The sequence below is a fragment of the Epinephelus moara genome, chromosome 5, assembly GCF_006386435.1.
Source record: "Epinephelus moara isolate mb chromosome 5, YSFRI_EMoa_1.0, whole genome shotgun sequence".
In the NCBI taxonomy this organism is placed as follows: Eukaryota; Metazoa; Chordata; class Actinopteri; order Perciformes; family Serranidae; genus Epinephelus; species Epinephelus moara.
Window position 1 is genome coordinate 31,693,328 of NC_065510.1, and position 64,314 is coordinate 31,757,641.

The 64,314-nt window shown below is 40.7% G+C and overlaps 5 protein-coding genes across 8 annotated transcripts; 3 read left to right on the plus strand and 2 right to left on the minus strand.

The window, feature by feature from the left end:
* The first annotated feature begins 17,926 nt into the window (after positions 1 to 17,926).
* On the plus strand, positions 17,927 to 22,707 carry kpna7 (karyopherin alpha 7 (importin alpha 8)). Its single transcript, XM_050043290.1, has 12 exons — positions 17,927 to 18,059; positions 18,133 to 18,276; positions 18,348 to 18,433; positions 18,750 to 18,918; positions 19,150 to 19,249; positions 19,552 to 19,634; positions 20,253 to 20,339; positions 20,466 to 20,642; positions 21,503 to 21,736; positions 21,911 to 22,093; positions 22,205 to 22,351; positions 22,543 to 22,707. The coding sequence occupies exons 1-12, from the start codon at positions 17,994 to 17,996 to the stop codon at positions 22,627 to 22,629; spliced, it is 1,563 nt and encodes a 520-aa protein (XP_049899247.1). The 5' UTR covers positions 17,927 to 17,993; the 3' UTR covers positions 22,630 to 22,707.
* A 1,957-nt stretch (positions 22,708 to 24,664) lies between these two features.
* Positions 24,665 to 27,158, plus strand: LOC126390851 (NAD(P)(+)--arginine ADP-ribosyltransferase 2-like). Its single transcript, XM_050045335.1, has 3 exons — positions 24,665 to 24,693; positions 24,968 to 25,054; positions 26,241 to 27,158. The coding sequence occupies exons 2-3, from the start codon at positions 24,980 to 24,982 to the stop codon at positions 27,156 to 27,158; spliced, it is 993 nt and encodes a 330-aa protein (XP_049901292.1). The 5' UTR covers positions 24,665 to 24,693; positions 24,968 to 24,979.
* Positions 27,159 to 28,698: 1,540 nt separating this feature from the next.
* Positions 28,699 to 32,214, plus strand: LOC126389612 (gastrula zinc finger protein XlCGF57.1-like). The gene is made up of 2 exons (XM_050043298.1): positions 28,699 to 28,984; positions 30,050 to 32,214. The coding sequence occupies exons 1-2, from the start codon at positions 28,813 to 28,815 to the stop codon at positions 31,315 to 31,317; spliced, it is 1,440 nt and encodes a 479-aa protein (XP_049899255.1). The 5' UTR covers positions 28,699 to 28,812; the 3' UTR covers positions 31,318 to 32,214.
* A 1,472-nt stretch (positions 32,215 to 33,686) lies between these two features.
* On the minus strand, positions 33,687 to 37,545 carry xpa (xeroderma pigmentosum, complementation group A). Its single transcript, XM_050043300.1, has 5 exons — positions 37,142 to 37,545; positions 36,953 to 37,058; positions 35,838 to 36,003; positions 34,973 to 35,090; positions 33,687 to 34,824 (listed from the first exon to the last, which is right to left on the minus strand). Exons 1-5 carry the CDS (start codon positions 37,422 to 37,424, stop codon positions 34,670 to 34,672), a joined length of 828 nt encoding a protein of 275 aa, XP_049899257.1. The 5' UTR covers positions 37,425 to 37,545; the 3' UTR covers positions 33,687 to 34,669.
* A 1,862-nt stretch (positions 37,546 to 39,407) lies between these two features.
* On the minus strand, positions 39,408 to 59,546 carry slc24a2 (solute carrier family 24 member 2). 4 transcript variants are annotated; one of them, XM_050043287.1, is made up of 11 exons: positions 59,399 to 59,546; positions 56,463 to 57,599; positions 48,866 to 48,901; positions 48,406 to 48,517; positions 47,852 to 47,929; positions 47,031 to 47,063; positions 46,834 to 46,913; positions 46,177 to 46,314; positions 45,803 to 45,892; positions 43,373 to 43,539; positions 39,408 to 43,267 (listed from the first exon to the last, which is right to left on the minus strand). In XM_050043287.1, the coding sequence occupies exons 2-11, from the start codon at positions 57,384 to 57,386 to the stop codon at positions 43,018 to 43,020; spliced, it is 1,908 nt and encodes a 635-aa protein (XP_049899244.1). In that variant the 5' UTR covers positions 57,387 to 57,599; positions 59,399 to 59,546; the 3' UTR covers positions 39,408 to 43,017. The 4 variants fall into 4 exon arrangements, with proteins under 4 accessions (XP_049899244.1, XP_049899242.1, XP_049899246.1 ...); XM_050043285.1 differs by having other exon boundaries at positions 48,400 to 48,517; XM_050043289.1 differs by lacking the exon at positions 47,031 to 47,063.
* Positions 59,547 to 64,314: the final 4,768 nt, after the last annotated feature.

Genomic DNA, 64,314 nt, shown 5'->3' on the forward strand with positions numbered 1-64,314 from the left:
TTACATCAGTGTTTACATCAGCAGAACACTTTGTTTTGCTTGCACTACACATTTGTATTACTGCACTCTGCAGTTGGCTGGACTTTGCATCACACCACCTGCATGCTTAGCACAAACATGTGAGCTAACATGCAATACATGTGAAACAGGAATGTACTCAATTACACATAGCTCCCTAGTGTTAAAGGAACAAAAAATACATTTCATGAATGTTTAGAATTTAATACACTGATGTATACCGTCCTGTGGAGTTCAAACAGCCAGTCAGTGCTGTTCAGCCTCACACACACGCATGCATCTACACACGTCCATGCATGCAGTGTGTAGCTTTGTGTTCAGTGTGGAAGGCCTATCAAAGCATTGTGGTTTCCTCCTGTTGGTGTGACAGCTCTTAAGCCTCACACATGAAAGACTGACAGGGAAGTTTTATTACACCTTTTCTCAAAGCAAGTGTGTGTGTGTGTGTGTGTGTGTGTGTGTGTGTGTGTGTGTGTGTGTAACCGTGTTCTCAGCTGGGAGAGGTGTAGACAACAGTCAGGCTGAGGAGTTGCTGCCAGACTTTCAGGACAAAACATGGCTTCACAACAACACAGTTGTCCTCGACGCTTTTATCTGTTGCTCTTTTATGAAACATGTAGCTGTCAGTGCAAACACGAAGGATTAATCCTTACACACACACACGCAGACACAGACAGGGCTCAGCTGGGCTGGATTTTTGAATATTTCTGGATTAAAGCTTCTGAGAAAGTACAGTACATTGTATGCTGATGCAACAACGTCATGCCAAAAATACTGAAGTCAAACCACTGACCCAGGGGAAATCTGTGAGTAGAATAATTCATCCCAAGACATTTGAGACATTTGAGTTTAATTAGAAATTTAACACAATCTTTGGGGGAAAGAGCAGTGCTGTTTCACACAACGACGATCATATTTTCAAAGCTACAGTAGGTAATTTTTATAAGTCATATTTGCTGAAACTGTCACTATATCCTGACAGTAATACGTCTGAAAGATAATTTGTGAAAAAATTAAGCTCCTCTGACTTCTCTCAATTCACTTAATAGCATTGGCAAGAACTCACCAATAGAGGGTATGCATGTGATGTCACAGCAAGCGGAAGTCGCCGCGGATACGCCCACTGAGTGGCAGAAACGAGCGGCAGCTGCAGCCAGCAGTGTTAGCTTGAATGCTGCCAAAACTTAAAAAACGACATCAAAAATGGGGAAAAGCTGTTGTGCGATAAATTGTACAAACAGGTTTCTCAAGCAGTTGGAGCAATCTTTTTACAGGCTACCGAAAGCCAAGAAAAGCGAAGCAGATGGATCGCTGCAATTAGGAGAAACAACTGGAATCCAGGCACCGAAATCTGGATTTGTGGTTCCCATTTCGTGTCAGGTAATGTTAAGTTCTGCTGTATTTTGGGGTGAAATCATATGTTAAGTTACATACTGTATTGGCTAACATTACTTATCAGTAAAGCTCTTAACGTTAGCATCTTTCATTTAGCTATATTCATCATAACTGAAACGTTTTTGCCTTCATTTGTGTGATTATGAACCTTGTGTTGTGCCAAGGCAAACCCAGTTTTCCAAATAAGGGGGTTTAGCACAAAGCAATTGTAGCTGTGTTGTATGAAGTACCAAAAAGTCATACTTTAGTAAAACTAAAGATATCGATTTAAAATGTTACTTTGGTAAAAGTGAAAGTCCCCTATAGAAACAGTGCTTGAGTAAAAGTCTCAAAGTATCTGATATTAACTAAGTTATACTTAAATATCAAAAGTACAAGTAGATTAATGATCAATGGAGGATCATTCATTTTCTGGCTGTGTTTCACCTGCACAATTAGTGAGTGGCAGTGTTAGCTACAAACAAGGCATGCCTGACAATTAGCTAACTCACAGTTTATATAATATATAGACTATACATACACACCTGTCCACAGACAACCAGAATATCCATCGGTGTTCTTGTCACTTTAATTTCACCAACAAATCCGGCCTTGACCAAGCGTCGAGGCTTTTATATGCTTTCAGGCTTTGCTTTGTGTATTTTCCCGGCGTTGAAATCAGGTACATAAATGTCAGGATACCCGATTCCTGGCCACATTTCAATGTCCGTGGACCACCAGGATACCCGATTCCTGGCCACATTTCAATGTCCGTGGACCACTTGTTCTTTGGTATCTCGTGCGGGTCATTGTCGAGTCCAATTGTTCTTAATTTGATCCTATAATCCGTATTTATCCCGGTCTCGCTGTGTCCACTGCTACACTCCGCCATGTTGAGGGAAGTTTGTTTTGCCACTCAGTCCGACTAAGAGGGGCGTGTCCCGGGGGGGGGAGTGACGTAATTGCATACCCTCTATACCTTAACAAAAACAACCAATCAGATCTGAGGAGTCTGTGACGCATAGTCAATCACAGGTAAACAGAAGAACTAAAAAGGGTTAAATCGAGCTTGAGATAAAACAAGAATAAACATCCGAGCGGCTTTTCTGAGGTGGAGAAACGTATGGGACCTGAACGGATTCAAAACCGAAACCAAAATTGAAGACACACTCTTGAGCTTGACTGAGTGAGAGCAAAGACAATCTGATTTCCGTCTGTTTTCCACAGTTACTTTGGTTGTTCCACCATCCGTAATTCCTGCTACTGGACAGAGTAACTGCAAAAATCATAAACTCCTTGGTAACTTGGGTTAGCTATTGATAGCTATCAGGGAATACACAAGCACTATCCTCTTCCTGTTTTATCAATACAATCTCTCTCTGACCTCATCACATTTTGACATGCTTGGTCATGGAATTTCCACATCCACATATGTCATGCAAGGTACCCTGGGTGCGTTGGTTGTTGATGTTCTGGGACACAGTGTCAAGTTCTGCCTGTTACATGCATTGTTATCTTTCAAGATACACTTCTGTTTTCACAGGAAATTTAACATTTACATACAGTCTCTTTCAAAATAAAGGCACTTCGTTGTTACAACACCGCAAATGGATGTTTTTTTCCTTCAACAACTAACACACATGGTTGGGTTTAGGCAACAAAAAGAACAGGGTTTGGCTGTAGAATGTTACAGGACACGAACACCGCTCTCCTGGGTGAAAGTCAATGTTTATTGGACCCATCCACCAACTCTCCAGCCCACCCTACTTGGACTTTAGCTGCCTTAGCTTTCGTCCTTGTTCCGCTGCGTTTCCCCCCTGGCGCTGCCAGGCACTGTTAAACTATAATGGCAATGGGCCACATATGATGCCGACGTTAGGGGACACCTTTTTTTGTTGGTTTCTGATGCTGCAAGTCACGACTTCAGAGTGAGACCAGGCTCGTTTGATGGGACAGTTGTTGACATATCTTCTTTGTGCCATAAATCAAACCTTCATATCCCTGGGAGATCGTACCCAGTGACAGACAGAATTGTATAGTGAAAGGCCTATAGGAACCAATTTAAATGCTGATGGTGCCATTATTCTATAGCCATTACACTGTGCAATCAGCATTTCTTTCCTAATGGTAACTTAAGGCAAAAACCTTGTCTATTTCTCCTTTAAACGTAATGGTGTAGGAGTTAACACGGCAGTTAACTGCATCAGAAAGGAGCATTGCCCTAATAAAGCTGTGCAATGAAATCACTGAATGTACATGTTAACTGTAGTGAGTGTGTTATCGTTCAGTGGGGTTGTTCTTATCAGTCGCAGCTGCTGTGCAGACGCAGGCACAAACACGCACACAGATAGAAGGCATCTAATCGTGTCTTATTTTGTGGTTGTGTCACCTCTGCCTCACCGACGATTTCACTTTAAATGGAGAGAGACCTCAACAAAGAAACAGAGAGAGAGATGGAGAGGAGCTGTGATGACAGTATCCATACCTGAGGCATTACGACATGTGGAGGTGACAGACAATATTTGGAAAAGCATCCGTGCGTGCGTGTGTGTGTGTGTGTGTGTGTGTGTGTGTGTGTGTGTGTGTGTGTGTGTGTGTGTGCATGCATGCAGAATAAATGTCAGCAGAGTTGTGGAATGCTCGTCTTATACATACCGTGGCAGCTGTACTCATGAATGAATACAGACAGTAACTATGGCAATAGAGACACATGAGACACTAAAAGAACCATGTGCGTGCACACACACACACACACACAAATCCACACACATGTTGTTATCAGAGGATCAGGATATGAGTGATCACTGCCTTTCTAAGCCAGGGAGTTTCCTTTCCTGGCTGCGGCTCTGTTAAATCAGTGTGTGTGTGTGTGTGTGTGTGTGTGTGTGCACTCCTTACCACTTCCAATCAGCTTTGACCTGCCAGGGGATAAACAACCTCCTCACCTCAGGTTGTTCTTCGATATACCTCAATTACACACACAGACAGACAGACAGACAGACAGACAGACAGACACACACACACACACACACACACACGCGGTCCTTCTCTTCAGTGAAGCAGCGTATCAGATTTTAGTTATTCATTGACAAACCTCGGAAGTGAAAGAAAGCAGTGTTCGCTNCACACACACACACACACACACACACACACACGCGGTCCTTCTCTTCAGTGAAGCAGCGTATCAGATTTTAGTTATTCATTGACAAACCTCGGAAGTGAAAGAAAGCAGTGTTCGCTTATCAAGAGCCGCATTCAGTAACTCTGTCACTTGTCATATCACAATACAAAGCTGTGAACGACACCGTAAGTCACACGCTTCAACACTACGACTAAGACTTATGAGGGCAAAGCCTTTGACCTGCCGACAGGCAAGGCATCACGCTCATTACTGAAATAAAACAGCATGTGAACAATGATGCGGAATACTGAAATCACTAACTTGCTCATGACATGTAATTATAATGCATTTCTACTAAGCTCATATTCAGGATATATAAAACTGGTCCAAGAAGGGTTCACACAAGCTTTGCAAATAGATGTTGTGATGTTAACAAGGTTACAGATCCTGACCAATACATTAGTCATGAATTTTTGGTAAACTGAACATTAATTAATAGAGTGAAACTCTGACCCCATTTGTTTAGAGTTGGATCACACAGAGTTGCAGACATGAGTATGGGAAGATTATAAAACAATGGGCCACTGGGCACTGATATGCAAAAGGCCCCACCACCTCTCCCGCAGAGGAGCAAGACACACAGTCTTTCTGGTTTTGACTTTTTTGTTGATGTTGTTTTGCATCTCTTTGTTGTGCCTGTTTTGGGGTCACTTTTGTCATTTTGTGTCTCTCTGCATTGTCTGTTTCTGGCCGCTATGTGTTAATTGATTGACATTTTGCAAGGGGGGGGGGGACGGGATTCCCAAGACGGAAGACTAAAAGACTTGTTGTTGTTTTGAAGAAGTGGAATGCAACCACACAACTTGAATATTTAATATTTCTTTAATACTGTAAGTCTGTGGATCGTAGGGATACAGGATCTGTCATTTATGTAGAAATCAAAAAGTCTTGCATCATGACTTACATTCTGACTTGCTGAAATGCCTTAAAGCAGGACTTGACATTTAATTTCTGGATTTAATGGCTAAAACTGGGACTCTGACTTTAAGTTGAGATGAAAAAAAAATCATGAAATTTCTCCTTGACATGACACTTTGCTCCCCTTGCTCCAGTCTGGTTCTCGCCTCCAGAGAGGCTGAATCCAGGCTGATCCTGCCCAGCTGTGGTGCGTTGAGTCTGGACATGTCAGGACGTGTACCCCCCCCCCGAACATCCACGGAACTGGTGATTTATCTGTGTGTGACTTTTCTGTGCTTTAATCGCTGACAAGAAACACACGCACGCTCAAACACACATGCAGGCACATGCACATATACAGTACGTGTATATGAGAGAGTGGAGTGCAGTCGCTGTGTGTACTGTGTGTCAGTGTGTGTTTATTTCAGAGTATGTGTGTATTTGTGGCACTGTGTGCATGAATGCGTATGTATGTCTGTACGGATGCTTGAAGTCAGGTGGGCTGGCACATCTAGGGCCCCCTTTGAACGTGTGTTCATGTACACACACATGCAGTGTACACACACACACACACACACACTGACCAGCTGTTTCTCTCTTCCACTGCTCTTTGATGTCCCTACTTTTTCCATCCTACCGACAGTAGCCTACTTGCATCTCTCTCCCTCTCTCTCTCTCTCTCTCTACACTTCATCTATAACTTAAAAACTTAAAACGAATAGTAATTTACCGCTTTTTTTAGCATATAGTTCTGCTCATATAAAGAATCAAAGAGAAGATGTCAGAAGATTCTGATGTCAAAGAAACATCAGATTACAGGCAAACAAAGCAACACTGCAAAAACACCCTCATCCTAACAAATTTTGCCTATTATTGAATACTAGAAGCTACGGTGGCCAACAAGGGAAATCATGCCACAACGGCCCGAAACCTTAAGAAACAAGCTATGGCTTCAGAAACAATGTAAATTTAAACTGACGTGAAAATCCAAAACAAACACAACAATGGAAATTTACAGCAAATGAAAAAACGTGTTGCAGAAAGCTACAAGACATACATTAACAGCAAACACGTTGTAAATACAGAAACAATGTTGAGTCAAAAACACTTAAACCCTAAACACAAATGAAGCAGAAAAACACTGTGTACCCAGTCAAAACATTGGAAGATCTCCAGGCCCCTAGGGGGAGCACTAAGTTAGCAACTAAGGCCAAATGTGAAAAATAATATGAACCTTTTGATGTTGCGTCTTTACTCTACTTTTGATTCCGATTCAAAAACAAACACGCTCTCTTGTTGCTTCTCTCACTCCCAGGTTAAGTATCAAGCTGTTCCACTTAGCACTGCCCCTAGAAGCCGGGAGAACTTTTGTAGTGTTGACTGGGTACGCAGTGTTTTCCTGTTGAATTTGTTTTTTAGGTTTGTGTGTTTTTGACTTTGCACCGTCTGCAGTGTTTGCCGTTAATATAGTTTGTTTTGCCTTCTGCAGCATGGTTGTTTCATTTGTTGTAATCATTTTGGATTTTTGTATGTGTTTTTGAATTGCCATCGTTTCTGAAGCTACAGCACTTTTCTCCTGCCGTAACAGTGTGTTTGCCCTTGTCGGCCACTGTAAAAAATCTGCCATTGGTAACCATGATTATTTCACCATTTCAGTGTAACTTGATACAAACAAGGTGTTAGCTGCTGCTTAACATGTGTCACACACACCAATGTGTTTCGGCCTGCTGTGTTCTGACTGGTTAAAAGATGACGCAACATGACAGACGTGGGCGAATTATGAGACAGTGGATATGCAAAAGGCCCCACCATCTCCGCTTAACAGGAGCAAGACACACAGACTTTTTGGTGGTTTTGCATCTTTTTGTAGTCTTTATGCATCTTTTTGTGGTCTCTCTGTAGTCATTTTTTGTCTTCTTCTGGTTGTTTTGTGTCTTTTTGTAGTTGTTTGGTTCTCTTTGAAGTCATTTTGTGTTTCATTGAGGCAATTTTGTGTAATCTTTGGTTATTTTGTGTCTTTTTGCAGTTCCTTTGCATCTCTTTGTGGTCTGTTCCTGGTTGGTATATGGTAATTTGACATTTGACATTTTGCAGGTGAAGGCCAGGGCGTCCCCTGACACTCTGGGCTCCGGGGCCTGTGCTTGTTCAGTAAACCACTCATGATGACAAATCGTGTAAAACAAAAGCTTCATCTCTGGAAACAGTGGGAGTGAAATTATGTCAGCCTTTGCGGGCTGGAAGTTTTTCTTGGTCAAATATAAATCTCAAAATGCTTAAAATAAAGCTGGATGACAGATTGTTTTCTGGGATCCCCACTCTTCCTGGGGTGCATATTCAAATAAAATACATACAGTCAAAAGATGTTTTTTGCAATGAATCCAAATGTCACACTAAAAACACTGTATGTTGGCATTACTTTTGTCTCAGTATAAGCACCATTTTATAATAATAAAATAAAAGTCTTTATGAGTTAATGTACAGCAAACAAGATGAATCATTTGTTTGTACACACACAAACACATCCATCTGTCTGTATGTCAGCCAGGTATGGTAATTACTGTTTAGATTCAGCCCTCTGCAGTAGGTATGTGAAGTACAATGTACAGAACAATGCAGAAATCAACATGCCTCTTCTTTCATAAATGTCACTACTGTTGTTGTGGCGCTAAAACAGGGATCAGTTTCATACTCACTCATGCACAATCTCTTGATAAGCACACACACACAGATGTGGTGTATGAGCTTTTGTGTTCATTCTTTCAACAAGGATTTTTTTCTCTACTTCCAAATATTTCTAGACTGATGAGCATTTGAGGTATTTTTACATAAGGCCACTACAACAGTGGAACCAGTTAAAGTTATAAAGAGCATTTGGCAATCTCCAAAAAGATCTAAAATTAGAAACACTAATATCCATCAATGAATTTAAGAGCATCGTAAAGAATGTGGTGACAGAGATATGCGCTTGTTTTTCTTGAGAGCTATGTTTGAATAGTTTTATTGTGGATTTTTTGTATTATATGTTGTATTTGTTGCATTTAAATGTGTTTTGATTGGCTGCTACCTTGGCCAAGTCTGTCTTGTAAAAAATGTTGTGTCAAAGAGTAACCAACTTGGTCCCACTCCCAACTCTAGGGGTACCTAGCAAGTCATATTTTGATGTGATGGGCTTCTGACCAAGCCATTGACCAGTTTGGAGTGAGAATGTGTCGCTAATTAGTATGATTTCCAGCTTGTTTGTGTGTTGAATAAATAAATACAGAAATTTCTGGATCAATAATACTCATGTAGTTTCTGTAAAGTATCGGCCTGTTCAGTTACATGTGAAAAGGTGACTGCGTGTTGATGATGGAGCCTCAGATCATTGAAAAGTTCAGTTTTCAACCCAACATTTTCCCATGTTGTAGTCTTCTTCTAACCACCTTCCCTTCACCTTGGAGCCATTAAGACCTTCTAGTGTTACCTGTCCTGTCTGTGGCCCAGCGGAGCCCCAGAGCCCCAGCCTTTGTCCAGGAGCGGGCAGCAGGTGAATAGGATGCCCATGCGAGGGGCCTCTCAGCCCAGATACACCTGATACCTGGCTCACATCCCCACAACAACACCCACCCACCCTGCTACGTCCCCACTGGACCCCCAAATCCCCCGACTCCTCCTCCTCTTGTGTGCCTGCCAGCTGGCCTCTTTCCTCACAGACACACACACGGAGAAAGAAGGATGTTATTGTTGACAGTATTGGCAGCTTTGCCCCCCACTGAGTGTATGTTATGTGTATGTTCTCAGTTCTTTTTGTAGAGTCCATGTGGGCTCTGCCCTGTCGTCTGAGCCTCATATCTGTGTGAACTCTGTGCTCACCTTTGAAGTTCTCTACCATGCATCTCCTCGCCCCCCCCTCCGCCCCTCCCTGTCTCTCCTCCACTGCTTTGATTCCCTGTCTTGTTACGGGGAGTTGGCTGATCCACAGATAATGCCACTCAGTCTCTTGTGGGCTACATGCTACTGAGAACATCAGCATGCATTGTTCAGGTGCAGAGCAAATGGAGAACATTTTATCTTGTGTGCTCTGTATTTGTTTATTTGTAGTTAAAGTGTCTGAAAATCCTCTGAGTCTGCACAAGATACAATAAATAGATGGCTGTCACAGTACCTTTATTTGCACTGGATCATTGGGGTGCTTTCTCTGCAAACTGTCTATTGCTCTGACTTTTTACTGCGTGTCACCAAAGTGCCGAAATAGCACAGTTGCTTTGAAGGCACACAGGTGGATTAAAACAGGCCTCACATTTGCATGCTGGTGATAGTTTGACTGGGCTGGCTAAAGGACAACACAGTGAAACTGTTTCATTGCTTTTTTTTATTGCGTTCACAAACAGTCGTAACCATCACAGGAGTTTCCCCACAGTGCATCTGTCTTATATTGTATCTCCATCCTGTTTACTTTTTCGGGACAGTCTTGTTCTGACTGAAAACTGTGCAGTTTAGAGGTTTTCCAGTGCAAAGTGAAATTGCTTCATCAGAGGATTCCACAACATCCTCATCAGCAAAATGTGATTCTTCAACCAAAGTTAAAAATTCCCAAAACATCAGCTGGATGACTGTAGTAGACAAAACTATTTTACCAACTTGTAGCTGTTCTGGAGCTTTTTATCTTATCACATGATCTCCTATTCATCTGATGGAGTTTTCCAACTTGTCATGAAATTGTATATGTCCATATTTTTGTTTGGTTTCAGGGCTTTTTTATCCATTTTGGCTTTAGTGCAACAGCAGTGGACAAAACAAACTTACCACAAGATCTATGTAGTAGCTGTTCTGGAGCATCCTGCAGTGTTTTTAATTAATTGGTGGCCATTTAATGTCTAGGGGAAAAGGGAAATGATTTACTATAAGTGTAAAACAAATAAAGAAATAAAAGAGTAATTATAACTAGTCCATACCCATTGAGTGCACAGTTGCCCACGCACAGTTTCACATGGTGTGTGTTTGGGATACAGGTCATAGGAAATTGCAGATTAAATAGTCAACTGAACCCATTAAGAAGAGCAATGTATTCAGACAGAGTTTTTGTGAATTTGATAGTACGATTGCTTTATTGAAAGTACAGTAGTACCATTGCCAATAGTGGGATAGTTAGTGGGCTAAACTGTACATTAGTAGTTGAGGTAGCACGTTGAAAGGCAGATAGTTAAAGTGTTTATATGTTGTATTGACTGAAAAGTGGGCCGCACTGGTAGTTCACATGGGAAAGGTGCGGCTAGCCCTTGTTGCAGTGGTGGGGGTTGGAATCCGGCCTTCGTTCTTTGCTGCATGTCTTCCTTGCTCTCTCTCTCCCATCCTTGCTGTCATGCTTCACTGTCCTGTCAAATATAGGCAAATGTTCCTCATGAGGAGAGGCATCTCTGTGCAAAGTTTCATGTCTCTACCACATACGAGGCATGAGATATGCCCATTCAAAGTTTGCAATTTCAAACGGCTGCTATAACGCCCCCTTTGGCCAATTGATGTAATATTACTTCATTCACACCCTCCCATGACCCTCTACCACTGTGCCAAATTTCACATGGATTGACCAAGTCAGTGAGGAGAAAAACATGGAACAGACACACAGACACACAGAGTTTTCGTCATTATATAGTAAGATAGTAAGATAAATAAGCAACATCCCTGTTTTACTGCATTTGTTGCATTTTTAATTTAGGCCTACTGCAAGTTTTAAAAAAAGATCCTCACACTTACACAGCCCAGATGCCAGAATGTTGCCATTGTATGTTTCTGCAAACCACAAATATGTAACACTGATATGACACATACATCATGTATCAAAGTGACGTGGTTCAGATTACATGTACGTATATAAGCTGACAGCAGCAGACCACTGTTCAAGATCAACAAAAGCTGGTATTACTTAATGAGGGTTTAGGACATTTCCAGCTGTGTTTGTAGCAACCTAGTCTCTATATACAGACTCTACATTCAGTGAATGTAGAGTCTTTAGGCAAACTCCGGAGATCTTGTCTCTGGAAGAAGAGCGGAAGAGCTTTGATTTCCGGTGCTAAGCTGTTTGTAGTCCGCGTGATATTGATCAGTCACGTTTGAGCTGGCTGCAGTTTGTTGCCAGGTTAAACGCTCCGTGCAGTGAACTAACGAGGCGGAACATAATTGGCGTCACTGCAAACTCTGAATCCATCGCAATGGTTCAGCATATTTACTTACATATAAACCGAAGTCGGAAACGGAAATTCGCCTCCTCAAACCGGAATGCCAAAAAATCAGGGGTCTGCCCCCAGAGGCTGTATCGCCGTCTACCGGAAGTCAGACGCCGAATACAGCCGATGGGTTCCGAGAATGGTAGCAACCAAACAGGATATTTTAAGCTAGAACATAATGTTTTCCTAACTCTAGCCACCAGGTTTTTGTGCCTTAACCATCAACAAGAGCATTGTCAATAAAACTGGACACTGAAACATAAAGCGACATAAAGTTTCAACATATCCACCACATATGAAAAGCACAAATCTTACTTATCCGTGGTTTGCAGAACTATACAATGACAAGATTTATTCTGGTGAGTGGATTGACTAAGGAATCAATGCTGAAGTGCAAGGAGCCCAAGAACAGCAAATATGTAAAAGGTTCTGCACATGTAAGCCTGAAACTACCCAGTGTGAATATGTCATAATAAATCCAAGTTTCCATTCACTAAAGATTAATCAAGATAAAACATTTGACAAAGGGAAAATTAAATCTCACAATGGCATCTGACAGAGCATCGCTGCCCTTTTTTCATGCAAGTAAACACAGGAAATATAGTTTCCAAAGTTCAAATATATGTAAAACCAACAACAACACAGTTACAGTTCCCAGTCTTTAAATTCGTTTATGCAATGACTAATGAACAATTTGGATGCATTGTGGTGTAAACCTTTTATTAATACGACATATGCTTTAGAAACTGAACACAAGTTATGCTATATAAAGATGTGATGTGCTTGTGAGGGCTGGCATTGCTTTGCAAGTTCTAAATGAAAGATTTTTTTTTTTAAATCTACAAGGTATAAAAGAAAATAAGTGTCCAAAGCTTAACAATTCATTGGTGTGTGTGTTCAATGTGCTTGTCAACTGTGGAAGGACAACTCGTGCTCCAAACTGTCTGCACCAAGGTCCAGAAAACCACTTGGCCTTCCTACAAACCACATCCTGAACACTGGACACACTTTTGTACATTTTTTTTAGCAAAAAAAAAAAAAAATAAATCCACAAAGAAAGCTTTTTTTTTCTAGAGAAAGCTCAAGTTTTATGCTTCCTTGCCTCATTTTATGAACTTCATTTTATTAACTGTATTGGCTGTTTGCAAGTTTAATCACAATTGATTCCCTGCATCTATAAACTTTTTATATTTTGACTGATCATCAGAGAAAATCTGTACTGATGTTTTAGCCCTGTGTGCCAGTAAACATCTGTGTGTGTGTGAATGCATGTTTGTATGTGCACATGCGAAAATGTGTATGCCTGTGTGTCTGTGGGAAATGATAAATGGCTTATTTCGATCTCTCAGCTGTTGAGCCCTCAGCCCGTTTAAACAAACCAACGACCAGGGCTTTGTCAGCAGAAACAAATGATCTATCAACACGCGAACATTCTCTCATACACACACACACACACACACACACACACACACACACACACGCACACACAATATTGCAGCCTGGTCAGTTGTGAGTATGATGGATTGGACCTGAGGTGTGTCTTGTCTCAGTTATTGATATGCAGGTATTGGAGTGGCAGCATGAAATATTAATAGAGTGGAGCTAAACGCCACTCTGACAAAGACTGAGAAGGAGAAAGAGAAGGGCAAACACAGCGACAGAGAGAGATGTTTGAAATAATGCAGTGACAGTAGCCATACCTGACGCATGACGGCATGTAGGACTGATGAGTGGCATTAGTAAAGCAAGCATTTGCGCACTGTACGTGTGTCTGAGAATTTGAACTATGCCTGATATCAGTGTCAAATTCTTTCTTTTCTCAATGGAAATTCCCTCCATCTTTGATACATTTCATGTCCACAAACACACACATACACACACGCACTCAAATCTCTCTTTCTCGTTCTGTCACTCTAACCCACATCCTGTTGTGGTTCTTTTTCTCTCATCTGCTTTGATATCTGAGAACCGCTGACTTATGTGGACAGACAAAGCACACCTTTGTCTTTGCCACACTGAACGAGTCGAGTGTTTGTCATCATTTTTTCGCAGTCTCTAGTGAGTGTGTTTGTTTGACTGTGTCCAAGGTCTTCCTACCATAATGATAGTCATGCACACACACACACACACACACACACACACACACACAGTAATACCTTGCCAAGGATTTGTCCTCAGTATTACACTTTAAACAGTATAGAGGGTTGAACCATCCCTCCATTAGATGCAGTGAAGGCATATTATGCGCAAGTTTGTGTGTATGTGTGTGTGTGTGTGTGTGTGTGTGTGTGTGTGTATTGACGCAGCACTGCAGAACAATCCATACTAATGATTTCCCATAGACACCTCAAGTTGATCTGGGAACCAGGGAGGATGGGAGGGAGAGAAGTCAAAAGAGACGAATGAAGAGATGGAAGGAAGGAGAGAAGGAATGAAGGAAGGAAAAGGCGGCTCAGGGATGGAGGAATGGAGGGAGAGCATGGAAAGACAAATACTGGTGACACAAATCCATGATTTAAAGTTGAAACACTGTCAGTATGGTGATGACTGAATGATGTGATGTCTTTATAGGTACAACTTTGCTGAGAATCAGGTACCATTTGATGTAATTATATTACAGTGATGGGAGCAACTTTTCGGTTGCCAGATTGTGAAAAGGCCCTCTTGCTGGTGAGTCATTTATAATCATGTCAAAAAAAAAATGCTAATGAGTTTCTCACTTTCCAATACGCCATCAGCAAAAGTTACATGTCTGAGGTAAATGTTAGGAAATAGTTTGTGATAGAAGGATTGTGGCCCAACTAAAAAACAAACCAAGAGAAATTATTTATTAATCGTTAATAAAGTCATTATCTACAGCCTACACACAGTTATTAGAAAGTGATACCAAGCAACCACCGGGTTATGTCTGAGAGCTCTGACTTGACACAGCAGTTATTTGCTGTTGTTTTTGTATGTGTGTGTGTGTGTGTGTGTGTGAAGCCTTGAACCTGCACAGTGGAATTTCCTCCATCCACCTCACATTGTTCAGACTAACAAGGAGTCAAAGACAACAGGGCAGGACAGAAACACTCCACACCCTTCAGGGCGTCTCTGAGGAACCATAATGCACTTCCAGGTTAAAAGGCCAGCGGGATGATCTCACGGGCAACAAGAGCAGCTACACAAACACAGACACTGCAGGGAAGTACTCATGAACAGGTATTTTTCAAAAAATGGTGCAGTGGGACCACCTGTATTCTCTAGAGATGCATTTTACTGATTTCTCACCATCTATCGACACAGTAATGCCTCATGTATTAATACCTCTGGCAGAGATTCACAGTCGTCCTCTGAAGGGCATTCTGACCTCTACACTAATGATAATATAAAGTAGCTAGAGAGCATGAGAACAAATGAAATCATCCATCTCTGTTTATCCTCTCTGCGTTCCCACGCCTGACACAGGGAAATCACTAATAGTGAAGCAGGGATAAGAAAACAGAGCAGAGGAGAGAAAGTGTCAGAGGGAGTGTCTAGAAATGGTGACCGATGCTCATCTTTTTTAAATGATCCTGGACTTACTAATATAAAAACACCCTCTCCTAAAACATTACGCACACTGTCTTTAAGCAGGACACTGACCTGACAAAGGGTGGAAAAGCTGAAAAAAAAAAGAGCAGGTATAATTTAACATTTTTCATTGGACAAATCGAGGGTATGTCCATCCCTCGTTCCCCTCTACTTGCCTATTTTTGAACCAATCCCACATGTTCTCTCTATAAAACACCCAAAATGACTGATCCCACAAACAAATGAAGGAGGGAGAAATGTAGGCTCTTAAAGCTGCATTAATATATCTTTGGCCACTAGGGGGCAGAATTTTTTTTTAAAACAAAAACATAAAATAAGCTAAGAGATGCACAGCTAACATCCTCATATCACTGTTTTATCTGGTTGTTATACTAAGGTGTTACTGTCAAATCCAGCCAGAAAAAGGCAACACTGCTATTAATTAGTTTCCTTATGTTTCTGACCATCTGATTTACACAAGTCCAACACTCGTGCTTTGCTCTGTTTTAGTCTTCACCAAATCTGGAGACAAGAACAATATCTGGCTTTTTAGCTCATCAAATGTTCGACGATGTCCGTCAGCTGCTTGGTGACTCTGTCTGCTGTCTGTCAACATGTTGGGCAGGTACTGAGCGGTGTTTATCAGGTGTTCATGCTGTAACTGGCTGAACCATGAACTTGTACAAAAATAATGGATGTAGCCACCATGACATCACTTTAAGCTTTAATAAAACATTTACAGGTGAGTTTTAAAAAACTCACTCCCTGTACAGTTGTCACAAATGGGGAAAATTTGCTCTACAGACCTAAACTGTTTCTTGTTCCAGGCTATAAACATGTTTATTTCTGCTTTAAAGTTGGGCATGTTTTCAGCCCTGGAGGTTGCCGCACGGCCAGAACATCAAGAATAATCAGGCAGAATATGTGTAGCCCTTAAACAAAACAATAAATTGAAAGAGGCTAAAAACAACTATGATGAAACATTGATAAACATTTTTGGTAATGCATTTGTGGCAGTATTTGTACCCCGCCATGTCTGGGAAGTATTTATAAAAACTCTGTAAAATGAGATTTCAGTATTTATTTCCTCTGGAAAGCTACATTTTAAATGGTTGAAAGGCCATAACATAAACGATATGATTTATATGTATCCACTTTAATGTGGACATGACCTGTGTGTGTGTGTGTGTGTGTGTGTGTGTGCATGCATGTGTGTGTGACAGCAAGGTGTGAGAAAACAGGTTTAAGGTGCTGCATTTAAGGAAACAAGCTTGACGAAGGTTGTGACCTACACTCAGCGTGGTGGTGAGGTTGCAGACAGAAAGAGTGTGTTGTCTGAGCGCTCACAGCCACATGACCCCTGCGTGAGTGTGTACATGTGTTATCAAGAGGAAGTGATTATAACTTGGTCGGGGGGAAACCTCCACTCCAGCTGCTATTGTTCAGCCTTTCCTGGTCGTTAGGGAGGAAGACGAGACTTCATCACTGTCACTGTTTTTCTCTGCTTCACTTTCTCTCTCAGACTCTTTCTTCTTTTTCACTCATTTGATTATATTTTCTCTTGTTTTAACCTGCAGTGATGAAGCTTAATTACAATTGATATAAATTGATTTAGCGGCACATCAGATTTCATCACATTTACCTCAGCACACACTCACATGTAGGTCAGGTGAAAGTTATGTTATGCTGCCATCTATTGTTCAAAACAGGCAATGATTGGTCCACAAGTTATATTACACTGCAGAATTTTAAGGCTTTTGTTGATTATTTAATAATTTCACTTCATTCTCAATGGATATTGTTTTTTTTTTAATATTATTGTCTTAATAATAATAATTAGTAATGGTAGCACTAGGATATAAAACATGTATAGAAGTCCTAAACAAAGTCAAGTCACAGAGACTTATGTTCTTTTCTCTCCTGTTTGACATATACTGATCAAAATTGGACACAAAAGCAACAATATCACAAATATTCTATTACAAATTAATGTTCTGCACCTAAAATGTTACTTAAGTAAAAGTACTGGCATCAAAATATACTTTTAAGTTAAAGTATCCATTATGCAGAATGGCCTGTTTCAGGAAAATGGCTATGATTGGACTACAATTATTAATGCATTAATGTGTGAGCATATTTTTAATGTTGCAGCGTATAAAAGTGGAGCTACTTTTGACTATTTTATCTGCTGGGAAGCTTGTGAATTTCCCCCTGGGGATCAAAAAAGTTTCATCTGAACCATGATTTATTTGTATTATTAATCTGAATTTAAAGAGTAACTACGGTAGGGCAAGAAGTACAACATTTGCCTATGAAATATAGAGAAGGAGAAGTATAAAGCAGGAGAAATGAAATACTCAAGTAAATAGTACCTCAAAATTGTACCTTACGGTACTTGATAATGTACTGCGTCACTTTCCAACACTTAAAAAGACGCCTTAGGAACATAAATGTCTGAACAAATGTTATCAAGAACATAGACCAAGGCTTATAGTAGCCCTACAGCTTTCACAGTAGCCCCACTACAAGACAAAAAGATAAAACACAGATCTTTGCTGAACCTAATTGGCGCCGGAGGGAAAGGTTACCTGACTGAAACGCTCCCAGCTGCACGTGAATACATCAATAGGGGCGTTACATCAATCACACTTAATTAAACTCACCTGAGGCTGCTTTCCCTCTTATAACCTCCCTGCGGAAGTTTCATTAAGTTTTCATCTGTCCAAGTCAAGCCGAGTGTACGCGTCCACCGTGCGTAAAAATCCACCATGCCCACCAAGAATGTTACTACGGAGCGGATATCCAAGTTCAAAAACAACGGGAAAGATCCGGCTGTAAGTTGAGGGTGTATTTTCAAGGTCGCACGTATTGCTAATTTTACTTATCCTGCATCTTGGCCTCTTGCAGAAACTCCGAGAGAAAAGGATCACGGTGAGCGTGGAGCTGCGCAAAGCTCACAAGGATGAAAGTTTCCTCAAGAGGAGAAACATCACGCTGTCGTCTCTCCCGGACGAAGAGGCCCTCTCACCCACGTACATTTCTAACGAGATGGTCAGTTCAAAAGAACCTTTAACGAGTCCGTTCAAACTGGTGGAGCCTCTAACTGTGTGTCTGTCCCTCAGGTGGCCTTTTTACCCATTGAGGCTATCATTAAAGACGTGAACTCAGACTGCAGGGAGTCCCAAACGCGAGGCTGTCAGGCAGCCAGGTGAGCCATCAAAGGTCATTACTATAGCCTTTGTATAACACAATTACTTACGCATAAGATAATGGAGATACAATTTCTGTGGAAAAGAAAATTGGTCTGATAATGTGGTGTGGCATCAAATGTGTCATAAATCCTACCTTTCTGATTCAAGGTGTCACTTGGGGTCTCTGGGAAATAGCACTTAGGTCCATTTTTAACAATTTTCTAACATTATATAAACAAGTGTGTAGGCTGTTTGAATATATTTTCGATGTTCCACCCATTAAAAATAATCAAGGCAGGAAAAACGAGGGTAATATGAACATTGTTCCCTCAGGAAGCTGCTGTCTCAGGAACGTAACCCTCCTCTGAAGGAGATCATAGATGCAGGCCTGCTGGGCCGCTTTGTGTCCTTCCTGTCTATGGACGATGAGCCGACTCTGCAGTTCGAAGCAGCCTGGGCTCTTACAAACATCGCCTCTGGAACATCTTGGCACACTCAACAGGTGTGAATAGTTAAAAACTTGTGAGCAGAGACATGGTGGACCAAATGCGTAACATGACTGATGCAGTTTGACTGGAACAGGTTTGCATGATCTTGACGAGATGGGCTGATAAAATGTTGTCCCTCAAACAACTCAATTTTAAAGACAGACTCTTACTAAATTTACTTCAGTCTTGAAGGTGTTCAGTTTTCCTTTTGGAATGAATTCAACATAACTGTATTTGTGTCTCAGGTGGTGGAACATGGGGCTGTACCAGCTTTCATCGCTCTGCTGGCCTCACCGTTGCTGCACATCAGTGAACAGGCTGTCTGGGCTCTTGGAAACATTGCAGGTAAAAAGCTAAATTGAATTTATGTGTTGGGTTCCCATCCTGTCTGGATTTGAATAAATCAGCATGTTTAAAAGAATGGTTTACAAAAGTACAAAACTTGTGGTTACTCATTTAATGGACCACTTTATGGACTGTAATTTGATTATGAATTGACCCTAGCTCATGTCTTTAAAAAGTTAATATGGCCGTCTGTTTTGCAAAGTACTTACTGAGTTTTGAAATATACATCTTGTGGTAAACAGTATCTACAACTACTTTACTGTGGCTAGCTATACTAATGTCGCATGTTAACTTCTTCACAGGTGATGGCGCTGCTTATCGAGACGTCCTGATTGACTGCAATGTTGTCCCAGCCTTACTGGCCCGCATCTCCCCAGACACGCCAGTAAGTCAAAACTTGACAGACCAGCTCCAGTTATGCACTCAGTCTATTTTTCATTTCACTCGAGTATGAGAACTTTATCATGGGGATCAGGGGGAAAATTGCTTCTAGTTAAACTGATTTTCAAAGCCTGAAAAGTTTGCTTAAACATGGACTTCTTAAACTTAACTGCAAACTAATTTTGGAGATTTGGGTATGTTGTTCTTCTAGTGGCTAATGTCGCCTCACACCACCAGCCTCAAGCAGACATGAGCAACAGGCAAGAGTGTCTTGTAAATGGCATCCATGTATCAGTCATTTCAACTGAAATTTTTGAAGCCGATCTGTGTGACTTGGAGTTTACATATGAGTGCCCAAAAACCAGCCAAATACTGCTGTTCGATAATGAAGTTTTAATGGCTAGCGTTGTCAGTCCACAGCATTTTAATCCTCAAACATCCAGTGACATCACTTCAGCTCCCTCTAGGGCCACAAAGGCTTTATAAAACTTCTTTACACATGCATTAGTACTCCCAAGAACTGTACACGTTAATGTAATATGCTGAGTTTTCCACAGCTGTGGGGCAGAAGGTTAAATTTGCTGCCATAGTCCTGTTGGTTATACTGCATTTGTCACTCCAGATTGGCTACCTGCGTAACCTGACATGGACGCTGTCCAACTTGTGTCGAAACAAGAACCCATTCCCACCTATGTCTGCAGTGTTGCAGGTAAGTGAAACCACAGCTTGGTAATGAGCAACCTCACAGATGTATGTGAGCTTGGCACCCAGTGCCCCAGAAGATTCACTCCAGCCCAGAAAGGTGCCATAATATTGTTACCTCCTGTTCCTTCAGGTGCTTCCCTCTCTGATCCAGTTGCTCCATCTCAGTGATAAGGACATCTTGTCTGATGCATGCTGGGCAATCTCCTATCTCTCAGACGGTGACAATGACCGCATTGACGTTGTGGTGAAAACTGGGATCATCCCTCGGCTGGTGGAGCTCTTGAGCCACAACGAGCTCAGTGTTGTGGTAGGGTGGTCTTGGATTATTCAACCCTCCTAAGTATTGTAGCACACACCATAACTTTAACTAATCTGGACTTAACAAGGAGAGCCATGTATGAGAACAAAGATCTGACATTCCTGCATGTGAGACACTATGACCAGATAGCCACCTCCTTAAGGCTCACTTATTCTCTGTAACCGTAACTGCCTCCATACATCCATGAGTACTTTATGTTGGCATACATCCACTAGAGGGCAGAGTCATGTTTCTGATAACAAACATGGGGACAGAGGAGGAGGTTGTAATGTACCTTTTTTAGAGGCAGTGTTCCATAGATTTTCTAGCTTCGGGTTTACTTCTGTAGTATGCTGCCAACTTGCCTTTTTTTTTTTTTTTTTGCTGCAATATTACGTGACCACTGGGAAAAAATTGCTGCAATGCTGAGTGACTTCCCTGGGGTCCTGATTGCACCATGAGGACATTTCTTTTCCCTATATTGTATATTTGTTCAGTCTGCCATTTTTACAATGTCTTCATATCCATCAGTCACATCTGCTTGAACTTCACTACACCACACCCATAACCTCCAACAACGGTACTACGTTTCGTCTGTATCCATAATCTTTTAGAACATGTGGACAAAATAAACGCAGAGTACGAACAGATGGCGCCATCTGTGTCAATATATACATATCTAACATTGAGCATAAATGAGCCTCAGTAGTGCTACATGTTGTGTGTTGTATAAGTAGCACCTCAGAATGGCCACTTGAAGATTTTACCTTTTTTAAACCTTGTTTTCAAGTTGGGTCATCAACCAGAATTGTATTCACTGCCCTTGACTGCCTGTATTAAAGTTAATCAGTTACCTGTCTGTCCTCTAGACCCCGGCTCTTCGCTCAATCGGGAACATAGTGAGCGGCTCAGACCTGCAGACCCAGGTGGCCGTCGATGCCGGAGTTCTGAAAGCTCTACCACAACTGATGAGGCACCCGAAGCCCAGTGTGCAAAAGGAGGCAGCATGGGCGTTGTCAAACATTGCAGCAGGACCCAGTAAGCAAATCCAACAGCTCATCACCTGCGGCCTGCTCCCTCCTCTGGTGGAACAGCTCAGAAATGTGAGTAGAACAAGCATGACCTTCTGGACCTTTTCTGTCCAGGAACATGCTGTAAGTGATTTTTTTTTTTGGTCCATATTTATGTTTGTGGTCTTGCAATGGAGAAGCAAGCAGGGGTTACTTTCACGGTTTTCACCAGACCACAACAAATGTCGGCTGAACAATTTTTCTCAGGGAGACTTCAAAACTCAAAGGGAGGCAGTGTGGGCAGTGACCAACTTCACCAGTGGGGGCACTGTGGAGCAGGTAGTCCAACTGGTGCAGAGTGGGGCCCTGGAGGCGATCATCAACCTACTGCAGGTCAAAGATGCTAAAGTCATTCTGGTCATACTGGATGCCATCAACAACATGTTCATGGTGAGGGGGGAAAAACTGATCAACATGTTTGTGCCTAATTATCTTAAAACATGTGACAGAATTTAAAATGGGCAGACGGGAGATAGTTTCAGTGACTGTACGTCTTTCCAGGCGGCGGAGAAGCTCGGTGAGACGGAGAAACTCAGCCTGTTGGTTGAAGAGCTGGGAGGACTGGACCAAATCGAGATGCTGCAGAACCATGACAATGATATGGTGTACCAGGCTGCTCATAGCCTCATAGAAAAATACTTTGGTGACGTAAGTAGCCAAATTCCCTGCATTAATATTTAGAGTACATTAAGGTTTGATGTACTGACAACATCTAGGTACATTTTTAAAATGAATTGAAAACTTTGCGTTAAGATTCAATATTTGAATAACATTTAAGGGCTCGAACATAAATGTCTTATTTGCAGTGTTGAAATCTGCTAAGTTTTTCTCTCTCCTAGGATGAGGTTGTGGGAGTCCAGGTTGACAGTACAGAAGACGCATTTGTGTTTAAGACCCCTGATGTTCAGCGCTCCTTTGAATTTTAAACGCAACTATTGTATGTTTAATTTATGTGTTTGATATTTCATGTTGAATAAATAAAGGTTGTAAACATTTACTGTTAAGTATATTTGCATCTTTAGCCATTGCATTATTAATGATCGCGTCAAAATTTAATTGGGCCTGTATAAAAGCCACATGATCTATGGCTTAGAAATGGCCAACAAAATATATTTAAAGAATATTTATTCTATCAAAGTGGTTCACAATGACTTTGTGTAGCTGAATAAACCCTGGTCTACCACCTCTGCAAGACAGTTAAACTGAACTGCATTTTCTAATAACTTCTTAAAAAATATGAATTTCTTTTGAAAAATTGAATTTGCTGACACAATTCCTGAGCAAGACTTGGAAGATGAAGGGCAGTTGGGCAAGCGGTCGAAAGGACTTCCCAAACAAAATTCTCACTTGGTTAAACATGTGTTTCACCAGAGTGGCGATTCTTGTTGAATCTTTGGGTTTCAGTTTTGACTTCCTCATTGATGAAATGCAAACCTCACTATTTTGCTTACAAGTAAAAAAGGAAACTCTATGCTTACTCATGACGACACAATACATTAGAAGGAGCTATTCAAAAGCTAGGTGTGGTTTGCATTTTAATTTTTTGTACTGTGCAAAAGGTTTTGCCATCATACATTATAGCTCAGTCCTCTTATGGAGTACTGCGCATTAAAAATACTTTTTAAAATTTTGTATTGAGTTTTTTTTTTTTTTTTTTTTTTTGGTACATGTGGCTGATTTTACAACATCCCCATAGCAACTTATACAAGAACTATTAGTTGTAAAATTAAATAAACAATAAGTCTTGAATTTTATAAGCTGTGGTTTAACTGTTTCAGAGATAATCCACAATCAGATGACTTGTTTAAAGTGAAGACTTTTTCATTGCAGTCTTCACTGAATGTTATGTAATGTCACATGTTGTCATTTGTGGTTTTAATATTACGTAAAATCTGGCAGTTTCACAGTAAGATTTGTAAAAAGCTTTTTTTTTTTTTTTTTTAACAAACACTGAAATTTTATTACACATACTATTGTTTGTATGACCCAATATAAAGATGAGAAATACTGGGTAGAAAGAACAACCCTTTTTTTGGTAAAAGAACATTGACATGTGACAAGGTTTAAAAAAAAAAAAAAAAAAAACCCAATATGAAGATTAAAAATAACATTACATTGGGTAGAAGTATTTAATTTGACTCAACAGAAATATAAATAATAACCACATATTGGTATGGTTGAATAACCCAATGGAAATAATATAACTCTAAAGCTGGGTCCAAATCACCCATTTTGGGTGTGATCGGTGACCCAGTGGGTTTTATGCCCATGGGTATATTATCTTTATCCATAATGGGTCAGTTCTGTGTTAATCCAAATTGGGTTATAATTGACCTGTTTTTGTTTTTGTGTGCAGAGACTGTGTCTAAATTAATTGTGAGACCTTATGTCTTTAAGGTTTCCTCCAATGAAAGTTACTTGTTGAACTCTGGCAGTATCTAGCTATGCAGATTTTTCTAAGGTTTTATTACATCTGAGATTTTTGCTGCTGCTTCAATACAGTGGATGTGAATGGAATATAGTTTGTGGTGCTCATAGCATTTAAAAGTCACATCTCAAAAATGCACTGCGATTTAACTTGTCCTCATTACACTATCAGCAGTTTTCATTCTGACCATTTCTGCTGTAGACAGTATGACTGATAGAAACTATTGACAGCATTTTCTCACGTGTATCTCAAAACCTGTGCAAGTAAAAACAAAACTATCTGCATGGGTGGATCCCACTTTAAGTAAGAGAAAACTTTTTTTTCCTGTAATTTGGGTGAATTTGAATTTGGCTGACCCATTAACCTCGCAACTTCCATCTTTTGGAGGAAATGTGCTTTGCTGGCTGTCTAAAAATATCTGTTGGAATTCTTGGTAAGTACATGAGTGGATGGTTGCATTGGCCCCTCCCCTGCTCTGATGGTAGAAAAGATGGCTCGCATCACACAGACCTGAGACCGCACTGGCACGAGATTCAACCAGTACTTGCTGCACTGTTACCCGGTAAGATCAAATTAAATGATTTTTTTTTTAAGATGGTTTGTTTTGTTTTTAGTGTATTGATTATGTTGTGAGTAAATGTTACAATTGGGACATGACACAAGTGAAAAATGTTGCTTTAAGTTTTTTGGTGATAGTGATGAAAAAGTTATCATTGGGGGGAAATGTCTCTGGTGCTAATGGTTTTATAATACATTACTATTCACTTAAACAACTCCCTCAGAGGTATGTACCATAATAGGCAGACACACCAAATGCCTTTTTCTTTTTTCTTCAGGTATTCTCAATCATGATGAAGGACGCGATGTTGTTTATTGTCCTCTGCTGCCTCTGCGTGAGGATCAGACCCCTGAATGCAAAGATGGTAAGATAACTGATACATACAGTAACATGCCACTAATATCAAGTGATATTACAATATTGTAATAGTTTCTGGAATTATAAAGTGTTTTATGCATTGATGCTGATGCCTCGCTGGTTCAGTGGTTTCAAACACAAGTCTGAAATACCCAAACTTTCAAAAAACAGAAAATCCTGTGGTGTGATCTCATGTTCATTAGCCATTCAGTGATGTTTTAAATCAGAAATGTGAGAGGCAGAAGTTTGTGTTCAGCTTTGCAAATATGGAAAAACGACCTGGTCTCACTCTGGGCCGGATTTTAGAAATAACAAGGTAGTGCGTCCTGGCCTCCTTAACAACATTTTGACCAGGTAACAAAGAAATTAATACACCAAGATAAAAGATGAGTTTTGTAGATGAGATGTAGTTTTAAAGGGATCTGAAAACTGAAGATTTGCACACAAAGGTCAGTTGTCTTTCCTCAGCCTGTGAAAGTTGTACAATGACTTCTGTAACGCTGGAGGGAGCTTGGGGCTCGGAGACTACAGATTTATAACAGAAACTCCATGTCACAAACTGGGAGCGTGGAGTTTGTAAGACATCTGCATTTACCAGACATGGATGGTCTAATTATCAAGTTGCATTGTGGGAGATATAGGACGCAGGCATTTTTAAGCTTGAGCCATACTAGGAAGATTCATGCCTCCTCTACTTCCATTATTTTCTTAATCCATCCCTTGTAAGTCCAGTGCAGTACTAGAGTGTCCCTTTAAAATCTCCTACATACTGCCTTAATGCCTGTTTTTTTGTTGTGTATAAGTATTCAAATATAACTTTATTAGGTGTAAAACATTTAATTGCAGAATATAAACAGATATAAAACTTTGCTGTAAGCCTCCTCTCTACTTGCAAATCTTTGAGGTGCATTTAAACTATTGGAAGATCCTCCATGATGGCGGGGGGAAATGATTTCTGGATCAAGGGAGAATGCTTGGAAGCCTTAGGTAGCATAATGAAAGGCACCCAACTGAACCCAACCTCAACTGAAGTAGACAGGACTGTTTATGTTGCAGCCCTGAGTCCTAATTTATAGAGATATAGTAGATGAATTTCCCCTTTTCTTAGAAGTATTGAACCAATGTGGACAGCTTTGTAATTGTGTAAAGTGCAAATGCAAACTGTTTTTTTTTCTTGTTTTTTTTTTTTACAGTTGCCTGAGCAGGATACCGTAAATGCCCTGTTGAGAAGCTCTGACATCCCAAAGGTGGATGCTGAGACATCGCCCCCCCAGGAGGCTACAGTGAACCCACCTTTAGAGTCTGCAGATCCTGTAAATGTTCAGAACACCTTCACCAATTCCTCACTGAAGTCATCTGGTGCCTCAGCACAGGTCCCATCACGTCTGTCCACGCTCGTCAGAATCCCTCTGAGCTTGTCTCCAGACTCTGTCGATGACATGTATTACGGCTGCTCCCACAAGATGCTGATCAAAGTGAAACGTCACTACCTCCCCAGGAGCACCAGGGAGGGTCTGCACTCCACATACACAAAACTGTGTGCCCTCAAAGCCATGAAGAATAAGGACATCTATGACCAGCTGTCCGTGAATCACTTCAGGGCTCTGTGTGCCTACACAGCAGGGTCATATGACGACTTAAACCGGGCAGTGCGCAGGGGGAAGGCTACCTATAAGACCTCATTTGAATTCCACGCCCTCCACTTCCTGTTGTCTGACGCCATCCGGCTTCTTAAACTCAACCAAAGAAGCTGCTACACCACCTACCGCAGAAGCAAACTGCTCTTCACTGGGGAAGCTGGACAAACTATGCGCTTCGGCTCGTTCGCCTCCAGCTCCCTCAACAAGAACTTGCGTCAGTTTGGACGGAGGTCCTGCTTTGAGATCCACACGTGTTTTGGCGCCTACCTCAAGACCTACTCAGAGTTTGACTCAGACGAGGATGAAGTACTGATTCCTCCATATGAGATGTTTAATATAGTTTCTGTGGACATGTCAGGAGAGAATGATTTACATTGTGATGTTTTATACAAGCTTGAGACAGCTGGTGTTTACAGCAGCCTCAACTGTCAGGATGTGGAACCGTTCAGGAGCAGGAGTGTACCATTTTAACACTGTATAAGTTTATTACATCAATATAATGTCTGTAACAAGATCTGTAGCCTCCTCCAGGCAACATGTCCCTTCACTGTCTTCTTGAATTTATTAAAATTATATTTTTTTGAGACTGAGAGTTAATTCTTGACTTTGGAAGCAAACAATCTCAACCTAAGGTCCATTTAGTAGCTGTTCTGGAGATTTAAATTTAATCACATGATCTTCCTCAGCAGCTTGAATTATCCCAGCTGTCATGGAATTGTAGTTGTAGCACTTTAAGGGAAAATGAGTAGGGCTGGGCAATAACTTGCCATTATATCTATCATGATATGATACTAGATATTGTCTTAGGCAGGTGTAGGTGCTGTATAAGTACTGTGAAAGTATCAGAGGCTCAATCCACGGAGAAATGCACACAAGCTATATGCAGAAACAATGGCTTTAAACAGGCTGTCAGGGCTTCTGTGAAGTTGTGATGTCACACCTATATTACATACATACACACAGTGCTGTTACAGTCATTCTCCACCTGCTACGATGGTGCAAAGATATCAAGAGTGCAGATGTGAAAGACCCAGAAATGCTGACCAATAAAAGCAGACTGGGCTTCTTTGAGAGGGGGGCTTTCAGAGAAAGGCTCCCAACTAGAACATTTCGGGTAGAGGGGGAATACAGATACGTTCATGCAGACAGTATGACAAAAATAATGTATTTTTAGAATATTAAAGCATGTAAACATGTTCTATTAGAGACCACAAGTACAAGTATGAACCTAAGAATCTGCATAATATGGGACCTTTAAATACCAAAAAACAACTGGTTACAGCCCTGACACAATTGTAAGGGGCTTATCATTATTTATGAGGGGGGGAAGGGGGGTTGTGAGAAAAAGGGAGAGGCATGTCAAATATGTTTTTAAGCACTAGGAAGGGACTTATGATTTTTATTTTGGCTAAAGGGAGGTTGTATTGTGGTTGGTTGTACTATGTTTATATTGCTGCTGATTCTTAAGAAAACATGTCTACCAAACCTGCAGGCTTAAAAGGCATGTTTTCAACAGTCCTTGGGCACATGATGGGCAGCGAATGCTTCCGTCAGAAAAAAAACACAAGTAAATCTGAGCTTAAAATAGTGATGTCATCTACATGACTTTATTCTATCTCATTTAAACTCTGGCCAAAAATAAATTGTTTGTACAAACTAACCAGCATGCACGACAAGAGTGAAAAACCGAGACATTTTTCAACTGCAGGATTTTGTCTTTAGCTTTTTACTTTTAACTTTGTATACATAAAATGGCAGGTTTTAAAAACCTAGTGATTGATTTAGGGTTAAAATGATAAATAAAATAGGATAAAAAAAAAATAAGTCACACTCCAGCCACCTCTGTCCTCTGTTAAGTGAAGTTAAAGACAGTGGATAAACCAAAGACAGTGGATATAAACATATATAAAAACACATATAAAATATATATACAGTATCTTTGGTGAAGTCTCTAAGCGGAACAAAAACACATAGCCCACATTTCACCGTCGGAATTTAAGAGTGTAACATCCAGCGGAAGTAAACAAAAGACAAGGGTTGTTATCTGCACTGGTTCATTGAGATAACTGCAGGAGGTTCGCCTTTGAGTAAAACCTCGAGCCACCGTAACTGTGATTAAACAACAATGTCTTCGGCTGAGTATCTGAGAGAGTTTGTTAACGAGAGACTGACCGCTGCTGCTGAGGAAATATTCAGGGTTATTAAAAGGACCATCGTCGTGTACGAGGAGGAGCTCGACCAGCAGCGCAGACTGCTGGACATCGTTTGGAAACCAGAAACAGAGTCATACAGTACAGGTGTGTCAAACTTAATTGTGTTAATTACTCAAATCAGAGGGATACACTCGCCACTTTATTAGGTACACCTTGCTAGCACCGGGTTGGATCCCTTTGCCTTCAGAACTGCCTTAATTCTTGGTGGCATAGATTTAACAAGTAAAAGGTGCTGTAACAAGAAGATGGGTACACTGTGGTCATAAAGGGATGGACATAGTCGGCAACCATACTCAGGTAGGCTGTGGTGTTTAAATGATGCTCAGTTGGTACTAAGGGGCCCAAACTGCCAAGAAAATATCCCCCACACCATTACACTACCACCACCAGCCTGAACCATTGATACAAGGCAGGATGGATCCATGCTGTCATGTTGTTTACACCAAATTCTGACCCTGCCATCTGAATGTCGCAGCAGAAATCCAGACTCATCAGACCAGGCAACATTTTTCCAATCTTCTGTTGTCCAGTTTTGGTGAGTCTATGTGAATTGTAGCCTCAGTTTCCTGTTGTTAGCTGACAGGAGTGGCACCCAGTGTGGTATTCTGCTGCTCTAGCCCATCTGCTTCAAGGTTCGACGTGTTGTTGGTTCAGAGATGGTCTTCTGCAGACCTTGGTTGTAACCAGTGGTTATTTGAGTTACTGTTGTCTTTCTATCATCCTGAACCAGTCTGGCCATTCTCCTCTGACCTCTGGCATCAACGAGGCATTTTCACCCAGAGAACTGCTGCTCACTGGGTATTTTCTCTTTTTCGGACCATCCTCTGTAAACCCTAGAGATGGTCGTGCGTGAAAATCCCAGTAGATCAACAGTCCAGCCTGTCTGGCAGCAACAACCATGTTCAAAATCACTTCAACCACCTTTCTTCCCCATTCTGATGCTCAGTTTCTACATATCTAAATGCATTGAGTTGCTGCCACGTGATTGGCTGATTAGCTTACAGTACAGGTGTACCTAATAAAGTGGCTGGTGAGTGTATATAATCCCAACTACTTAAATATAATGTTACACTACTAATTTGCCCCTGTCTGCATTTTTTCTCTGCCATCACAGTTGTATCCTATTGCTGTTGTTGTGTGTCCCTGCAGAGCTCCCATATCAACATGTCTGTAAGGAGGAGGAGGTTCTAGCTGACCAGCAGCTCTGTGTTCAGGAGAGGAGCTCCGGTCTGGACCCAGAGCCTCCACAGATTAAAGAGGAACAGGAGGAACTCTGCGCCAGTCAGGAAGGAGAGCAGCTTGTACTGAAGCAGGAGACGGATACCTTTCTGTTGAGTCCTCCTTGTGAGGAACGTGACCACAGTGAAGATCAGACTCTGAACTTCAACCCTGACGACTCTCAAAGCGCAACAGACAAAGAGTCTGCTGTCAACATACCAGTGATAATCTCTGTGGTATCAGAAGCACACAGTGACCACCAGCCCCTCTCTCACAGCTCTCATGTTGCTGAGAGCCAAGAACAGGAAGAGGGCAAGCATGAAGACTCAGGATCAATGAGAAATGCAGAGCTTAAACCCAAGAAAAAACACCATGAAAGCAACGTATACAGCTCTACCATGTCAAACATTCACCGCAATACTCACACTGCTAAAAAGTCTTTCAAATGTGACACTTGTGGGAAAGCTTTCAAGTTTAAGGCAAAATTAAACGTACACTACAAAATCCACACAGGTGAGAAACCATATATTTGCAAAACGTGTGGGAAAGCTTTCAGACGTAATAACGACTTGACAGTTCATACGAGATCCCACACAGGCGAGAAGCCATTCACATGCAAGACATGTGGAACAGCTTTCAGATATAATAGTGACTTAAAAGTGCACATGAGAATCCACACAGGTGAGAAGCCATTTGCATGCAAGACATGTGGGACAGCTTTCAGACATCACAGTGACTTAAAAGTACACACGAGGATCCACACTGGTGAGAAGCCATACCTTTGTAAGATCTGTGGGAAGAGATTTTGTGTGGTGTCCACTCTGACAAAGCACATGAGAGTCCACACAGGTGAGAAGCCGTACCTCTGCAAGACCTGTGGGAAGAGATTTACTGTCATATCAGCATTGAATAGACACGTCACAATCCACACGGGCAAGAAGCCGTTTCCTTGCAAAACATGTGGGAAAGCTTTCATGTGCACAGCTCACCTGACGGTCCACATGAGAAATCACACAGGTGAGAAGCCGTTCCTTTGCAAGACCTGTGGGAAAAGATTCACTGACATAGCAGTGTTGAAAAGACATATTATAATCCACACAGGTGAGAGGCCATTTACCTGCACAACATGTGGGAAAGCTTTCAGACATAAAAGTCACCTGACAGTCCACATTAGAATCCACGCTGCTAAGAAGTCGTAACTTTGCAAGACCTGCGGGAAAAGACACTTTGATGTGTCTCAATCCCTCGGGAACTTTTCCTCCAGTGTAAAGCATTCTGCCCGCAATTTGGGCGTCATCTTTGACTCTGAGCTCTGTTTCAAAATACAAATAACCAAGGTTGTGCAATCGTGCTTTCATCAAATTAGAAACATTGTAAAAGTAAAACATTTTTTTTATCTCAAGCGGACCTTGAAAAAGTTTTTCATGCTTTTATCTCATGACATCTGGATTGGGACACCTGAGGATCAATGAACGCAGAAGAAAGCATCAAGCTGAAACTCCTGTAGAGACGTGTTCACTGACTGAATAAAGTGCAATTCCCCATTTAGAGAAGGTCACAATATGTTGAAGTATCTTTTTAAAAATACCATCAAGTTTTATTGAACTAACCCTAATTTTTATTAATATTTCTATTGTCAACAGCATTTTATTTAAACAGTCAATCTGCCGGTTTTTAAAAAAAAAATCTTTGTTACACAGCGAGTGTATCAAGTCCATGTCCTTGCAGCAGCAGCAGCAGCAGCTGCAGGTTCAATTTCAACCCATAGCCCTGTGCTGTATGTCATCCCCTATCTCTCCCCCTTTCAATCTGGAGCTGTACTAACAAATAAAGGCAAAAAGCCCCAAAAAATAATCTTTAAAAAAAGAGAGAGAGAAACATGCCGTATGTGTGTACAGTCAGGACTGCCTGCCGACACTTAATGGCAGTTAGTAGCTGCAGAGTGGAGCCTCAGTTTTCTGACAGTGTTATGGACTCTGTGTATGAGCTGATAATCTTGCCTTGTTTAGTGATTGTCAGTCAAAACATTTTGTTTTCACCAAGTTTATTTTGTACGAGGGAAAGTGGGTTAATAAATCCCTTTGTTTCCTGTCATCTATGACAGGTGTCGGTGTGAGCTGTGTGCACAGAGCAAGAGCACCTGTTGACTTAAGTTTTACACCCTGTACCAAGTTTACAATTACAGTAATCTTTCCATAAGCGTGCATTGCAGTGACAGTTTATGTAATATTAGTTTTTTATAGACTCCTCATTTCAATGACTAACAGCATGCATACAGCTGTAATTTTAACAATACCACAGAATGACAACGATCCTATGCAAATGAGTAATTACAGGCCTCTCAGTTTGCTAAATAATGGCTATAAGACATTTAATAAAATACTTGCAATACACCTTAACAGAGTGGTTCCCGCATTGGTCCATTTTGACCAAGTGGGTTTTGTTAAAGGCTGTGATGCCTCAAGTAACATGAGAAAGTGATTTCACGTACTGCACTGAGCCGCTTCTCTTGAGCATCCGGCGATCATGTTATTGCTGGATGCTGAAAAAGTATTTTGCAGGATGGAGTGGTCAGCTTTATTTTATACTTTCGAGAGATATGGCTTTGGTCCTATATGTATGCAGTGGATCAGAGCCCTTTATTATAAATCACTTGCCTGAGTCAAGGCAAATGGAATTGTGTCTCAGCCCTTTGAGTAACCAAATCAACATCAAGGCAAGGATGTCCAGTTTCACCAATACTTTTTGTTTTGTCACTGGAACCACTTGCTTGCACTGTTAGAACTAACCAACAAATTAGTGGTGTTAATATGTATGGATATGATTTCAAAGTAAATGTATTTGCAAACTCAGTGCCACACTTATTTGATCTCATGAAGGAGTTTGGCAATTTTCCGGGATATAAACTGGAGCAAGAGTGAAGCCCACTCCCCTCAAGTGTGTGACTTTTCCAGCACATCTTGATGCAACCCAGATAGTTTGGAAGAAGGAGGGACTGAAATATCTTTGTATAAACAGGATTTCCCCTATTGAAAACATTTCGAAGGTAAATGGTCCCAAGTTGATTAAAACTATTAGAGAAGATCTTACTAGATGGAGAACACTTCTGCTGCCTTAGTGTGGCAAAGCGGAGATGATCAAAATGAATTTTTTTCCCTATGATTTCTTTTATGATTTCTTCAATTCCATTAAGAAATACCTGAAGTAAGGTTTAAAGAAATTAAAAAGCTTTTTATAATGTTTCTCTGGGGGAATAAAAAAACAAGAAGTGCTGTCAATAAACTTAGAAAGCATAGAAATAAAAGGGTTAGGGTTAGAAATACTTGAATATATTCATATTATTTGGCCTTTAATGGCAGATACCTCCTGCTTTGGATCTATCATGAATATTGCAAGATTGGCAGCTGGATGTAGCCAGGAAAGAAAATTATTGATGAGAGTCCAAAGCAAATATCCCTCTCTTCTTTGGTACAAGGGTTAGTATAGATATTAGGAATCCAATTATTACTTCTTCATGTGGTATAGCAAAGGCAATACAAAAGAAATGTGAAATTATGAGAAAATGACGCTACTTCTCACGTGATTTATTTCTTCAGTAAACATTTTCCTCATGAGTTTATGGTCTCAATCGCCAGTATCAAGTCTTCTTCAACACAACACAGAGTTCATTTAGTGAATTCTCGTCTCATTTAGAGTAAAACAGATGATGAAGCAGGGACTGCTTTAGGCTGTGGCTACGTTGTATGGCGTGCATGGTGTCCTCGGGTTCTCAGATCTCCTCGCTCCTCCACAGCTCCACTCTCTTGTCCGAATATGGTCACTTCTGGCTCCAGAAAACACGATGGCAGCGACCAATATTCCATACTCGATGCTTCGAAACGGGAGTCAACAAACCAGTGGGTGATGTCACGATGGCTACATCCACTTCTGTTTGTGGCCTTATCCTCTCTCCCGAGATAAGGCCACAAAAGCAATGACAAGTTAAGTTTTAACATTTAGACGTGATGACAGTGAACAAATTGCGGTAGATGTGACCAAAATCTGTGAGGATTCAGTCTGTAGAGAACTTTAACTCTCACTCATCATTTGTGTTTCAGTCATAAAGCAGGCCCCACAATTCACTTTTTTATGCAAGACGGTATTTTCAAGTTTCAGTATTGTGTCTTCTTTAATTTGCCCATCATCAGAGGAAATCTCCATGTTCTATAAAAGAAACAGGAAGTGTAGCAATATCACGGACCAGAGAGGCAAGACTAAAGACTAAAAATATACAACAGTTCAAGCTGAGGTCAGTAACAAATGTTTAAAATAGAAGTTACTACAGACCTATAACAGCCTGTAAGTGTCAGACAGGAGAGTGATTTTGGCCCCGAGTGTGTGTGTGTGTGTGTGTGTGTGATCGGGATGGAGGGTTTCTTAATAAATACCAGTAGAAAAACAGACAAAAAAATACAGCTGATGGATTTTGAGAGGCGCGGTTCCCCACAGAAGCACCAAACATCATCTCCTTAGACGAAACCCGTAAAAGTCAGTGCTGGTGTGTGTGTGTGTCTACATCTTCTCGTATGTGAGTTCATGTCCGCAGGTGGTGCAGATTTTCTTGTAGAGGTCCTCCTCTGCATCCACCACCTCCTCTGGTCCGTACTGATGCTGGTGAACGCTGGTGTCTTTGGTCCACATGCTGCTCCTCACCGCCCTGCGTAGCTCTGACACACACACACACACACACACACACACACACACACACACACACACACACACACACACAATATGAAACATCCACATGTTCAGACGTTATCAATATGATGCATCCAAATGCTGATGTTTACACTATGCCTGAAACAGGAAACTAACCTTTGACCTTCTTGTTGAAGCGTTTTTGTTTCTGCACCTCTCTGTTCTCTTCCCTTGTCTCTTTGGCCTCCTCTAGAGCCTCCTCTGAACCCCACACCTCCATACTTCTCTTCTCCACCTGGGTGCCCCAACAGGCACAAATACATAGTGCACATAGACTCATTAAAACATACAGCATAACAGGGGTTATTTGTGGCTTTGATTTAAGGCTGCAACTAATTACTCAATAAATTATTGATTAATCTATCAACTTTTTTTTGATTATTTAGTCTGTAAAATGTTCCAAGACTCCGAGGCCTCTCATTTCCAAATCTTACTTTATCAGAGCAACAGTTCAATATCAAAAGTGATTCAGTTTACAGTGACATAAAACAAAGAAAAGCCATTTCTGTTATATTTGACTAATTGACATGTCATTGCAGCACTACTTTGGTTTGTTTGCAGCTTGATAATCTCTTATTATTTGTACATTGGTCTTAAAATCCTCTTTCAATGCTTTTTAAACATTTTGAGCAATCATCACACATCTGACCTCACAGGGACATGTTTACAACTAAATTGCAATAAAAGTCTCCTTTATTTTTTTTTATCTTATGTGATTTTCATAATGCAGATAGCTTACATGTTGTCAACAAGAAAGACAAAATAGATAAAAACACAGAAGACACAATGAAAGTGACTTTTAACCTCAAATAGCAAAACTCTTGAGAGGAAAAAAAATTCCCAAAAGAAGCCATACTTGCAGGTAAAGGTTCTGTATGCAATATTCAGAGCATGAATTCAGCAGCAAACCACTATTTGTTGTGTAAAGATTTAACTACAGCTAAAAACACAACTACACCATGCACTCACACACACTCAGTACCTGTACTTTGAGGTAGAGCTTCATGTCCCCCCAGCGAGGGTTATGGGGGTTTTTCTTCAGTATAAACCTGAGCGGAGGCTCTCTCTTGTCCAGGTCACAGTCCTTCAGCAGGAACTGCTGCTTGGCCTCAGTTCTGGAGATCAGCTTATGCTTCTCGTCATTGTCTCTGAGAAAGAGAGAAGCTTCCACTGTTACTCCATTTAATTGTAGAAAAAAGAAAAAAATTGGGTATGATCTAGGGAGAAGCAGAAAACTAAACGAACCCTGGGTATCTGCAGGTTTCATAAGTTTTAACACTACCTGAGGATGAATAAGACCAAAGACAGCTGGTTCTCTTGTATAGAACAGTTGATCTATCAGCAGTTGCAATCGCTTAGCTGTCAACAACTGAAGTAATCGCAAACTAATCTGATAATCAATTATCCCTTTAAAATAATTTTTCAAGACAGAAAAAATCAAAATCATCTAAATCCAGCTTCTTAGAGGTTTTTTACTCCTCTATGACTGTAAACTGAATATCATTGTGGAAGAAAACAAAAACTGAGGATGTGATGAAAACCACATATTATTGGCAAACATTTCATATTATCCACAACCTCGTCTTGTAATAATCAAACACGGCCCTCAGCGATAATATCCGCTGTGAGGGTCCAAAGGACAGAGGGATTGGGCTTTATAAATAAAACTGAATTGAACTGAACTGAACTGAACTAATACAACTTCATATATATAATAATATCCACCTCAGAAAATATGTGGTTTTACACTATCATGGTATTAAACAATTATTATAATTATCAGTAAGGATGAAAGGGATGACACTGAAGGGTTATTTTTGGTTGAATAAACAATTGATTACTATGATTAAAACTTGAAACCATTTTCTAAAATGGTGGTATGATAACCATGAACTAGCATTTCAGAGTATACCTTAAAACTGGTATACCGCTGCAACCATATTCATATCATGGAAGAGAGATTTCAGATATTGGGGGAATCATTACAGTCTAAAAATCCCAAGCTCTAATGACTTCTTTGGACAAAAGTTGCAAGAAAAAGTATTATATGATATCCTGTGTGTGTGTGTGTGTGTGTGTGTGTGTGTGTGTGTGTACCTGCACTTGTCACAGACATGCAGGTCAAAGCTGTTGCTGAGGTACGAGTCCATAAAGGGTTTCTGACAGTCATCACACACCAGGTAGTCTGGCTCAATCACTGGAGCTGTAAACAAAACACACAAACACTCAACACACTTGTAAATAGGCATGATGCATGCATACACACAGCACACAACACACACACACCTGGCTGATGCACAACTTTCCTGGTCCTCTGCTCTTCCTGTCCGTCCTCCTCCTCCTCGATGAAGAACCCGGCACCGGAGTCGATGGTCTTGGAGACTTTGGCCGAAGTTGCGCCCTCGATAGCGGACAAAGGGCGGCTCGCTAGTCGGGCTTGCCGGAGCAGCAACGCTCGCTGCCGGTTCCGCTCGATTTTAGCCCGCATCGCTGCAGACAGCTCGGGTTTAGGACTATGCTCAGGTCCGGGACCGGCAGCGTCCACTTCCTGAGACTCTGACAGATCCATGCTGCTCTCTCAAACAGAGATCACCACACAGAAATAAAAGACATGACTCTGTAGACAAGACGAGTCTTGTCCCATTCAAAGTGCAGCGTTGGACTGTTGTTACAAAAGCCACTGTTGTGTGCTTCCGGTTGCTTCTTCTCTTTTTTTTATTTTAAAGCTGTAGGTGCGTTGCTGCCACCTACTGGTTGGGGAAAGGAAGGACCAGAAACTTAATCCTACTCTGTGCAGCAAAGGTGTAAATGGTCAGTACAGTCATCTGATCATATCCAGTACTCAATCTGACTGAATGATGGCTCATACAAACTGGATGGATGTAGGCTATTTTTTGAATTAAAGGATGAGTTAACATTTTTTGAGTCTGTCCTAAAATCTTACATTCAGATGCCCATATGTGCCTCGAAATAGTTTATGGTTATTGCAGTTGTTTCAACTGTTCATACCGGCCACAAAGATGGAGGACAAAATCCACAGTCCTCGATTTCACCAGACTTACACCTGGACGGGGATCGTGTGTTTGTTCATGTTTCTACAGCTAATTTCACACACTACTGGACCAATCAGCCTAATATTTTGTGTCCACATCCATGATTGTGTGCTCAGGGGTGTCCCATGGTTACAGTGATTCAGAAATTAACGGTTGGCACCGTTGTCTCAAAGCAAAAGAGTTCCTGGTTCAATCCTAGGAGGGAGCCCCTTTGTACAGAGTTTGCATGTCCCCCCCTTGTCAGCATTGGTTTTCTCTGGGTACTCCAGCTTCCTCCCACAGTCCAAAGACACGCAGGTTGGGGATTAATTGGTGACTCTAAATTGTCTGTAAGTGTGAATGTGAGTGTGAATGGTTGTCTGTCTCTCTGTGTCAGCCCTGTGATAGTCTGGTGACCTGTCCAGGGTGTACCCTGCCTCTCCCCCCATTGTCAGCTGGGATAGGCTCCAGCCCCCCTGCGACCCTCAAGAGGATAAACGTTTAAGAAAATGGATGGATGGATGTTTTGTACTATTATTGACCGCTGACTCCTCACTCCTCTTGACTGGCCAGTAGGGGCAGCAAATCCTTAACAAAATTATGTAGCAAAAGTAATTTCTGGGAATCAGTTAGGCTAATGTATGGCTAGAATATATGTATGCAGAATCTGTTGGCAGCAGGATAAGATTTTTCTGTCTGAAGCCTTTTGGTTTCTGTTCATAGTCGGTTTGTCCAATCCAAGGGCAGAGCAAAAGAGGTGGAACACAATGTTGTCTGGACCTGTCTCAAGTTGCTACTTGAACTGTAAACAGTGAGAGGTGCACATAAAGAGGAAGTCTTGGCCCACTGGCTACACCGAATCTCCCAAAATATTGGCTGTTGCCCTCAGAGGCTTATCATAGCCACACTGATGGCTGATGGATTCCAAGACTAAGTTAAGGGTGATAGAATGGCTTGAATCGATTCACCTAGTTCATCTTCTTCCCCAAAGGATGTCGAAAACCTACCCACAACTGTGACATTTTCACATGAGAGAATGTCACACACACAAAATTTGTCCCTATAGCTCATTGGTTGGCAGGCTCAGCGCAGTGAGTAAGTGTCCTCAGTTGTCAGTTAGCAGAAACAGGGATAGAAAGCAGACAGGTGACCATGTCCTTTATTGGAGTCCACAGGTGTCCACTGAATCCCTGTTGCATCACACTGGTCATGGCAGCGGGCCATGCATGCTGCTGTAAGAGGCTTGTGTCAAAGTAAAGCAGATTACATCCTGATAGATGACACTGCAAATCTGATCGGGAGCTTGAGAGGCAAAGTGACCTGACTTTTTAAGTAGTTTGTTAGATCTAAAATGTCCTGTGACCCCAGCAATTACACAGTTACCAAATTATTCTGTGTAAAAGCAGTACTATAATAATAGCAATCATTCGAAGACCTGAACCCAAATTTACGAACAACTCCAAACACCAACAATGAAAATTTGAGGTTTCATTTATTTTATCATATAACACTTTATACAGAGGTGAATGATATATGGTTTTTACAGTATAATACACATTTCAAGTAGTACATGAATATGATTCCATACTTGCATAACGTACAAGGGTAATACAAAAGCATTTTACCATTGTCATGGTATTCAAACTGGTCAAGGATGAAATCTTACAGATATTTCTAAATGCACTCATTCATGCACACATTCCTCACATTCACATGATCCATCAAAGCAAGAACGATTTAGAGGTCATACTATGCAGACAGTCTAAGTCTGGAGCCTGACGATAGAAGCTGTGTCGAGGTTAAACTACGTGCTGACTATGAATACACACAGGAGCTTATATACAGTCTGACATTACAGTTTATAAATTTGTATACACATAAACACACAATGAAACATATTTTAACGTTGCCAGATTCAGGGAATAATTTAAGTATTTTTTACAGAGGATAAAATCTTTTCATTTTCACTTGGACAAAAAAGTTGCAATTTATGACCACATACAAATACAAAAATGGATTTGGTTTACAGTAACACAAAATGTGATTTTTAACCCTTTGGGAGTTTTAAACTGATACTGCAATCTGGAATATCAGATCCAGTGACCTAAAAAAATGTCAATGGTAAATTGAAAGAAACACAAATGCAAAATTATGTTTGGGAAACAAAATATAGAATATAAGCTCTAGAAATGTTTGGTCAGGTACTGTTTTTTGTTGTTACGAGTTTGTACTGCATAAGACTGCATACTTTTATTGAACATTTCTCCAACACTGATGGAGCTTGTTGGACATTGCTGGGAGAATGAAATATAAATATTGCTCACATTAAGTTGTGCTTCATATATCTGATATACAAAGCAGGTGACGTAAGGAAACACATTGTGCGTATGAGGGCAGTGAAGCAATTCAGCATGCAACAGTTGGTTCAACGCCAGTGATAGCACATTTGGTGGGACAGTGAGGCATTAAAAGGTGGAGTGAGCAGTTCTGGAGAAAGACTGTCACCCAAACAAATTCACCCCTCCTGTCAGCCTCCCTCTCGCCTCCACAAGCCCCTTTTACACTGCCTGTTCAAGGCAGGAATATTGTGCCGCCTCACAATTCAATATAAATGGAACAATCGCAGATTTGGGGCACAGAGTTGTCTCGCCTCTGAGCCAGGAACAGAGGTAGTAACAGCGCTGATATGATGTATGTATAAATGGGACAGTCGGCAGGACGGGATCATGGGCAGCACCGGTGTGACGTTTTGATCATGAGTTATGCATGCGATCCACTGCAGGAAATTTTAAAGGTAGCTTATAGCAGTTAGCGGCTAACTCAAACAAGAAGAACAGCGGCCGACAATGTCAATGGCAATTTGGGAAAACAATGAGGTCCGGGAGCAGAGAGCCGCCATAAAACAGAGACGGTAAATGATTGTTGATGCCAAGGTATGCCATTGTTATTGTTTATAAAGGTCTGGTGATGCATATGTTACGTGTCACAGAGGTCAGCACTGCTGCATTACATGTCACACCCATCACACCTCTTTTGATTCCACGATGCCAACATGCTATTTAACATCACACACGGGAGCAGCATGATGCTGCAGTTGTTTGGTTCTGTGTAAAAATGCAAAGGCAGTGTAAAGAAGGAACTGCATAGCAGCCCTATAGTGCAGTCTCTGTGTAAAAAGGGCTGCTGCCTTTCTCTTCATACATCCACGGGCACTTTGTTTCCAATTTTCAGAGCCGAGGTTTGTTGTGAACACTGGATTTTTTTTTAGCCCACACACAGAATAGACAGCTAGTGGAACATGAGGAAATGACAAAATGTGTATATGATCACTATCACTGGCTGTTTAATGGGTCACCAATATATATCTGGCTCAAATCAGAAGGTATGTTTCATTCTGCCTGTTTTAAGGACAGTTTGACTTTCTCATTAAAAGAAAAAAAGAAAACCCACAAAAAAATATATCAGCTAGAATTTTGCAAAACCAGGAGAAAAAAAATGCAATAATGGTAGTGGAAACAGATTTTTTGAGTTACGACACTTCTTTATTGTCTTACTTAGTAGTTGTTCAATATTTTTTGAAACCTCTTCTGAAATTTTTTATTAGATTAGTTGATGAAAATACATATTTGAATGGCAGAAACCTATGGTAAATTTATCCATACAGCAGGACCCTAGTGATGTGAAGTTACATGCTTTTTTTCTCAGCATTATTTTACCATAAATCTAAAAGAAAGAGGGATTAGAGGAAAACTAGAAATATATAAATGTCACAAATTGTGTCTTTGCAGCAGCCCAAGTTTTTGTTTTAAAAAATTATGGGCCTCTTTGATGCTTCATAAAATATTTTTTCCTAAGAATTCAGCCTCTATGTCACACGCTTAACACAAGAAAGTAGCATGTGAACAGAACGGTGCAACATGTTATACAGTACATGAGTTGTTTTACATCAAAATATTACAGAAGAAACTGCACAAGTGCGGGTCACATGTTGCACTACAAGTGCAACATGTGGTGGACTACTGCATCATCTACTGGGTAATGTGACACTGACTTGTTTATTACATTTTTATGCACAAAATTATCCAGTTTTAGTCAGGATACTAAAGTAATCTCCCTCTAAAGTGGTGCATGTAAAGGCAGACAGAACAGACAGAAAAAATCATGCTCACAATCTTATATGAAAAACCTGAAACAAGAAAGTTGGGATATTTTGAGCACGATAAAACATCTCAGGTCCATTCTATCTGTGTATGCGCTATTGTAACTATTTAGCATTTATGTATCCTATCATAGATATTCATGAATGGGATGTAAAGTAACCATTTCTGCCAAATATGTCCTCAAATATACGGTATTTGAACACAAGTTATTAACACTGGATATTTCTCTTTCAGTGACATAGCAAAGCCATACAGGAAGTGGAATGAACACATTTAAAATCTAAAGGTATATAAAGCAGCTATCACACGTATGTGTTGCCTTGGGCCTTTCTGTTTTTTCCCCATGACATTCAGCATCTTTCCAGAGCTTTGCGGCCCCATAAAACAACACAAAAATAAAGTCTCTTTAAGCCCACATGTTCAGTTTATATGCTTAACTTGGCTGCTTGCATGAGTAGCGGAGGTACTTCTTATACTGCCACTCGGTCCTTTAGTTGAAAAAAAAAGAAAAAAAAACATCCTCTGGTGATCTTCAATTCAAATTTCCATCGAGGTGGTGTTCACAAAAGTTGTCCTTTAGGTTTCAACCAATAGTGGCTACTGACTGTAGTCACATGGTACAAAAGAGAGGAGTCCCTCCTACTGGGTGGCATTAAGTCCATGTTTGATATACAGACTTGTAGAATGCCACTGCTGAACAGTTGTGATGCACCGGTCTGAATTTTAAGCGTTGATTTAGGTCAGTGCCTCTGCCTAACTGGCATCCACAACTGTGGGTGTGTTTGGGTGTGTGTGTTTTTTTTCGCCTGTCACTTGACTGTGTGTGCGCATTTTCTACTGTGTATGTAAGTGAGACTGATAAAAGACAGTTTGTGTCTGTTTATTTTCACTCCTATAGTAAATCACGGTACACATGAGCGCATTTCTGCTTAATTTCTGCTTTGGGATACTCAGAGGGCGTTGCTCCCTCTCAGATGGTGACAGGACAGATGATGACTTTGTCCTCCAGCATGACGCTGACAATGAGGAATACGAAGTAGAGCAGGAACATCAAAAAGCCCAGGAACTTGCTCATTCTCCACTTGCAAGCCGCGATGGAGATGATGACAAAGAGGAGCATGAGGAAGAGGAGGACGATGGCGCAGAACAAGCCATTGCTGCTCACCTCCACCGGCTTGAAGTCATTGAGGATGTTGTAAACGAGCCAGGGGAACGGCAGACTGGAGGGAGATGAGGAAGCACAACAGAGAAGAGTTTTATTTAGGTTATCTATTTGTGAGCTTTATTATGAGAGATGAACAGCAAAAAATGCAGGGTGCACTCACCCCACAGTGATATCAAAGATGTTGGAGCCCACAGAGCTGGACACAGCCATGTCACCAAGGCCCTTTCGGGCTACAATTACACTGGTGATCAGGTCAGGGATTGAAGTGCCAGCAGCTAAAATGGTCAGACCCATTATCTCCTCTGTGATCCAGAATGTTTCTCCAACCTGAAAGGAAGAACACGTTGCTTAATGTTGCACAGCTGAGTTGACATGGCTCCAAATAGTTGCTAGTCTATTTTGATAGACTTTCAGTAATTTCAGTCTTTTGCTGGCATCATTTTACAGACCAAACCAACAAACAAACAAACAAATAAACACAAAGCAAACAGAATCAAACTGTAGAGGTATTTGAGGTTATCATTAGTAGAACTGTGACAAGGCAAGCCCAGTGCAAGCAGTGCTCCTACATGTGCATCTTTTGAAAAGCATTGTCCTTGCTTTTGGTATTTCCGTACCCATGGCAGCTCAAACTGAGGTAGTAATATTTTTGTTTAGTAAGCAAATCATCTTGGTCAGTGGCCCTACATGTCAAACTATGACTCTCTTGGTACCCCTTCAGCATCAGTTTTGGACACTCTGGGTTGGTTTGTCAATTTACGCTTGTCTTTTCAAAATAAACTTCAGTTTTCACAGAAAATACACAGTTTGCGCTAATTAAAATTAAAAATCTGTGTTTTTAAGATCACTTTATTATGTTTCGGCAAAACAAGCATGTGGTTAGGTTTACAAAAAACATCATGGTTTGGCTTAAAATCAGTATGTTAGTTGCTAATGTAATGTAACTTCATATGACATACACGACACGTCACCAGACACACGTCACTAGCATAGTATCCCACACATATCGGGACACGAGGCTGATTTTAAAGTCACTTGACTGACTTTTGGTTTTACACTAGAAATGAATAGCAGTCTCCTGAGTGAAAGTCCAAGTTTATTTGACCCATCCATTTCCTCTCCCACCCACCCTATGCAGACTTTCTTGCTCTTTATATAACGGCAGTCATGCGGAGCTTCAGCGGTGTCTCATACCACTGTTCAAAGGTGCCTCAGTGTGTAAGTATATGACGCCAAGGGTCACTGACCAGCCGTCAGTATTTGACAAGTTAAGAGTGAGACCAGGTTGGACTTTTCAGATCTTCAGAAGTTAACTAAAGAAATCACACATCTTGCATATCATCTTTGCTTTGTGTTCATACGCTGCCACTCGAGGGCCTAGTCCACATGTACATGGGTATTTTTGAAAAACAGGGTTTTTCGTCTTTCTTTTTGAAAACAATCTGTCTACCCCCCAAAAAAATCTCTGTCCAAATGAAAATGCAAAACAAACAAACAAACAAACATGACCAATCATGCAAAGAAGGAAGAAGAAGGAAGAAAATCTTGGCTAATCAGAAGACTAAAAAAGCTATAACCTGAAGGCTACGATGCTGCGATGGTGCATAATAGCAAGTTTATATATAGTATTGTCGTCTGACGCCTCTGTTCTTCAGTGTAGTGGAAAAGTAACTGTGTATTTATGTGTAAACCTGTGAAAAGTCCTGTTTGCAAAGTTAGAGCCAGCGCTATTTTAGCCACGCACATCATTGCACAAAACACGCTTTACTTGTGACGCCTCACAAATGTCATAGTGGCGCATACTCTGATGTTACAAGTCAAGAACTCTGTTTTTACTATTTGCATGGCAACACTGAAAACTTTCTGAAAATCTACACCCTGGAATAAGGGTGTCACTTTGTGTTGAAAAGTGGTGGGCACACAAGGGCTGAGATGAAGAAACATTTTTTAAACAGTCTTCAACATATGCAATTGTAGACAATGTCATGGTGGGTTGGTATGAGGTCAGAGAAAATAATTATGGCAGGTCAGAGAAAAAGCGCACCAATAGGGCACAAACTAGGCTTCAAATGAGTTTTACAAATGGTCCATTTTTATCAAGCTTCATGTCCTTTTGTGTGGACAGAAGACCAAAACACATTGAAAAAGCTTTGTTTAAAAAAACCCAACTCTTCAGGAGGTGAGACCTTCTCCTTTTATGCCCCACTGTCTTTGGTTCAGTGACTTAATAAAACGTATAAGACCATTATCGTCTCAGCGACATGCTGAGACAGTCTTGATTGATCACCACACATCATCACTTCATCCAACATTTTGTGCCAAACTAAAAAAGCAGGTGCGTCTCCTCAGTGACCTTGCACACATGCCCTCATTGCATTTCCGCTGTTAAAATAGAGCATTACAGGTTCATCTGGCTGTGGATCAAGGCAGATTAGTTGGGATTAGCTGCTGTGGTCACACATTCAACACCCTGACTGCTGCACTGACTCATAAGAAAGGCCTCAGAAATAGAATAGAACAGACAATAGAGCTGGTGTATGAGACAAATAGAGGACGCGTGCATGTGTGCATTTGTGCGTGTGTGTAGTACCTGGTGAGCCCACCACACCATAAGGTAGGAGAAGAAAGCAATCCAAGAAATGGAGCCGAGGAAAGTGATGGGGAAGAACTTTTCTGAGGTCTGAAATGACAAAAATACAAAATTTAGTTTATTTATTGCTAAGTCAAACAACTGGCCAACAACTCAGTCAATCAGTCAATCAAATTCTAATTCAGCTTCTCTCATGATCCAAAATACAACAGTTAACATCAGGTGAGAAATAGAAACTTGTCATTAAAGTATTTGTAGTGGTGTGAATAGAAGATTTTTTTTAAATCACTAATTGCACTGTATTGTAACTCTGAGTTGCTTCTATATGTTTGTACACATGAAACACACTGTTCACTGTGTGTGTCTGTTGTCACCTCTCTCCTGACGTCGGGTAGTGTGAGCCACAGTGGAAGGACAATGGGCATGACGAAGAGGTAGGTGAGCTGTTTCCTGGTGGTGTCGGGCCAGGCAAGGCTCAGAGGCTGGTCTTCATCCTCCTCTTCCTCACCACCCTGAAGAGGGAGCTCATTACTTCATCATATACATTTACATAATATTTATACATTTTCCATTATGCTTTAAACGTATGGTTTAAAGGAGCTGTACGTGACATTTAGCATGACTATACCAGCTAAGAACTACTTGCTATGTAGAGTGATGGCGTCCTGAGCTGAGAGTGAAGTCACACTCCCTCTGTGTGTGTGTGTGTGTGTGTGTGTGTGTGTGTGTGTGTGTGTTGTAATCTGAGCTTCTTTGTAGTTATGATGGATGGCTGCACATGCATGTTAGTGCATGTCAGTTCTAATGTGTGTCCAGTTCCCCCATGTGGTGTCAATGTTAGCTCTGTCAACACTGTGTGCCCTGTTAACACCATTAGCTGCTAGCTGTCTGCTCAGTCACTTCCATGTTGAGAACCATGTGCAGACAATCCCAACCCAGACTCTGAATCATAGCTACGTATATATCCTCATGTCTCATACAGCTCCTTTAACATGTAAACTTGGGGTAAAGCTAAAAGGTAAAAGCCGTACCTCGTCTCCTCCCGCAACACCATTCATGGGTGGTGTGACTTCCACTGCAACGTTTGAACTGTTGGGGATGTTTTTATCAGCTTGAGGGAAGAAAAAGAAGCTAGATGAGAACAGCGTTTGAGGAATACGTTCAAAAGTAGTAATTTGAAATAAAATTGTTATCTAATGACATTAAGAGAAGAGCTTAAACTTAGTACAATTTCTTGGAGGTTGTGCCTGGGGAGCAGCTCCTACATTGAGAAACAAAATATACTTGTTATTTTCCTGAGGTTATTCTCACAAGTGTAACACAGTATCAGATGTGTGCCCCTTGATAATGATTTGATCTAATGTTATTGACAAATCAGTCGGTTGATAAATACATTCACGAATGTCAGTTCTTCATATGATTAAGAAATCAGATAAATCAGATAGCTGGATACACGTGAAAGGCAGTAGAGACATTAAAGGTCCAGTGTGCAGGATTTAGGGGCATCTATTGGAAAATGGAATCTGATATCCGTAACCATGTTTTCATGACTTTATAATCACGTGAAAATAAGAATCATTGTGGTTTCGTCAGCTTAGATTGAGCTGTTAATATCTACATACGGAGCGGGTCCTCCTCCACCGAGTCCGCCATGTTATTCTACAGTAGCCCAAAATGAACAAACAACACAGTGGCTCTAGATTGGGCCATTCATAAATAAGCAAATAAATAACAAAAATATGAAATTTAATGGGAAAATTCTAACATGTCAGAAACACTCCTGGCAGCAGTAAGTTACATAAGCTCACATTTGATTTTAAACTACTGCACTGTGTCATATTGACAGGATGCTGAGTGATAACTTCAGCCATACAGTTTAAAAAATTAGAGGAAATCAAAACAGTCCTCTCAACGAGACATAAAATGTGTTCTCACCGTTCATCTATCAATAGCCACAGTTTCTAACTGATTTCATAACTGATTTGTCACTTGATATATCAGCTGATATTTGAGTGGAATCCCATAGTTTGACTCGTCACTGTTACTCACCTACACCGTTGGCAGCTTCTTCTTTACATTTCTGCTTGGCCATTTTGTGAAGGATCGATGCCTTCTCTTTGAAACGAGCTGAAAACAAATGAGACTCAGTCAGTCCAGCATCGTCTCCTGAACATTTGTGATTAATAAGCAAGTATACATGCTCTATATAATGGGAGAAATATGTATTCCCACTGTCCTTTGACTACTTCCTACAGGACAGAGGTAAGGAAATGCAAAGAAGTGGGGCGTACATAATCTCACCTCAACCAAACGCTTGTGTGTCCAAAAAACATTTTTCGATTAACCCTTAATCGAATCATAAACGTGATCTTTATCAAAGCTGATTAACTTTGTGAACCATGACAAAAAAACAGACATTTAGTTTTTCATTCTACCATAAAACTGGACATGCTGTCTGACTCTATGTGAGGGAATATAACATTTATATCATTCATGTCTATAGCGTATCCTCCTGTGCTTATTTCACAAGATTTTGCCTTCATTTTCTGTTGCATTTCAGTGCATGTATGTGTATTTATTTATTTATTTTTGCTTACCCATACCTTCGTCACTGAGAGGGTCGAGAGTGTGGATCATGAGCTGGAAGATGCTGTTTCTCATCAGTGAGTTGTGTAGAGAGGCGCAGCTGCCTTCCCTCTGCAGCCTTGGTTTGGCCTTTGAAAACAGTAACGCAAATACAGAAATGTTTGTAGGCATGCAAAAAATTGAATAAGTAGCCTACATGCTTGTACCACATTTTCCATCATCATTATTAATCAACGAAAATGCTAAATAAAATAGGTGGAGAGAAAAAAAAGCATCTTAATGAGCAGTAGTTTAAATCCAAACTCAATTTTCAGAGTTTGTGTCATATCTCTTCTGCAACTCAAATTTCTCCCTAGGGTGCATGTAGATGAAACACCTTTCTTGTAACATATGTTATGGCTGACACAAACAGCATACTGTAGATATAAGCAGGCACATTATAACATGACCTGTACCATAGAGAAAAATGAAACTCACCGTCAGCTTGTTCTCATCATCTCCAGGTACATTTACCTTTAAAAACACAGAGAAAGAAAACAACATGTAGATACAGTAAAGGTTTTCTTAAATATACACAAAGTGTGGAGACAGTAACACAAACACACGAACTACACGCGGCCCAATACCTGCAGGAAATACTATATCATTTCATAACATTCAGTATTTGTTCTGTGTGGTGTTGTTGCATGGCATTACTAAATGGTTGGGAGGGGAGAGGTGAAAATAAAGCGGTTGTTACAGAAACATTCCTGATAATGTCTTTATGTATTTATTAATTGATTTTACCTTTATTTGACCAGATAAGTCAGTTGAGAACCAATTCTCATTTACAATGACGACCTGGCAACCCCTGACATCCTGTTTACTCAACAGATGTACACTTCCACTGGAGAAGACAAATACACTGTCCCTTAAGTTCTGCCAGTGTGTGTGTGTGTGTGTGTGTGTGAGAGAGAGAGAGAGACATGACCTCTTCCTTACAGTGGAAGTGAACCAGTGCCAGAGGTTTTGGGTCTTGTTTCAACACGAAGGAGAGACAGAGGAGGACTCACACTAATCTCAAACCCAGCCATTTCTTCAGAGGACATATACAGCACTGTGGTGTCACCACATTAATTGGAGAAACACACACACGAGCACACACACAAAAAGTCCACTGGCTGGGACAGAGAGTCTGTGGTGGTTTGTGAAAACACAGAGGTGGTTGAGGTTTGGTGGGGAATCAGGGGTTTGAAGATGTTCAAGAAAACAGATGGGAACATAATGTGTTGTGGGTAGGTAATAAAATGTTGATGAACTGCTCTCATTTGATGAATTTAGCAGCATTACAACTGGAACCAGACTTCGCCACACAAACTATCCACTATATTAACTAGTAATTGTCTCTGTGGCTTTCCTGTAGAGGTTTGTTACAACACACTGAGAGTGACCACACTATGATGGTCTGCCCTGGAAAGTAAAAATCCGCAAAGTATGACAGCTAGCAAGCTTTTATTAAATGTTTAGATGACATTAATTGGATGCAAGTTTGCCCCATGAAAGCTGGGCAAGAAAAACAGAAAATAACTGACGCATAACTGTGACCCTGACTTATACCAACAAGTCACCCACCTCCAAAAATCAATACAAGTTTAGACTGACGGCTATTAATATAAGAACTTTAGATACTTATGCTTTGGTTACAGATGAAGTAAAACGGGTCAGTCAGGAAATCTGAGCAGTAAGGTCGCGCTGTAATGGGGAACTGAACCATGTGTCTTATTCAAAACTAATGACGGTCTGACAGACTATTTAAATTCATATTTCATAATCAGTCCTCATAAACCACAACACAGCTTGTCAAACCATTCAGTCACTTTTCATTTAATTAATTTATTTATATTTGAACATGTTCAGGGAGACGCTTTTGCACTTTTGTAATTTTTTGGCATAACTAAGAAATACAGTAAATGAAATTCCAAATCAACAGACTATCATTGTCTTTGTCTGCTGCTCGAAAGCTGAGCATTTACAGTGCCAGATATTTTAAACTCTCATAACAGATTCAAAGTCATTTCTAACCTCACTAAAGAGCTGCAATAGCACTATTTTGTCTGCTGTGAATTTTCCTTTGTGCCTTATCTTTTTCCTTAAATAATGCTAAACTTAACACTGTAACCTTTCACAAACAATTAACATCACACTGCCTTTTTCTGCTCATCCTTAAGTGTTGTTAAAGAAGGTATTTGAGGTATCTGACCTGAAGAGCGCAACTGAGGCGATCACAAACACCAAACAGAGAGGTGGGGGTTTTTGTTGTTGACACGTTTTCATGATGTAGGCCCCAGAGTTTGAGCAGATAATCCCTTTAGCTTGAACCTGACAAGACACCTGCTCCTGTTATGGTAGCTAAAGCAAGGATAAAGATAGGGGGTTCTTTTTGTTTCACTTCTGTGAACTTGTTAACATGTTTGTCCAGATTTGTTTGTGTGAGTGTTAACTGCTTCAGTTGCACAAAGACCCTCTGGCTATTGTTGTGATACTGTTTTTATTCAGCTGAAAATGTACATACTGTAACATACATCTGCAACTGTTTAAACACAGGATATTATCTTATAAACATGTGACTAATAATCTCAAAGTAAAGCTGGTTTCCTCTCGCTGAAGATGGAGGTATTTCATTTTGGTGTTTTATACTTTTTCATCAAACAAAATGAATAGAAACATTTAAGTAAAATAAAGAGGAAGGCACCTGTCTGTATTATCCATGTGAGTGCTGAGCAGCTCTGATGGCAGCAGCCACTTGGCATGAGTTCATGTTTGTCAGTGCTCACATGGCTCCTGAGAGCTGCTTCATGACAAAAGACATGTATACCCTGCTGTAGAACCTGCTGAGGCTGAAACTGGATTTTAATTTTACCAATCCCACAACAGTATACTTACATATTTGTTGTATTTTGTAACATCTTTGTATTGGGCATGACATACTGTAACTTATTCAAGAAAAAAAACTGCTAATCTTTATCACCTTTGCCCTTATTTCACTCAGCTCTCATCTCCACTCTGATGTGTCTGTGAGGTTAAACGCCTCCCCTGGTTTTTACATGATGGCTTCTCACCAAAAATGAATCTAAACAAGTTAAGTGATTTAAATCAAAAATCAGAACATCCTCCGAATCTATTATTTTGCTTGTCATTTCAGCAGGTTGCAAGAAATCATATGGTGCACATATAGTTTAACTATAAATTAGTCAGACTTGAAGAAAACAGTTAGAGAATAAGATAATCAAGAACGACTTTTACTCTCAGAAGCTAGCTTACTAAGAATGTTAGGTAGTGTGCAACCATTTCTAATTTGACAGAACAGACTACGTTTAAAGATAGGAAATGAAAGCAGGCAAGTTTTGCCACTACACTGCTCATATCTATCATATATACAAATTGCATCTATTATAAAGCTGCATTTTATATTATCATTGTCCAAGTTCAATATTTGATGCACTTTTTTACAGCTATAGAGAATTAATCAGCCCCAGCTTATCGCTTCACAGTGCATGTCTCTTTTTCCTGACTTAAGCAGAGCAGGTCAACACAGGCCATTTTTAACAGCTGTAAATTATGAGGCATACTTTTTAAAATGCAACATTAAAATGTTCTCTTTTGGGTCAGCTTGGATAATAGCCATCCCAACTATAGTAAATAACACTTTAGCATCAAAATATATCTAGCTTAGGAAGTAAAGAGCTATTACAAGCAGCTCGTGGCTTGTTCATGTTACGGGTGATCTGTTCAGGAGAGGACGAAAGCCTCAAGCTTAAATGATTTTGTCACTTTTGACTGAGCTCGTGTTCCAGTTCAGTGGTCTCATCCCTGCTCCAGACGAGATCTACAGACACGGGAAGACTCCAATATCGTAAACCCCTGCAGATTTACACCAAACTTTCCTATAATCCTAGCTATCATTGTCACCTGTCACCACTGAGGCACCTTTTTTTCCACACATGTCCATCTCCCTTCCTCTCTTTTTTCTTCCTCTTCTCTCTTGTCTCTCTTTCTCTCTGTGTCCACCTGACTGTCCGAGCTGTGGGACTTAGCCAGGATTAATCACCGCTTTTAGACCTGTGCTTTTCAAGCCTGCGTGTGAAGTCCTGCAGCAACCTTCACAGGTCACCGTGCTGTCAAACATTCCTCTTTCGCTCTCATCTGTCAGCAAATACCAACCATCTTCATATAATTATTATATTCAGCTGCACAACTGCTCATTCTAGCAGCAGTTTCATGGAGAAATTCCAAAAAGCATTCAGTGTCTTGCTCACCAAAACACCTTAACAATAGTAGCTGAATTTTTGCACAGCAGATTTAGACCACAGTGATCTGACATTGCAAAGTCAGACTCCCAGAAGAGAACCCACTACATTGTATGAAACGTCACTGCCACCGTCAAATACAGGTTTTATCATTTCAGATTTAATTTGTTGGATAAAAACTTTATGAGGTTGCAGATGCACCATGCTGCTGATCCAGGTCTGATATTGATGATTGCAAGAAGAATTCAATTATTTCGTTAGAGCTCTACAGAGACTGAGTGGCAGTGTGCTGGGCTGTATGTTTGCTGTCGTCACCGCAGGTAAGCAGTTGATAAGGGGATCAGAGAGGATTGTCGTCTTTAGTGCCATCAGGAAGAATACCACCATCTTCTCTCCTGCCCCTCTCTACATAGATACTGTAGTTACTGTATGCACCATCTGAAACATTCAAAACTGTGCACAAAATAAAAACCACACCACAGTAATGAGCATGACTGCAGGCTGAGGAAGTAGCAGCCAGGCTTTTTTTTCTCTGATCTACTGATTCCTGCTCCCCCAGGGAGCATCTGACTATTATTAGCGGCTCTAATGCGATTGGAGAGCATTTACCCTCAGGATTATCAAGCAGCTACCGACACATGAGGGCAAGGCAGTTGGACATCAAGTGCCGGACGACAGAAAGAGAAAAGCTGTTCTTGGGTTGAGGTGAGGCAGCCTGAAGAACAGCTGATTCCCAGAAGGGCACAAATGTCAAACAGAGCTCCTGCAGCAACACTGATGAGCACTTGAACACACTACATGTGCTCACAGGTTTAAAACTAAAAGAACATGAAATATATAAATGTTAATAAGACATACTACACAGGCCTGATGATGCATTTGGGGCCTGGAGGAAAAAATCATATTGTGATTGTCAGTGACTGATTGTTATTGACTGAATTACAATGAAATACAAAAATGTTAAAACAAGTTTAATGAGAATAAATATAACAAAAGACACTGAAAAGCACTACATTAGCTATTACTCATACATTATAAGGAAAAAAGAACTATAGGACAGAAGCAAAACAATATAGATTTACTTCATATATTGTGATGTCCAAAAAATAATGCTCATAACTTAAAAACCCCAAAAGAAAAAGCAAGTCATGCTTCTTGGGAAACAGTTGTTTCTTGTTTACAGTTACCTAAGCATTTAATGGGCGGAGCTTTAAACAGACCATATTGGAGCCTGGTGATCATGAGCTCATCTGTTCCTGAAAACGTGAGAACGTCTTTTGACTTGAATCACTGCCATAACAATAGCTGGCTCCTTCTAAGAAGTGTTTTCAACTATTGTTAGTATCTTAAAGGTTCAGTATGCACTAATGGAGAAAGATAATTGATTGTTGAGTCTCATTCCCAGATCATCAAATAACAACAACCTTAGTTTGGTAGTTGGACCAACCGAAAGTGTCGGTATTTGATGACCTGGGAAGGAGACTCAACAATTGTCTCTCTCCAGAATTACGTACCACCTAAAAAACCCAAAGAACCTAAAAAAACACATAATGTGTAATGAATATTTCCAGACAAACAAAATCCAGATCATGTGCACTGTATACGCCCCTGAGGAACTGGTGATGGGTGATGTCAGTCTAGGCTACGGGCAAGCTGCTCTAAGATCAGCCTACAGTAGATCTTAGCATTTGTCACCTGAGCGCCGTATGAGATTACAACATCAGAGAGCAACAGATCTGACTCCAACTGCACACACAGACAGAAAAAGGACGGAAAGACAAACGTGAAAAACAAAATGGCGTCTTTGTGTGTTTATATGTTTGCACTGCATCATCATTATCATCATTTCCCCCCCTCTGTCTTGAATCTGCTGTCCTGAACACAGCAGCGAGCAGCACAAAGAGCACTCCAAGCTAATCTCGAAATTACCCTTCCCCATCATCATCTTCCGGCTGATGTGAAGTGATTAGTTTAATGATTGTGAAGTGATTGGTACTGCAGGGGTGTTGTCACTAGGTCAACTTCCTGTGAGTATGATATACTCACATTGAGACCAGATGTGCAGACGCTGTTACGAAGAAACAAACAACACTCGGAGCTACGACCTTCCTCCAGAGACAAGAGACCACTTGTTCTAATGTCAGGGTGAGGACGAGGGGAGCTGAAGGAGGAAGCGTGCTGATGAGGTTGAAGTTATGCTACAAGGACTGCTGGACTAATTTCGCTGTTTCTCCTGCTTTTAGGATGCTCTCAGAAGTCCATCTCAACCCTCTCAAAACTCGGTCAGTTTCAATACTTGTGACAATATTTGAGGTATATTTTCATCAAAATGTTTAATAATCTAATGAACACATTTCTCAAAGCAACCAGTGTGATTAAAACTTGGATTTATTCAGAAATGATACACATGAAACCACTGTGACATGACTTACTCCTGGCGTGAAATCTAAAAATAAAACCTGATGAGTTAGTTCAACTCAAACTGTGCATGGAAAGTGATTGCCTCAAACCATTTAAGTTTAATAGCTCAAACAATTTAACCTTAAAAAATATATTTGGTTTGAGTCCATGTAACTCAAGTATTTATTGTTGAAGTAACTTAAATAATTAAAATTAATATCACTAATTTCATTCAGTTAATTGAACTTATATGTAAAACTATAATATGCTTCTATTGTCACTGTGAATAAGTTATTTCTAAATTGGATAAATTAAACGGATAGCAGAATTTTAACTGAAAATTAAATCGATTTTTATGAGTTCAGGTCTGTAAAGTTCGGACCACACATTGGACTTGTATGGCTCAAATGCTCAGTAGCATCAAAAGTTATCAGTGATGAGTAGCATGTAGGAAGAGACTCTCAGAGGTGATTTTAAATGAGAATAACACTGAAAACTTGATCAAAACCCTATGATAAAGTACAGTAAATTAAATCTAAAGCAAATGAATGTGTTCTTTAACTAAAGTGTTCTAACATTAAATGTCTTTTGCATTTTAATGAGTCCCATTCTGAGAGCCTTACTAGACTGTGGTCTGGACTTGGTTACTAAAAGTAGTGACAGAAGTTGAGGCCTGGTCCCAGACTTAGTCAGCACCAAGAGGCTGCAGTCTGGCTCTGCGTCTGGCACCGTCCGAGCTGCACAGGTGGCAGGTTAAGACAAATCTTTATATCCTTCCAGCAGTGAAGTCAGGATGGTTTGGCTGCCTGATCAAGTGCTGTTTGTTCAACAACCTATCTGCTTCCCAGAACAGAAGCTCTACTATTCTCAGGGTCAGTGACCATGAAAGGTTCACTCTGTGATCGTTTTCATTGTGAAATGCAAATGCTTTTCTCAGAGCAGTCATCAACACACTGACACTGATGAAAACCAGCCAGGTTTCCTTCTGAGAAATATCATAACCCCGTCCACTCGTCAGAAACTCATATCAAGAATCACAAATGTTCACAGCTGTGTGTCATATTGTGAATCTTAATTTTTTTTTTTTTCAACTTATTTTCATTAAATTTTTCCTGCATTAAAATTTGAAACTTCTTGATAGTTGTTTCTGATCGGGATGCTCCTTCAGTGGATGGAGGGGTTGATCGGTAAATGACAACATTGTGTGAAATGTATGGGTGGATGGATGAATGTAAGGATCAGCTGCTGGCACCTAAGATGGGGTTAAAGCATAAACTGTGTAGAGAGGATGGATGGATGGATTGATGGATGGATAGATGGATGGACGGATGGATGGATGGATGGATGGATGGATGGATGGATGGATGGATGGATGGAGTCAGGCTCACCTTTGGTGCAGTCTCCAGCTCGTCCACCTGGTTGCTGCCCAGGAGGGATTTGACGACAAGTTCTACTTTTGCATTGAACTTCATGAACGTCACGTAGCAGGTGTAGCACATCAGCAGGCTAATACTTTCCCTCAGTGTGATTTGATTATCCAGAAAGAAATAGATGAGCATGAGCAGGCCAATGATATAGAACGAGACGTCTCTGAACAGAGGCCACCAGGTGAGGTTCAAAACCTCTTTGGAGAACAGGGCGCACATCCCAATCACAAAAAGGATGTTGAAGACGGCCGAGCCCACAATTGTACCGATACCAACGTTACTGTGGGAGACGAAGACTCCTATGACGGAGGTGAAGAGCTCTGGGGCTGAGCCACCTGCTGCCATGAATGTGGCTCCTGCTACATCATCAGAGATCTGCAGCTTCTCTGTGATGACAGTGAGCGCAGGAACAAAGAACTCATCACAGACGATGGCTAAGGCTATGAACATGTACAACATGCCAAACATATGAAAAACCACATAGCCCTGGCGTCTCTCCTCCACGCTGAAGTAGTCTGTTGGGTAGTCCCCGTGGTTCATCTCTAACATATCTGATGATTTCATGGCCACCGGTGTGTCTTCTGGTGTGGTGGAGAGGTTGTGGTACTGCAGAAGAGTTCTTTGGGGCACTGCCGCCTCCGCTGAGCCCTCGGCGGACGATTCCAGCTCCTTGGCCACCGTTGTGACCAGCGACAAGGCACTCCATGAACAGAATGTGCAGACTGCCACCATACTGATAATGAAACCTAGAATCCGCCCAGGCCGCAGCTTTCTTTTGACGCCATGGTAGTGGTGCCTGGTGCAGCTGCTGTGATTGCCCAGAAGAGGCTCAGAGCTGGAGGAAGCCATCCTATCTGGACTTCTTATGGGTAGCAGGAAATCCATGGTGTTTGGCGCAGGTTGTCAGGCAAAGTGGAGGAGTCTGGAATCCCCCCCGAAGCTGGCTCGGTGGTGCTGGTGTCTACGAGGGTGGGGGTTTGACAGGCCGCGACGGTTCACCGATTTGTTTGCATGCTGCTTCCCGGGTCTAAACACAATGGGAGCCCTGCAGTCTAATTCCAGGATCTAGCCCATTCAAAGGCTTCCTCATATTACTCCCTGCAAAAGAGAGAAAAAAGACAGTTTAGAAACATAACTATAAAGTCTGGTTAAGTCGAAGATAATATTTAAGGGTAAGCATCTTTATGATGTTGTCCTCATTCTAATTTTTTTCACTTACAGGCCTAGTTACTATACATGTCTTCAAGTACAAGTACAATTTTAGAGGCTTGTGCATTACTTGAGTATTTTTATTTTCTGCTGCTCTGTAATACTTCTCCACTGTATCTCAAGAGGGAAATATTGCATTGCCCACATGTTACTGCATCAGTAATAATAACCCAGTAATACAACCCACATTCCAAAAAAAAGTTAGGACCCTTTATGAAGCATAAATAGAAACAGAATGAAATGATTTGCAAATCCATTTGGACACAGTGCAGTGGGGGAAACAACTATTCAACACATCAACATTTTTTTAATTAAACATACTTCCAATGCAGTCATTCACATTGAATCTAGACTAGACATTGGTATTAACTCAGTAAAACTACACTAATAAAGACATCACAACATTTCAGGTCATTAAAATTATGGGCAATGAGGCAGAACGACTCCAGATAAAAGTGTTGCCCACGTTAACTGAAATTCACTTGTACTTGGAGAAGCCTTTGTTTGCATTGCCAGCTTCAAGATGCCTCCTGTATGAAGACACTAATGTCTCACAGTGTTCAGGTCTTAAAATCTTGAAGATTTGAGGGGTTCCGCTTGTATATTGAGAAAGAATTTTCACTTTCAAAACTTCTACATGTTGGTAAAAGAAAAGTTGATGCAACACATCCCCACTTTTTTTTAAACGTTTTGCGGGCATCAAACTCTGAATGAGCATGTATTGACAAAGAACAACAAAGTTTATTAGTTCATCTTGTCTTTGTCCTCTGTTCTGCTGACTACACGTTAAAAAGGATTTACAGGTCATTGCATTCTGTTTTTATTTATGTTTCACACAGCGTCCCAACTTTCCTGAGGTTGTATTGAATTATTGGTTGAACTGTCTATTCTAAATAATGGCTCAATATTATGATACTGAGCTCATGAGAACTGTGAGGTCAGAATTTGACAAATTCATGTAGATTACTTTACAAGGTTCAGATTAATAATAATTGCTGGCCAAGTTATTAAATTGATGATTAAAAAATCAGCAAAAGCAATTAGTGTCTATGTGACACGGCACAATTAATCATATGTTACAACAACACATCTGAAGGTCCAAATCAAGTTGATATATTCTAATGTACTTGTATCCTGAATTACAATCTGTGCTTAATTGTTAATAACTGTTGATAGCTGCTGTATTAATAGCAGCAATTCTGTTAAAAGTGCTGTGGCCTCCTTGACATTGTGCTGAGGACCTGCAGTGCGATCTCCCCTTTAAGTGAAGCTTGGACATTAGTGAAAGCTCATTAGGGAGCTATTTAATCCCTGAGAAGATATACTTAGATAAGCCTCAGGCCCTGCACACTGATGCTGCTGCACAAAGTCAAAAAGTAGACACCAACAAAATGATTAGTGAATTTCAGAGACGAAGAATGGATGAACATATTGTTTTTCAGAGCTGAAACAACACTGGGATAAACTGCAATGTTGAAACTTCATCCCACAAGTCCCAGTCAATGCCTATTCTTAATCTGCAATGAAAAACCAATTTCTAACGGTAAAACATTTACTAACATGTTTAAAACCAACTGTGCTGTGGAAGGAGCATTTCAGAGTCAAGTTGGACTCTATTAGGACATTAAAGCAAAGACACACTGCAGCTACACACACAAAAAGCACACAAATATATATGATTCTCATACCACACTTGGAAATCTCCCTTTCAGCAGGAAGGACTCCAGCAGGTAGTCAGGTCTCCCAGTCTCTGAATGAATATTCCAGTAAATCGAATCCCACAGGAGAAAAGTCCCGAGAGCTCAGAGTTCAGACTGAAGGTCCCAACACTAAATCCTCAGTGAAATTTTCCTCCCTCGACCGAGGTGGAGCTCCAAGACACCAGATCAGAAGCCGAGGACCTAGGGCTCCTCCCTTCCTCTCAATGTTCCTCCCCCCTTTGATGCTGCCTCCCTCCTTCCCTCCTGCTTCAGTTTACCTTTCCCCTCCCTCTGTCCCTGCCATCTATCACTGTCCATCTTACTTTCTTCTTCTCTCCACTCCCACCTCCACCTCTTCCCACTTCCCCCAGTGTCATGTATCCGTTTTTTTCCATCCCGACACCCAAGCAGAGGGGTCTTACACAATGAGCTTACAGCTTGATGGTGGTATAGACTACTTTCCTGTCAGATCATAGTGCTGAGCCCAGACAGTCCCTGACAACTATCCAAATTACTCTGATGCAACACACTCCAGTAGGGAGACGCTGTGAGATATTGGTTAGTTGTGTTGTAACAGAGTTTTATAACTTTTAAATCAAATCAAAAATCAAATCAAGTTTATTTATGTAGCACATTTAAAAACAACCGCAGTTGACCAAAGTGCTGTACAAGACAAAAAACAAGACAAATATATAGCAATATGAAATGTACAGAAATATAAAACAGAATAAAACTGGTGAGAACAATTACAAACATGAAGAGATAAGATGAAATGATAAAATATTAAAATCACTACAGACAACCAAAAGCCATTGAAAACATGTACATTTTAAGATTTCCTAAAAGTGTCAGTGGAGGGGGAGCATTTGATTAAGAGAGGAAGGCTATTTCAGAGCTTTGGAGCAGCGACTGCAAAGGCACAATCCTGGTATGGCTATGAACATATGGCATGAGTGGTCCTAAGTGACTGACTATGCTGGCTGTGGTGTTGGGGGGACCAAAAACAATAACCTCTGTTTTGTTATTGTTTAACTGAAGACAGTTTGTTGCCATCCAGGATTTCACATCCTGGAGGCAGTTCAGGATGGATGTGATGGAGCTGGAATCCCCTGGGTTTAACGGAAGATAAATTTGTGTGTCGTCAGCATAACAGTGAAAAGAGACTTTGTGCTGGCGGAAAATGGAGCCTAATGGAGGCATGTGCAATGCAAATAAAATGGGCTCTAAGATGGAACCTTGAGGTACACCACAAGTGATACGGGCAGATGAGGAGGAGAGGCCCCCAATCTTACAAGAAAAAGACCTGTCCGATAAATGGGAGGCAAACCACTTGAGGGCCTTTCCCTGGATGCCAACCAGTTCTTAAAGATGGTTCAATAATATACAATGATCAACAGTGTCAAAGGCCGCACTGAGGTCTAATAGTATTAAAATGGCACATTTACCTTTATCTAAAGACAGCAGTAAGTCATTTGACACTGATGAGCCCTAAAACCTAACTGAAAAGACTCCATGATGTTGTTGTTAGCTAGATGAGACACAAGCTGAATGAGGGTGTCAAACACTTTAGAGTGAAAGAAGCATAAAAGGCATTATTTTCATTATTTTGGTTCACATTTATTGATACTTTTGCACAGATTAAAATGCATTTTCTTTATGTGCACATTTGACCATTGAGTGTTTTCTTATTATATTTCCGTACCTCCTTCCAATTTAGAACATCATTGTGCAGTTTTCTGCAAGTTTGCACCCAAATTGCAGAAGAGAGTGTAAAGTTAGCACCATATTTTTCAGTAACAGACAGTTTTCAAAGTGAGGTCTCCATGAATTCTGTCTTTCATTTCTTGCATGTCTCTAATTGGCTTCGGATGAACACTTGCTCTAAAAAGACAATCCTGAATCCTTCGTTTGTGGCACAATAATAAACACTCCTGACACATGCTAATCTGGACCTTGTAGGTCCAGGATGTGGGTCCCAGGGCATGAGACTGATTATGAGACTATATATATAGCAGTATTAACTTTCACTCTTTATTTTAACAAAGGAAACAATGAGTCATATGTATAAGTGTTTCACTGAATAATAACAATAATAAGTAAAATAATTTAAAAGGAAATGTGGACATTCAAATATTATTTTGTGCGTGTGTGCATGTGTATGTGAGTGCGTGTGTGAGTCTGTGTGTGTGTGTGTGTGTGTGTGTGTGTGTGTGTGTGTGTGTGTGTGTGTGTGTGTGTGTGTGTGTGTGTGTGTTGTATGTGCACAGTTTAGGTCAGATCAGGGCTTTACACAAGAGACCTGTAAGCTTCAGAAGCCACGTGAAGGTGAGGTCAAATGATGTGACCTATTCTGTTACGTAGCGTGTCCCTAACATAGCTGCGGTGTGTGTGTGAGAGAGAGACAGAGACAATTGGACATGTAGTGTTATAAAATTAGATTAATTATCCCACTCCACTGGCTGATTATAAATAGATCAGTTTTAATTCAACAATAAAGAGAGAGGGAAGTTATTGTAAAGATGGAGATTTATGACCATATTAAACACATAACCCTGCTGGGATTACATCCAACCAAACCTACCTTTTGTTTCTCACGTCCAACTGTGTTTATCCAATTAAACAGGAGCATACTTAATGAAGTGGGCAGCTAACTTTCTCTCACATGCAAAATGTTGCTCTTGATGGCTGATAATCAGTCTGTGTCCTCAGCCAGTCAAGCTCCATTACCCTCTGGGAACAGAGCAAGCCCTTCCAAAAGTCTGCACATAGGATGATGAAGCTCTAAAGGTTGTCTCTGGCTGTATGTTTGTGCATGTGTGTGTCTTTCGGACCTGTGTGTAATTGACAACAGAGTGAAAAATTGAATTTCCCCTCGGGGATTAATAAAGTATATAAAAATTAAAAAAAAATATGTCCAGGTGGTCTCAGGACTCTCTGGGACTATGTCACATAAAGGCAACAAGAGAAAATACAAAGTGTGCAACAATGACTTTGTTAAAATGGTGTCGCATTCTCTCTTTAATAACTATAATCTACATATTTCAACAGTAAAACAAAGCAATGCCACGGCCTCAGGTGACACTTGGTTTGGTGCAGAGGTGTTTGACCTCAGTCAGGATTCCGCATTTGGGCCATAGCTGCTATATTAAGGGCTATGTAAAGTCCTGACAAGGCTAAACTCATTACACAACCAACCAATCTAACCTAACCTCCTTCTAGGTAGGCAGGTACATTGCCTGCAGAACTTGAAATAAAAATAAGTCTCTTGGCATGCAGAAGTAACCTCAGCAGACCCTTGGTAGCTGTTGCAGGATAAGTTTACGTTGCTCTTCTCTTTCAAAAACAAGATCTAGTAGTGGTCGGCTTTGAGATAGCTGAGCAACTGTACAAAGATGTAACCTAATAATATGTGCAACTGAACATTAGCACAACCTAGATAGAGTTATAAATGTAAACCTTGATTTGGCATTAAACAATTTGCACAATACAATAAATTATTTGTTTGTTTTTACATCAAGGTGAGAGAAGCAAGTTCCTTTCATTGGTAGGCCAGGCAGTCAAAAGTGAGAGATATTCATCTTCTTCTGTGAAGCTGGGCTCAGCAGCAGCTTATTGGCTAAAGCTTGTGCCTGAAATAGCTGCTAAGTCATATAGTTAGAGACCCTCTATCTGTGAGCAGGTAATCGGGAAGAGATCTATATAACGAGTCTATAAATAGAAGAGAACAATATCATTTATCTAATTTACCCTAACGAGAAGCCCTGATCCCCTTAGCTACTGTTGCTATGCCTGTCAAACACAAATGCAGTTTACAATGATAATGGTGGCAGCTTCCCAGAAGTTGTAATTCAATTGTTTGGCCACTACGTCAAATTGGCTTTAACACCTGGCGTTGTTGGTGGGGGCTTGGTGGGGAGGATACATATAACATTATACTAATATCATATGAAATGAATATGGTAAATGGACTGCAGTTGTATAGTGCCTTTCTAGTCTTCCAATCACTCAAAGCACTTTTACACTACATGTCACAGTCATCCATTCACACACACATTCAAACACACTCGTGGCCAAGGCTATCATAAATGGTTCCACTCACTACTCAGTAACTGTTCACACACTCTCACACACCGATGGGTCAGCCACTGGGAGTAATTTGGGATTCAGTTTCTTGTCCAAGGATACTTCATCATTCGGACTGGAGGAAGTGGGGATCAAACCGTTGATCTTCTGAATAGTGGATGACCCTCTCTACCACAGTAGTAGAGCCACAGTAGCCCAAACCTAAACCTACTGGTGAGTGGAACACGTGTGACAAATTCAAATTAATTTATTTTGAATGTAGAGTGAGTGTCTAATGGATAACTGCTTGACAGAGACAGCAAACTTTTTTTCCCCCAACTCCACAGGTGTAAGAATAAATCTCAGAGAAAGACATCCCTCTCTGTGAGTCTTTTCATTGAGGAATTTCTACCACACAGTGACTAGTTCCACCTCAAGGCTTGCCATTTTTATCTACACAGAGTTGGAACTGGGTAGCTGAGCCCCTTAAATTGACAGTTCACAAAAAAACAACAACATATTTTTCCTTTTATATGTAGTGCTATTTAGTATCAGTTTTGTGTGAGTTGCCAAGTGTTGGAGATATGAGCCTTGGAGACGTCTGCCTTCTCTCCAGTATAATGGAACTTGACGGCACTCAGCTTGTGGTGCCGAAATACTCATGGACAACATGGACAAGAGGCTCATACTTGTAACAGCGAGAGACTTTATCATTTTTTTTCGCTGTGAAAACACTGGACTACCGACAAGTGCTTGGTCTTCTCGGAAAGCTACGATTCCGCTGTTTCACATGATATGCGTGGCTTCTATGACGAACGGTTGCGGAGAAAATCCATAGAGAA

Bases quoted from the DNA above. Each gene is read 5' to 3' on its own strand.
- kpna7 (XM_050043290.1), top strand. From the start codon at position 17,994: ATGCCCACCAAGAATGTTACTACGGAGCGGATATCCAAGTTCAAAAAC. The intron at 18,060-18,132 runs GTAAGTTGAGGG...GGCCTCTTGCAG, and splicing joins ACAACGGGAAAGATCCGGCT to AAACTCCGAGAGAAAAGGAT. The intron at 21,737-21,910 runs GTGAGTAGAACA...AATTTTTCTCAG, and splicing joins TGGTGGAACAGCTCAGAAAT to GGAGACTTCAAAACTCAAAG.
- LOC126390851 (XM_050045335.1), top strand. From the start codon at position 24,980: ATGATGAAGGACGCGATGTTGTTTATTGTCCTCTGCTGCCTCTGCGTG. The intron at 25,055-26,240 runs GTAAGATAACTG...TTTTTTTTACAG, and splicing joins GACCCCTGAATGCAAAGATG to TTGCCTGAGCAGGATACCGT.
- slc24a2 (XM_050043285.1), bottom strand. From the start codon at position 57,386: ATGGATTTCCTGCTACCCATAAGAAGTCCAGATAGGATGGCTTCCTCC. The intron at 46,914-47,030 runs GTACTAAGTTTA...TCTTCCCTCAAG, and splicing joins GGCACAACCTCCAAGAAATT to CTGATAAAAACATCCCCAAC. The intron at 43,268-43,372 runs GTGAGTGCACCC...ATCTCCCTCCAG, and splicing joins ATCTTTGATATCACTGTGGG to TCTGCCGTTCCCCTGGCTCG.
- xpa (XM_050043300.1), bottom strand. From the start codon at position 37,424: ATGGATCTGTCAGAGTCTCAGGAAGTGGACGCTGCCGGTCCCGGACCT. The intron at 37,059-37,141 runs GTGTGTGTGTGT...TTTTGTTTACAG, and splicing joins GAAAGTTGTGCATCAGCCAG to CTCCAGTGATTGAGCCAGAC. The intron at 36,004-36,952 runs GTACACACACAC...TCTCTTTCTCAG, and splicing joins CATGTCTGTGACAAGTGCAG to AGACAATGACGAGAAGCATA.
- LOC126389612 (XM_050043298.1), top strand. From the start codon at position 28,813: ATGTCTTCGGCTGAGTATCTGAGAGAGTTTGTTAACGAGAGACTGACC. The intron at 28,985-30,049 runs GTGTGTCAAACT...GTGTCCCTGCAG, and splicing joins AACAGAGTCATACAGTACAG to AGCTCCCATATCAACATGTC.